The sequence below is a fragment of the Lycorma delicatula genome, chromosome 5 (genome assembly GCF_047948215.1).
Source record: "Lycorma delicatula isolate Av1 chromosome 5, ASM4794821v1, whole genome shotgun sequence".
Classification (NCBI taxonomy): domain Eukaryota; kingdom Metazoa; phylum Arthropoda; class Insecta; order Hemiptera; family Fulgoridae; genus Lycorma; species Lycorma delicatula.
This window is the reverse complement of record NC_134459.1, coordinates 62,264,899-62,327,674: the sequence shown is the minus strand read 5'-3', so window position 1 is coordinate 62,327,674 and position 62,776 is coordinate 62,264,899. Positions and strand designations below refer to the sequence as shown.

At 29.2% G+C, this 62,776-nt stretch overlaps 2 protein-coding genes across 2 annotated transcripts; one reads left to right on the top strand and one right to left on the bottom strand.

Annotated features, from left to right (window-relative positions):
- Positions 1–2,687: 2,687 nt before the first annotated feature.
- Vti1b (Vesicle transport through interaction with t-SNAREs 1b) lies at positions 2,688–10,579 on the bottom strand. Its single transcript, XM_075365274.1, has 2 exons — positions 10,444–10,579; positions 2,688–3,243 (listed from the first exon to the last, which is right to left on the bottom strand). Exon 2 carries the CDS (start codon positions 3,191–3,193, stop codon positions 2,855–2,857), a length of 339 nt encoding a protein of 112 aa, XP_075221389.1. The 5' UTR covers positions 3,194–3,243; positions 10,444–10,579; the 3' UTR covers positions 2,688–2,854.
- Positions 10,580–10,889: 310 nt separating this feature from the next.
- On the top strand, positions 10,890–55,171 carry Rab8 (RAS oncogene family member Rab8). Its single transcript, XM_075366245.1, has 5 exons — positions 10,890–11,104; positions 34,219–34,279; positions 45,773–45,977; positions 47,982–48,122; positions 54,187–55,171. Exons 1-5 carry the CDS (start codon positions 10,981–10,983, stop codon positions 54,280–54,282), a joined length of 627 nt encoding a protein of 208 aa, XP_075222360.1. The 5' UTR covers positions 10,890–10,980; the 3' UTR covers positions 54,283–55,171.
- The last annotated feature ends 7,605 nt before the right edge of the window (positions 55,172–62,776 follow it).

The following is a 62,776-nucleotide window of genomic DNA, read 5'->3' as shown; positions in this document are numbered from 1 at the left end:
GGTCTAAAATGACTGGTCCAATTTTGATGTGGATTTTGGTAATACATTGGTAACCTCAGAGCAGGTTCTTAGATTAGTTTTACTGTTATAGACACCAGGGAACACCACAGTAGGTGTATTTCTCTAAACCGATTGGCTTTATTTTGATGCGGGTTTTTGTATTGCATAGGTATCATCTCAAGAGCAAGCTCATAGATTAATTTTACGATTATAAGCCGCAGGGGTGCTGCAGTAGATATGTTTCTACAAAACGACTATTTTTTAAAAAAAGTTAAAATTTTTTAAAACGGCTAATGGTTTTTATTTTTATTTAATTTAACCATATTTAAAATTTTAATTAACCATATCTAAAAATTTTTAATTTTATCACTTGTTATTTGAATTATTTCATAATAAAGATACAAATAGAGATTAAAATTATTAAATTGAAAAAATGAATTGCATAACTTAACCAGCATAGCCAGGAAAGTTATGCAATCTGTCAATTTCTTTTTGTCAAGGACATTCAAGATTCTTAAATATTTTTTAAAACCTAAAATGAAAAAAGTAACAATGTTAAAGTAATACAGAAAAGCAAGTTCAGAACAACTATATATAAAATATTATATGTGGCAGCCCTGTTTCCAGTCTCTCCAACTCCGATAAGGGAAGCAGTTGTGGTGGAAGAAGTTGTCCCATTTTGGATGGAGGAGTTACTTACAGCTGGGCAACGGATGAGGCTCCGCAAGAATCCAGGGCCAGATGATCGAGGTGGTAAAGATCATGCTGGATGTTGTTCCGGTGACAGTGTTGGATGTTATGAATTTAATTTTGCTAAATGGTCTTATTCCTCCTTCTTGGAAGGAGAAAAGTTAGTGCTCTTGTGCAAGCCAAACAATACGGATGTGCCCAGATCCTATTGGCCTATCTGCATCATGAACAACTTCCCTGCCAACCGCTGTTGAAGATGTTAGCATGCTGCATCCTTGAGGATGTTGCGGCTACAAGGGATTCCATGAACACCAATTTAGATTCTGAGAGGGAAGATCCATGGTGAATGCGGCAGCAGAGATCATTGGACATGCTAATGGAGTGTGGCTGGCACCTGGAAGATGAGGTTGATTCCAATGTTGGCTACTTTTAATGCCAAAAATGCGTTTAATTCTCTTCGCTGGGAATCTATGTTTGGAGTTGTTTGGGATCAAGGGATCTGGGGTTCCCAGCGTTGGCTTCTTCATGATTATCTGGCTGGCAGGTCTTTAACAAATGTACTCGTGGAAGTGCCTTGCACTAGATGTGATGTGTGGCGTTCCTCAGGGGTCTGTACAGGGTCTCCTTCTGTGAAACCTGGCTTACGATGGAGTACTCGGCATAGACTTCCCTCTGGAGGTTTCCCCATTGGCTTTCACCAATGACCTTGCCACATTGATTGCGGCCAAGATGGAAGAAGAGGTGTCTATCATCAAGAAGATTGAAGAAGAGGTGATTGCTGGGGAGGCCATCAGACAGGTGCAGGACTAGTTGGAGAGCAGGGGCCTGTGTCTGTGTCCAGGGGAGAGACAGGAACAGTGGCGTACACAGGGCGGCAGAGACTTTTTCCGATTGACCTTTGGGTGGTGGAACACCGAGTTGATATCCAAGCTGCAATTAAGTATCAAGGAATATCCTGTTGGCTCACATGATGACGAGTTGAGCATGCTTGAAGGCACATCCCGGTGCTGTTATGCTTAATTCTGGATCCGGCCCCAGGAGGGGAGTTGGTGAGGTGGAGATTTAGTTGGTTGGGCGTAGGTACACATATGCCTCAGCCTTTCATCTGGAGGTCCTGGGCTCGAATCCCAATTAGGCATGGCATTTTCACATGCTACAAAAATTTCATTCATTTCATCCTCTGAAGCAATATCTAATGGTAGTACACATACGCAGAAAGTACTTATGTAATAGACTTATGACACCAATCAAGGTAACAAAGAAACATAAAACTAAAAAAAATAAAAGCAAAATGCATTGCATACAAAATGAAATTTGTAAGGTGAATGTTGAAAATTACAAGGTCAGACAGGTTAAGGAACTTCAAAGATCAGGGATTTGAGAAAAGAAAAAACCTTGTCTAGTAAATAAAAAGGAAAGGTTGAGAATGGAGAATGGAGAGATGGTATGGTACATGTAGCTATCTAACTGAACTCTATAAACTCTGAAGCTGGATCTCTACTAACAGATTTTCTACAGCGTTGCTTTCTTAGTTGTGCATTTCTCTGATCTATATAATACTGCAAATATTTAAGCAATTTGTATATTTAGGACCTATAAAGGCAGCTGTGTCTTTTGTTCATGTAGTGATTATATCTATAGCTTACTTCTCATATATCTGAACCAGCATGCAGGAAATATTTTTGAATATAATCCATCAACAGAATGGTGAATTGGAGATGGTATGGATTGGATTTATGAGCCACTAAAATTAAAATATAACTATTACAACCTAGCTTTGAACAGTTTTAACACCAAAATGGAAAGGTAGAAACTGATGTTTTGTGCCATTGAATGATGTTCGGGTAATTTGATGCAAAGTATTTACTTTTCTTATTTTGATATACTAACATGGTGTCCTTTTAATCTCTTTTCCAAGATATTGGAAAAACACATAAAAAATATAATAAGCTTTTTAGTTAAATCACGGACTGAAATACTGATTTGAATACAAAAAATCAAATAAAAAAATTAATTTTATTAAACATAAGATTATATAATAAACATATTACTTTTTATTTTGGCTTAGGTATTACATAATATTAATGATTAATAACTAGAATATAATATATTTATATCACAAAGATTAAATAATTTTTTAATGATAAATATACACACATTTTTATTATTTTCGAAGGTATTTAAGATATACAAGTGATGACAGGATACCACACTCACAAATAATAATAAGAATAAGTAATAATTTATTTGTTAAAACATGTCGTGTCATACCATTTAAAATACTTTGAGTTCTGGATAAACCGTGATCAATATCATCTAATCTGCGGCCGGCTCTTAATAAAGTTTCTCTTTGTCGATCAAGATCAGCAACAACAGTAGTTCCAATTGCTTCAGTTTCAAGAGCTACTTGTTCTGATCTTCGAATACTATCAGAAGTACGTTCAAGTGCTGCATGACCTTCAAGTAACACTTGTCGCTGCCTTTCTTCCCATGATGTCATCATGATGGTTTTTTCATTTATTTTTTTTTTATAGAATTTTTCTTTCAATAAACCTATAAATTAAAAAATTATTAGAAAGACTCACAGTATACTACTTGAAATATACTTGAAGTATTGAAAGATTCGCACAACAGAAGCTTATATTATTTGCAAATATCATTATGTATAAACTAGTGTGTTAGCAAAATAAGAAATACTGTGACTCATTTTCTGCAAAACTGGTTAGATATCTTATTCAAATGAACAGATAATATGATTTATAAAAAAACATGTAAAGCTGAAGATGATAAGGACTTTCAACAGTAAGAAAACAGGCTAAAGTTCTTCTCATCAAAGATTAAGAGAGCACATAATAATAAATGTGAACCTAGTGTCCACATATCAAGTTTCTTTAAACATATTAAGACATATTTAAACAGACCCAATAGTTAAACCAGAAAGAAAGTGTACGCAAAATGTTACATCTGTGTGGCCAGCATTTCAGTTAATACTTCAGATTAGTTTACTAGCCTGTGCATGAGCAGTGTGATGAAGTTAGTAATAATAATGTGGGTAGAGTTACATTACAAATACCTATTTTTGTTGCTCTTGTAATTAGTATAATTAAGCATCAAAGTCATAAAGCTGGAGTGGTTTGGACAGTAATACATCTATTAAAGCAATGTAAAAGAACTGGTTAATATATTGCATCAATTCTCTGTTGACTCTAATCTGAGTTTAGTGAATGCTATTTTCTCAAATTCCTGGAAGACTGCATCAATTTTATTACTTAGAAAAAAGGAGCACCCTTACAAGATTAATAACCATCAACCAATTTACATTTTGGTATTACTCCCAAATAATACGAAAAAATAAATTTATGACTTTTCGTATTGACAGTTAAGAAAACACTGTTTTGGGACAATATTGTATTTTAAGATGTGACCAGTTTAGTTGATACATTGTCACTGAATGCAGAGGCCAGGTTGATGCTGTAATTATGATACATAAAAGGTATCTGACACATTGTTTTATGTAAGATTCTCATAGCCAAGATAAGGAAATTGATTTATTTGAATCACTGGTTGCATGGATCTGATTACTCTTTATATAAAGGGGAGTTCAAAGCCAAAATTCTGGTTATTACCTAAAGGTTTTGATGATATTATATCAGGAATTTGATGTTATACCAGGGGGTGCCTTAAAAATAAAATCTGGGGTTTCTACTCTGGTATGTTTAATCACATAGCCTACAATATAAAATTTCATTTCTACTTTTCTAAGGCTATCAGTGTAATTAATACAATGATTACCTCAAGCTATGTGTGATGATATATTATAAATAAGCTACACTAGAATACTTATACTTTCCATGAAGCTAACTATTTTGTTGGAGGGAATAAAATGTGTAGAGTTCATTCTATTATAACTAATGTTGGAGTAGGAATGGATGATAAGGTGAAGTTTTCAAGATATATTTACGGTATGGTATCAAAAGCCAGATGAAATCTTGGTTTAATTAAATGATTGTATCATCACTTTTAGCAAGCCACTATCATTATAAGGTTACACCAAAGTAATGTACGATCAAAAATTGTATAAATTTCATCCAATAAATTAAATTAGTTCAAAGAAAATCCTTAAAATACATATTTAATACAGAAAATTTGTAAAAGAACTAGTTAGTTAGTTTTTTCTTCTATTTGATGATGAAGAAAATGGTAAGAAATGGAGGCTCAATAAGACTGAAATTTAGTGAAAAATGTTTGACCAACTGGTACGTTCACAAAATTAATACAGTACTTTCTGTTGGTGATGTAGAAACAGCTGGTTGTTGAAATCTTTAAATAATTAATGTTCACAATACATCCCCTTCTATTCTGTGAATGATAAAATGCTCCCTTCACTGAAATGTCAAATCCTTGTGTATTGGATCTGCCAATCAAACCACACAAGAAACTGACTTGACTGGACCAAAAAAGCTTGGACTTTCTCTTAACTGCAGTAATAAGTCCTCATTGAGAGCTTTTCAATGATATATCATAAGTGGTAGTTATTTTCATTGGTTCCAGAGTTATAGCCAAATAAAATCTTAATTAATGAAATATTTGGATCTCACAAGGGGAAGGCACATTCCCCTGACTTCATATATATATATTTTTTTTTTTTTTAATTTAAATATATTGATTTATTAATAACTATTAAACTCTGATTGTAAAAAAAAAGGTTTACAATAAATAATAATTCAATAATAACAATAAAAAAAAGAAATATTAAAAAAATCAGAAATTATTAGTAAAATAAAATTTTATGTATTTTTCATTTTAATTCAACAATTTTTACAGAGGTTAATAATTATTAATAAATCAATATATTTAAATTAAAAAAAAAGTTAAAAAATATATATGAAGTCGGATTTGAACTGATGTGTGCATGGTTATGGATCAGACACGTTCTCACTTAACCAAATAACTACTAGAGTGCCAGCTAAAACGTTTATGTATATAATTCACTTTCCTGTGGACACGATAACTGTTGTAATTTTATGCCAATCACTTTCTAATTGTTCCCTAAAAAAAAATCTACCCAAAATCTTGGTTGAGTTCGTTAATGGCCAAAATCGGACCATGGGGTGGAAATGGGGGTTGCTTATTCATTAGTAGTAAGTAAAATATCAAATTTGTTTAAAGTTCCTGCGATTCTTTTGATAAGAGCCTAAAACTTATGTATGCAAAGTTTTCTGATATCACTAACCATTGGCTCAGGGAATGGAAAAAATGGGGTTTTCAAGACAAAATAAACCATACCTACATTAATAGGTACAGTATTGAATCGGTTTAAAGTAGTCGTTAGTTCTCTAAACATTACCTAAAAAAACTTTTGTCTGAAATAATTTTTGATATAACCAACCTTATGGCAAGGGATGACCAAAATGTTGCTGGAATTATAAGATGGGGCTTGTCATATGGTAACCATGTGAAACTTTTTTTCACATGTAACCATTGTCATATTGAGTAAAGTTGAAGTTTTTCTTAACTTTAAGGTGGAAATATTTTTTATCCCCTCCTGAGCACCGGTGAAATATTTTCTTTGTTTTAATAAATATATATAAATAACTTTTTTTTTTAAATTTAATTATAATGATTTATTAATAATTATTAACCTCCGATTGTAAAAAAACAAGCTTACAATTAATAATAATTCAATAATAACAATAAAAAAAAAAATATGAAAAAATCAGAAGTTATTAATGAAATAAAATTTTATGTATTTTTAATTAAAAAAAAGAGGAAACGAAGTCGGATTCGAACCAATGTATCTTCCCGTTGCTAAGTGCCAAATATTTCATTGATGAAAATTTTATTTGGCTATAACTATGGAACCAATGAATATAAGTACCACTTACATCGTACCACTTTTATCATTGAGTAGCTCTCAATGAGGGCTTATTACTCCAGTTACGAAAAACTCCAAAATCCAAAACATTTAGATTTTGGGCATTTTTGGTCAAGTCGATTACAATCAAAAGGGAAGGTGCACAATTAGATGTCAGTGATAAATCCAAAATTTCAACATTCTATGCCTAATCGTTTTTGAGGGAGATACATATGCACATACATATGTACAGAAGTCACTTCGAAAATATTCAAAATGGATTCGGGGATGGTCAAATGGAAACTTCTGTTGAAATCCTACTGAAATTTTTTGTGATCACAATACTTCCTTTACTTTGTACAAGGATGTAAAAATCAATATTTATAAATAACAAAATTATTTTAATTGGTCCCAAATTATTTTTATTGGTAACTGCTCCCTGGTTATTGAATTCCTTGCTGTAACAATTTGATTTCTCAGATCTTGAAGAGTAGCAGGCTTAATTGGTATACCCATTGGGATGGTCTAGTGGTTAACTGGTCATTCCAAATCAGCTGATTTCGAAGTTGAGTTCTAAGGTTCAAATCCTAGCAAAGGCAAGAATAACTTTTTCATGGATTTGAATTCTAGATAGTGGATACCAGTGTTCTTTGATGGCTGGGATTAAATTAAACACACATTTCAGGAATGGTTACCTGAGACTGTCTAAGACAATTACATTCTACTACATTCATACATACCATCCTCATTCATCCTCTGAACTAATACATTACGGTAGTTCCAGAGGCTAAACAGAAAAAAAGGATAATAACCCTGAAGTAAAAGGATATATATATATATATATTTGTTGTTGTTTATATTCTAATGACAGATTACAAAATATTATTATAAAAGAGTGTTCTGATCTAAAATTATAAAAAAAATATTATATTTGCTATTTAAAACTTAAAGAGAAAAACATTTAATTTAATAGAACATAATAATATTAAAAATGCCTATCTTATAAAAACAAAATTTATAAAGAAATACGAATACTACACGTGTAATGACACACTTATAATAAATTATAATATGAAAAACAAGTTTAAATTTAATATTATATTTTATTATAATACCATACAAATAAGATAGGGCAGCTTACACTTTTAATAACTCATCACTTTATATTTAAATGACTTGAAAATAATGTTGTAATATTAATTAAAGGTTCGATTTTTAGTCTAATATAAATGAGGCCATGGTTTTAAATGGACTTTTATTCAAAATCAGTAAAATATCTTTGATAATTAAAAATAAATTATTGTTTTTAATTTTATGTTAAATATCTATTTTTCAAACAGAATGAATTATCCAATTTTACAAGTTTGTAAATAGGTAAAATCTCCCCCAAATTATAAAATAGTTTATTTCATTATATTTTTGGACAATCTAATGTTTTAGGTACATTTCATAAGAAAGCTACCTATTGTAATGGGCGATTCGATTTCTGAAAAATTTCAACTACCGTCAGCACAAAAGTTTAAATATACATATAATTCACTTTCTTGTGGAGATGATAACTGCTGTAATTTTGCGCCTATCACTTTCAAATTGTTCCTTAAAAATAACTCTTCTGAAAATCTTGGTTGAGTTTGTTAATGGCCAAAATCGGACCATGGGAATGTAATTGGGGGGGTTTAAAAAACAACAAAATATCGCTATAACTTTCTTACTAAGTAAAATATCAAATTTGTTTAAAGTTCCTACTATTCTTTGGATACGGACCTACAAATTATGTGGGTAGAGGTTTTTTAAATCACCAACCATTGGCCCAGGGGATGGAAAAATTGGGGTTTTGAAGACAAAAATATCATACCTCCCTTAATAGGCACAGTATCGAATTGGTTTCAAATGGTCGTTAAGCCAAGTAAAGTGGTCCTATAAACATTACGTAAAACCTTTGACTGAAACAATTTTTGATATGACCAATCCTTATAGCAAGGGATCACCAAAATTTTGCTGGAATTGTAAGATGGGCTTGTCATATGCTAAACATGTGAAACTTTTTTTCACATGCACCCATTGTCATATTGAGTTAATTTGAAGTTTTCCTTCATTTTATTGAGGAAATTTTTTTTCCATACTCAGCACGGGTGGAAATCTAGCTCCACCTTCTTGCATGCCAAAAGGGATTTTGGTACTTACGTATTACTGCCACCACAGCTACAGCTTTATTTAAAAACAAAGTAGTCAATCGGATTTCGGTGGAAAATGGGCCGATACAGAGTTTAACATAGATTCAAAACAGTCTCTTTATTAATTTTAATAATGGTTATTTATTTATTTTATCCTATTATTATTTTATTTTATCCTATTTATTTTAACCTATGCTCGCTAACCTTGACTTATTAACAGGAGTGTTTTGATTATTTAAATAATTGCAATAATTACTGAATTTATTAAATAAATACTCAAAAAATTATGGTGTTAATTAGTCAAGGCTAGCGAGCGAAGCGAGCGTAGGTTAAGTTTGGTTAAATTATATTTATAAAATAAATAAATATAAATAACCATTTATTAAAATTAATAAAGAGACTGTTCATTTTTCACCGAAATCCGATTGACTACTTTGTTTTTAAATAAAAGCTGTAGCTGCGGTGGCGTTAATACATAAGTACAGGGATTTTGAATTTAGTTTATAAATTTCATAATATCCATGCATTACTAGCTTTTATGTGTTATGTAAACTATTAACTTTGTTAGGAAAATAACAAATATCTGGTAGATTCCATCTCATCTATATACAAGTTAATATAAACCAGAAAAGCACCTGACTGTAATGTCTATATTGTCTATCATTAATAAATTTAAATCATCTCTTCTATCTGTCACAATAAAAGGTGACTATGTTTGGTATATGATAAATTTTAAAGTGTGTTTGAGAGAATTTATTTACTCAGTTGTTCATATTTCTATGCTGCAACACCTCTTTCTGCATGTAGGAAATATTTTCTAATAAATATTCATTGCAGAAAGTCTCAAAAACATTTTGCCGAAAATTTACAATAGCTGTTCTAACACAGACTCTTTATGCATGGTTACCATTTCTAAACTGTATATGCATATAATACAACCCAAGCAATTACTAAGTAATTGTTACCAACCACTCACTAAACTGATATTACCATCCTTGATTGTGCTACTGCCTCCTAATGTGACACCTTTTGAAATAACTTATTTGGCTGTTAGTGACCTGTCGATTGTCTTTCTTATAATTCCATTAGCGAATATTTTACCAGAGTTAAAGAATTATATATAGTATAGTTTACCAGAAGTTATATAATTAATATAACTTATTTAATTAAATTTAACGTTTACAAAAAAAGAAGAGCTTATAGTTACAGAGAAGGCATTGGGGCTATTAAGGTTGGTTGGAATTAAGGATGAAAGAAACTGTATTTCGTATATTTGGAAAAGGCAGAAAATGATGGAGCAGAAGGAAAAAATAGAATGGAAAGATAGAAGGTTAATTGAATAATTACACGAATGAAACAGCAACAATGAATACAAGAATATGATTGACTCGATGGGTCTAGGTCGAGGTGTACGGTAAGAATGCTTCTTAGTGTCATTTTAAAAAAAAATAACACGCTCAAAAACATTTTGAAAAACTAACAATCTAACGATTATGGAATATGATTAAGGCTAATTACGGTATAATTAAATGTAAGGTTAATATTCAATTATGAATTGAGAAATAAATAAAATAAATGCATATATGTTCTTTTAGCAGTTACTTATGATTAAAAGAAAACAAAATGCGAAAATAGTAATGTTTAACTGATAAATATTACATTCATAAAAGCATCGTAATAATGGTTATTCTATTTTACGGAACAAAAAATAGTTATTAAACTTACAACACTGTTCCTTCCTAAGTCTACCAGAGACATTCTATGAACAAAACCAACAACAACCCAACCTATTAGCAAGTTAACGTACAACGAAAACAGTAACCAGCTGATTTAATACTTGCTCAAATAACTAAATTTGTATATATATAAAAAAAAACAAATGAATTTTAAAGTAACTTCTATGTAAACTTTATCAACCATTTTTATAACCATATTGTAATAGTTAATCTTTAATAATCTGAATCTGAAAGATATATTTAAAATTGGTGATTGTAAGTTACTTATTCATAGAATAAAAAAAGTAATTACTAAAAATGTTATCAGTAAATTAAATCTGAATTGAACATTTTTTTGTAGTTTTTCTTATAAAAAAATTTGCATTAAAAAAAAATCACTCGAAATGTGATTATTTACTTTTTCCAAAACACTGTGTGATTAGTCATCAGAGTATCTTCAATAAATGATCTTGTTGGCGGAGGTCCTATGGAAGGAGAGTAAGGAAGTGACAAGTGACGGAAATTTCCACACATTTACCTTATAAAAATGGCTAAAACCTATGATTACTTATTTAAATTATTGTTAATTGGAGACTCAGGTGTGGGAAAAACATGTGTTCTATTTAGGTTTTCTGAAGATGCGTTTAACACGACGTTCATCTCTACTATAGGTAAGAGCAGGTTGTATTTGATTGTTCCCAGTCTGGACCACTAGCTAACCTTTCTACTATTTCATATAATTTGTTTTTGGTTTTTTTTTGACACAGCACAGTTTAGTATTCTAGAACCCTTGTTTTGATAGAGTGTAGAATTGCTTATAAGTTTATTATTACATAATGTTTTTGCGAATTTACATTTCTTCTGGGAGGAAGCGTTTTTTTTGTTTTTAATTAAAATTCTTAATTATAATATTTAATTTGTTTCAGTTGACTTGTATTTAAAATATTAATAGAGTAGCCAGCAAGTTTTGTTATTAAAGTTGTTTTATAACTGTTCTCGTTAAAATAATATTCTTATCGCCTATTGACAACGTCAATAGTAGTGTTTTGTCGTTGACAACTGCTGTTATACTTAACATATTACTTTTCTTCATGGATAATACTTTTTGTTTATGTTTATATTAATAGTTGTGTATTGTTGTACACATAGTAAGAATAATTTGTGGAATGTGTTTGAAGATTATTATGTTGTTTGTTAGGCATTTTAAATTTTGTTTTGATAATCCTTGTTATTGTGATATTGCAGTGGTTTAATAAAGACTGGGGGTTTTCTGCTAATTTAATATCTTTACATTCATCCGTGTTTTTCTAACAAATGATTTCATCCTATTTCAAATGTAATATTGATTTGATTGCTTGTTGCATTCACTAAGTTAGCAAAACCATTGATGTTATGGTTCATTGACTTTAACCTCTAAAGTGAACTATATACCAACAGTCTTGAAAGTTATTTTATTTTATAAATATTTGGTATATAATGCCTGTTATTTATTGTAAATTGGTTTTAGGAAAATGTTAATTTAAAATATTGATATGTCTACTATTAAATTACTTACAAACCATTTTATTTTTTCTGAAATTCATTTTGTAGTTTAGGAATTCATCAACAAACTTGCATGAAATGTATGTCAACAAAGGTGATCCATCATTTAATTTTGGTTTAATTTAATAAAGAGTAATTTTATATTCAGAGTTGGAAATTTTAATTGAAACAATAATCTTTTGTACTGAAATAAATTGCCATTATTTTATTTATGATATTTTTGTTTTTTTATTTCAAGTTTCACAATCTGGTTTATAGCAGTTAATATTAAAATACTTAAAGAATTTTACTACATTCTGTACTGAATTTTTTTCAGTTATTGGGGTCTGGATAGCCTCAGACAAGGGGTCATAAATTATAATTAAAAAATTATGAGTATAAATTGTATCAAGAATATTTTTTTTTCTACTTTTAACATGTAGTATGTTTAACATTAAGAAGCAGTTTTCAATTAGTTATTATACTAGTTTTTAAAGTAACTTTAAATTAGTTACATATGTATTGTATGTATCTGTTAATAGTCCGTGCATTAATAGTGACATTTATTTATCACTTGTGTTATGTACATAAAGTGACTAATCATATGTTTACTATCCAAGGTTGTTATCAGGATGAGTTTTTTTTTTTGGACCATTCTTAAACACCCCCAAGGCGACTGGTCCTCGTAGTTAAGCAAAACTCTGTCACATTGGAATGTCTTGGCAGCAATCTGCCCTTCCTGTATAACCTCATGTTAGGTAAGGTCTTCTCATCAGGGTTCTCCTAGCTTCATTAAAGATTGCCAACTTCCTCTTCTGGACAGCCGGCACTATTTTCCACTAGGAAGCTACCCATCTCGGCCATAACCTATCTGCTACAGGCATGCATTTTGCATGGCGTTCACTACACACAGCCCTCACACATCTCGAGGGTCCCCAATGCCATCATCGGGGAGTCCCGATTTCCCATATACCAAAGTATCCTAGGCATAGAGGCTACTTCCCTGTCCCTATACGCCACCACATTTCGACTCCAGTCCCCTTTTTTTCTTTGCCAAATTATGGCCATGATGCCTGGAATACAACTTGCAGTGGCTTGCCTTCTCATGAACCCTATCCCATTTTCTTCTTGCTTGCAGTCTTATGGCCCAGATGACCTTGATGTCTGCTTTTGAGTACTGCATTTTCATTTAGCTGAACAGCACTATTTGGGCACATAGCATTTACACAGATTTCAAGATTTTCTAGACATATATACAACATATTACAAGACTTAAATTCACCTTAACATAACATATACTTCATCATTTGGCAATGGACTTCACCTCCCTCAAGGTGTTGTGTGCTCCCACTATGTTTCAATGCCCAACACCATGACTCTGTCATGGATATAAATTTATTTATAATTGACATAAATAATCATTTATTTACACCAACCAGAACAAGCCTCAGGTGTGGCCCATTCAGTGAACTAATTACAATTTACACTTGCATATTATAACCATAATATACTAATTCTACTAAGCTTATTACTAACGCAGAGTATGAATATTTATCTTAACCAGAGTAAGCCTTAAGGTGCGGGCTTCTCGACATACTATTTGTCAGGAACACTCCTAGTGTATTTTATGTTACCTGTCCTGTCCAGCAAAATCAGATTAATGTATTCTGATTTCTCTATAGACAAATTTAAATTATTAAAAAAATTTTTTCTTAAGATGACCCCAGAAATAACATGATGTTTTTATTATTTTCTTCTTATTTTAATTCTGTCTTGTGCATAAACATCACAGTATTTGTATTACAATTTTTAAAATTGTGTATATTAAAAAAGTATATTTTTACCTTTTACTTTACTAAATTCAAAAAATTAACTCAAAAAACATTTGTAACATTTTTTATTTAATGACCATCTCTTTGATTAATTGTTATAATGGTCTTATTTTCGATAATGAAAGAGCATCTTTTGCCCAACTGTTGAACCCAAAGTTTAAATACAGCATTGAACATAATACTTTAAAAGAAAAGACATTACCCTTACCACCTTTACATATCTTATTATTGCAGTAGCTTGTTTATTAACAACTTTACATGAAAGATATAATTTACAGTTGAATGTATATATAAAATTAAACAAAAAGATCTTTTTTATGTCTACTTTCCTTCCCTTACTGAATAGGAATGTATATTTTGAGCAGTCATTACCTTCTTACTAGAAAAAAAAGTTTAAGTTATCTATTCTTTCTCAACAGAAGATTTAAATATGTATCTAACTTGTTCTTATTGCTGTTGCACATATAAAGTACCTGTGGTGGTGAAAGAGGCACTGGTTGACTGATCTCTTAAAAAAGTATAAAAGCATTAAGTTTTCTTACAAGAGCAGAGTTGCTTTCTCTGTTAGTAATGTTCATTACGCAGTAAGTCTTTATGATAATCAGAGTGAACATTTTATTTGTAAGATTGAATATTATCTTTATTTTGGTGGGCTTGGCATGTTGGTATATGATGTATGTTCAGCTCTAGACAGATGGAAAAATAGATTCATTTCATTTCCCATTTTCCCTTGTAAGTGTGGCATGGGATCCTGTTATTCTTTGGAATGACTGTGCTCATTTTAGGAGTGATGTTTGTTTCATGTTAAATCACAACCATTTTGGGTACTTACGTATTAACGCCACCGCAGCTACAGCTTTATTTAAAAACAAAGTAGTCAATCGGATTTCGGTGGAAAATGGGCTCTTTATTAATTTTAATAAATGGTTTATTTATTTATTTTATAAATATAATTTAACCAAACTTAACCTTCGCTCTCTAACCTTGACTAATTAACACTGTAATTTTTTGTGTTTATTTAATAAATCAGTAATTATTGCAATTATTTATTATTTAAATAATCAAATACTTCTGTTAATTAGTCGATGTTGGCAAGGGTAGGTTGATACTAGAGACTGTTTTGAATCTATGTTATATGTTAAATTAGCTGCGGTGGCGTTAATACGTAAGAACCCCATTTTGATTACTATACCAATGACACATATACCTAAGGACAATAAACATAAATTAAATTAAACTGCTTGCATGATTCTATTAATTTTATAATGGCTGATGAAAAATGTGAAGGGTGTTACTTGAGTACATGTGTATGATATGGTAAAAATTTCATTTAGAATTTTTACATAATATAACAAGATTTATTGTGAAAAACATATGGGCTGTACACAGTGTTGTGAGTGAAGAGTAGTTTAATTGTATCGACCTAGAATAATAATGTAGGATATTGAAAAATCTGTTCTTTTTTGATGTAATCATGTCATGAACGTGTGTGGGTTTGCCATATCTGGGAAGTGATGAGTTGTTTGTTTATGTAGTGACTGGTTCAGAAGTTGCAATTTGTAAAATTTATTTGATTTTGGCCAGAAAAGTAAGTGTTGTGGTAAAATCATGCTATTGGTCTGAAAAAAAAGCCACATTATCAGTTTGGTGGGGTTTTGGATGTCAAATGACAATGGTCATAGCAGTTGTTGAGATGTGGGTGTTGTAAAAACCAAATTCAACCATTGTCTCGGGTAGGAAAATTATCATTACTGTGATCAAAAAGTAGATTACAAAGTCACTTTGATGCATTTTTTTTTTTGTTGGAGGATTTTCTTTTTTGTCTTAACATTAATCAGGAGCTTGGTCAGTAAATTTTTTTGGAGGAGGAAAAATGTAGCATCATGTGTTCCTCAATTCCCCTTTTCTCCTGACTTGATGTTGTGAACTTCTTTTATTAAAAAAAATGTAATTCTGCTTTTTAAAGTATATATTTAAAAATGTAAATAATGCTTTTATATTAAAAAATTAACAGTTGACCTTTTTTTTTGGTTCTTACTTTTAAAATCCTTTAATAAGGTTTTTTTTTTGTTTTAAAAATTTTAATTTTTTAAGTAAAGAGCAAAAAATAAAGATTGACATCAAAATTTGATAAAAGTGGGGTGATATCATGAATTACCGCACCAGGTGCCATCATGCCTAGTGGCACCTCTGCACTGAGTATTTGAATGAACAAGGCATAAAGAAAAGCACATATATGTTATAAAACATTGTTTATTAATAAACATAGTTACAGATGTGTGTGTGTGCACATGCGTGTGTGTTAATAAAGTTGATAAAAGTATATCTAATGTGAAATCTGTTGTTGCTTATTTTCAGATAGTTACTTAATGCTAGGTTTATATTCTGTATTCATTAGTTTAATGCATTTTGCAGTCATTTCATTTCCAAGTTTATTTCTGTGGTAAATTTAACAAAATTCATTGAGGGAAAACAATTTTTCACACAAATGTGTGGACCCAACATTGTTAAAAGAGCATTAGCAGATTTCTTCATTGATATAAAATTGTTTGTTAAAGAATCCCATTTTTTATATAATATTTTCAATTTTTAGTGTGGGATCGTTACATCCTGCACTACTTTTAGGAAATTTTCTTTCTAGTTCAGAAATCAAGTTTTTAAATTTATTTTTGTACTCTATGCTGCTGGGGTATCATTTTAATTAGCAAATGATCAGTGCTTCACTATTTTTGATTTGATGATATTTGGTGTATGATAACTACACACCTTGTAATGGCCAAAAAAATATTTAAAAAAAATTTTTTTCTTGAGTAATAGATTATCTTTTAACTCGCCAACAGGTAAAAACAACCATTTTCGTCACTTCTTCCATGAGCTGTAGCATTCTTATTTTACATTGTACAGAGGGTCAAAAAGGACTTCTGAAAAGGGTAAAGATGGAACTTCATAGTGTACTCAAAATTCATTTTGTTACATAACCAAATCTTGTAATGTTTAATGAAATTATGTTTACAAATTGTTTTTTTTTTTTTTTTCAAATTTTGGACCCAAAATAAATAATGAAGGGCTTAGGGTAACGGGCCTGTTTTTTACCTTTTAACTCTTATGTACTAGTAGTACTTATAAAAAAATGGACTGTTACTGAGTGTCCTTCATTAAAAAAAATGGTTGCCATATTGTAAGATTTTGAAAATGTCTCATTTTTCAGGCTCAGAAACCACATGTGGGACAGATGGCAAAAATCTAAAATTTTTATAGCAGTAAGTACTTTTATGTACTTGAAAACCATATAAAATTTATTTTTTTACTTAAAGGGGTTGATAAATAATAAAGCCAACAAAACCACTAAAAACACCATTCCTTCTAACCAAAAACAACGTATCTGAAAATAGTGATGTTATGTATTTTTTTCAGATTATAAAAAATAACTAAACTCATTAGAATGAATAAATTGATAATTAATAAATAGTCAATTACAGAATGATAAATAATAATTACAAAGTGATAAACAATTCAAATACCTTAACAAGTTGTTTAACTTACTTTTACCTTATTTTACTCCTGCTAATGTAAGTTATGAGTAAATCTTGCACTTTTTGATAACTAACTTAACTAACATAACTTAGTGGCCTTGTCATTTTTTGTTGAGTAGAACTGATAAGTCCTCATTCATTTTTGGTGTAATATCCTCTTCTAGTAGTTAATAGAAAAAGCTCTGAAGGTGTGAGAATCTTTAAAGTATTTTCCAGTTGAACCCACATTTGATTATCCCTCGATGATTTCTTGAGTGAAGTACCAGGATCCTGCAGATGGAAAAGTGTATTTGATATTCCTCATTTTCATATATTTTGACTTCAATGATTTTGAATCTTATATGCAGCAGTTGTAATTTTTACATCACTAATGTCCTTGTGTACCAATATTGACATAAATGTTTTTGATCAAGAGTTCGTCCGGACTTTCAGAATACATTTCTGACTTGGAACATAACTGTGAAAGGTTCTTGTTTCGGGGACTGTTAATACAACGAGAACTGAGATATTCTTCAGTCTCTTGAAGAACCCAAAATCATTTTCTGCTTCTAATATCTCTATTAGAGCAGAAAATAAATGTTATATTTTTAATATCATCTTTGCAATAATTGTACATTTCAGAAGATGTACAATTTGATTGCTGATCATTAAAAAAATAAACCTTTTTACAGTTCCACTAATATCATCACATGGTCCTTTTCCATGGTATGAGGCAAAAAAATGCTATTCAGCTGCGATTCCAAAATCTTGATAATTGCACAAATGTATGACTTTTTTTTGTTTTTGTACTGGGCTGAGTTGCAATCAGAAAAATAAAAAAATTGTTTAACTTGTGGTAATAGTGTTTTTACTCCATAACTTACTTTTGGAAGCAGAAGAACGATGTAGTATAGTGCTTCAAGTACTCACTAATCACATAGTACCTTTGGCTTTGTAATTTTTCTTCTTTTTTAAAATATATGAGAAATGGATGTACTGCAGTATAAGTTTTTGACCAGTGATATGACTGGATTTCATCCTGTATCACAAAAGGAAAATTTTGAGAGATGTTCCCATTACAATACATACCCCTCCAGGAATTACAGTACCTTCCAGCAAGTTTTCCTTTTTAATGTTGAAGAAATTATCTTGTTTCTTTGCAACAAAATGATTTTTGTTGCAAAACAACAGATTTGTAATCTTTTTAGATTACTTAAATTTTCAGTAAGTTTATCTTGATGTATCTGGAATTTGAGCAGTTAGTTCACAATGGTTATCAGAAACCCACTGTTTGAAGATAATTTCAGAATCAAAATCATCCCAGCTCTCTTGCAATAATCTGAGCAGTTCATTAGTAGTGCCTGGACAATTTTCACACTGTAACAGCGTGCACGTTTCATTTTCTATTTCACATATCATGGTTGAAAGGAGAATTTGAGTTATTGTAGAAGGAATATTATTGATGTATAAATGATTTTAAAATTTATTTATGCTGAATTAAATGTTATCCTTAGTTGCAAACAGAGCTGTTAACTAGACATAGGTTATTAGGGATGTATCTAAAATGTCTGAACATCAGGATTTATTAATCCTTCATATCATCTCTTTGATATGATATGTGTGTTTGTGTTAAAAAAAAGAGTTTTCTTTGCTTACACTATGGAATTAGTTATTAATATTAGCTGTAATTTTTTAACAGGAATAGGGAATATACCAGGGGAGAAAAATTCCATCATTCATGTGAGAGGAGGTGCAACATTGCCCTCAATTTGACTGATGATCCATTGCTTTCAAATGAGTTGAAGGAATGCATAAAATTAAGCAATCAAAACACTTGTATTTTGGAGTAGCAGTACAACCCTCACAAATGTGACTATATTATATAATAAATTTATAAACGTCTTGTTTTTGGAAACATAATTTTTGTTTTAATTTTGGAAAATATTTATTGACCCATTCTACATTGTAAACAACATGACATTAATTGTTAGAGTTTGAAATGAAGAATTTTTAAATCATGATTGAATAAACAACCCTTTGGGAAATTTTTGTTTAAACAACCATTTGGAAAGTTGTATGATATGCCACCCAGAATAAATTAATTTTACTGGAAGGGATTTTAGGTTGTACAGATGAATAGTAGGGAGGACTAAAGGTTACAATTCATAAAGCATATGAAGATATTGATTGTAACAAATAAATTGAAATGAAAATATTACTGTTAAATAGTAACTGATAGAAAGTAATATTTATCTCAATTTGTGTAGGTCATAAGTAGTTACTCCTACCTTTTCCATTCACATTTTCATTTCAGGAAGTTTAAGTACAGATAAATTGGCCTGGAATCATACCATAAATTTTATATACAAGAAATCTTTGTTAACATCAGTTTTTCTCTAAAGTTAGTCTTAGGATGAATGTTAGTGGTTTTTTTGTTTAAAATAAATTATTATATAAATTAATTTGTTCAGATCAGTTAGATAAGCAAGAATTAAGATTGAAAACCCAGTTTGAGTATTATTATATTAGAATGAACCAGGCCTTTAGATTAACCAACAAACCTTGTCTTAGACTAAACATCAAGGCTCATTTTTATATACTCATGGTCAGATGTTGAGATAATTTAATACAGTGTATGTACTGTACTTTGTCTCGTTTTAAAATAAGATTGCTGTATTTATTAATTATATTTTTTTTTGGAAAAAAAATTTGTTAAGATTTATGACCTTTTTACATAGGTTATCAATAACGTATGACCTAATTATAACACTGTCCATAATTTTTCATTGAAGTAATTTAGTAGAATGTTTTAAATTAATAATTTACCAGTCTTAATTCATGTAATAGGTATTATATATATATAAAATAAAATTATTTCATAATCTGTTTTAGTTATTAATTAATGCACTTTATATTTTATTTATTGGCAGTTAAATTGCTATTTATTTTCATCTTTTTGATGTCAGATTTTATAACTATTTATTTTATTTGTCTTTTAATTGTAATAGTGATCTTATTGAGTTTGAAATAAAATAATATGTTGATAACATCAGTTTGGATTTATAGAGTTATGTTGTTGGTATTTAATGAACTTACTTTTTTGTCATGAAATCACAGATTTGTGTGATTCATATCTCATTTGCGTTTTGTTCATTTTATATTTTTTAATTGCAACTCTTTTCTTAATTTTAAGTGGCAATAACTGCTGTAATCATTAGCTGTGACTGTAGTTTAATTGTACTTACAATTTCTATGATGTTATTCCTTGGGCTGAGAGTTTTACAGAACTACCAGATTATAAAAGTTTTATTGTTAATAGCAAAGACTTGCCATCATATTTGCTATGTTCATCATGAATTATTTTCTTTATGAACTTTAATCTTTGTTTCCTCATATTCTGTTTAGTGTACAAATTTGTTCCATTTCTAAATTAAATAATCCTTGGCTTTGCATTACATGTGACCCACCAACTTAAAGTAGTTTTCCAGTGAGAATTTGCCTCTAGCTTTTTATATTTTACTAGTGCAGGAGGAGGAGCCTGGATTTATTTGATATTACTAGATTTTTTTACTTGTCCCTGAGGATAGAATATGGTTTGGAAACAGTCTTTTTGAGAAGCCAGGTAACCTATGATCCGTGCGTTTTTTTTAAGTTCAGGGATTCTAATGGGTATAAAGGGGCACTGGGGGTCAATTAGACCTTATTCAGTTTTATACCATTGTGGGTTTTTGTTTGTACCAAAATTTGAATATATTTTGACAAAGAATTGTCTGATCTAACATTAATTAAATTTTTCGTATTTTGAGGAAGCTATATTTTTTATCTATTGCTATATTATTTATTCCTGTATATTTTTTTTACCTTTAAGGAAGTAAGTTTTTTAAAGAATGAATAGAATTTTTCTGATCTGTTTACTAATTTGGGAGATTACATTAGATAAACTAACAAAACTATCTGTATAATAGTAAAACACACACACGTGCACCCCACTGTAATGCATGTGAGTAAAACTGAATGAATATATTGCATTGTTTAAAAATTAAAAAAAAAAATTGAATATTTTAGTTGAGTTATAATTACTAAAGTTCAACAGTTGGTAAATGTTTTTTTAAAAATTTCATTGCATTTTATTTTGCGATTATTTTAAAATAACATTTACATTTTTCAAAGAAGAAAAAAATTATTAATAAAATGAAGATAAATTGAATAGTACTCTATGAATTATTCTGCTCCTCCCAGATTTTGATGAATTGTAAATACATTTTGAGAGTTTCTGAGTATAAAAATGCTGTTGTTACCAATATTGATCTGAAGTCTATTTTTTCTAGTTTGTGGTTGTCTTTAAAATTGAGCTGGATTGTTCATTAAGATTTTCATATTAATAGCAAAATGTCATGAACATAATCAATCATGTTCAAAATTCTAAAAACTCTTTTTATATCTGCAGTATACCATCAGGTACTATTATATTAAGCCTATATAAAGCTTCTTAACTAACACTAATGAGTAAAGAGTTTCAGGACAGTGGTCTGTTAATATTTTGAAGTGTACAGTATTTAATGACTTGCGTAATCCAGAAAAAAATTTATATATATTACAAATTAATTTAGCTATTTTTCCGATTTATAACAGTAGATCATTAGTTTGTCAGGTTCAGTTTCATAAGAACATCCGTGAGTAATATAAATTTCAGAATCCTAGCTCAGAATTTTTGAATAACCAAATATAATTTACCATTAAAATATAAAATTTACCATTTGGATCAGTATTTAAACTGCTTTGATGGGTATATTGCATCTGTTCCCTAATTCTGTTAGGTGCTTTTTCAAATTCATTTTTAAGATAACAATTTTATCTGGTTTAGACATTTGAGTTACTATTGTACTTTGGATTGGTTAGCCTGTAACTGATTAATACTAACTGCTAAACTATAATTATGGTGGTTTCCAGTGTGTGAGGTAGTGTAATCTCAGATATTGCAAAACAAATTAGTTATTTGCTTTCTGCCACAAAAATTAGTGTCAAGATAGCCCAGAGGATTAGTTAGTGGTTGTCTTTCTTTCTGATGGAAATCAGTAGTTCTTTTTTAAGTCGGGCAAGTTATATTTTGATGGTAGTTTCTCCTCTAAACTGTTTACCGTCATCTTTATGTAGTCAGCCTTTGATTACCAACATACCTTGATCTAGTGAATTTATGTGGGTGTAATAAGTACAGGTACCTTCATTACATGAACAAGGAATGAAACTGTCTGCAGATCTTGATTCAGTAAAGCTATAATAAGATATCAGAAGACTTTTGGATTTCATAAAAATCTATTAAAACCAGAAGATTTGTGATATTAACAATTTCGATCTTATAAATTTTCATTTCCATTTCTCAAATTATTTGTTATTACAAATTTTGAAATACTGTAATTAAATTTTTTTCAAGCAATTTTTTTTAAAATCTTATCTTATTGTTTTGATGTAACGTTGATATTAATATTTTTCAGAAAGTTTGAATTTAATGAAGGAATTTTATAATTGTCTGATCAATTATTATAGTGATTAGGGTATATAACTAAGAGATTACCTGACTTGGATTTGATTCTCAGCAAGGGACTAGCATTTTTTCATTAATGTCTCATCTTCCGTGTTAAAATATTTGTACAGCATGTAGCATTTCTAAAGGCCCCATAATAAAATAAAATTTACAAAAATGTACTGCCGCAAGGACTTTAATTTATTTAAATCAAGTTGTTGGCAAACTTCATTAATGTTTGACTACTCATAAACTGTTTCATTTTCTCATATTTTTCAATTTATTGCATCACTGTTTGTGTTCTTTATTTTAATATTTTATTACATAGAAACTGTTTTTCTTTTTACTAAAACAATCTCTTTGCACTAAATTTGAACTGCATTCTGTTTCCTCACTTGTGTAATACATTTATTTCAACTGTTTTTTGCCATTTTAATATATTAGTGTTGCAGTTGTGTTTTTATTAATTGTCTTTTAAATATTATTAATGTTAAAAAATTATTTGTAAAGTTGGTTGATTTTAATAAATCAAGAATAAGTAAACTGTTACATTAATCTGCTTTGAGTAACAATAATTACTGAATTTATTTAGTTTGTAAGAATCTGTTGACAATAAAAGTTTAATAGCTTTTGTTCTGATTAATAATTGTATTTTTTTAACAACTTTGATTTGAGCATGAGAGAAAGTTATAGAAACAAGCAGATGTTTTTGTTAGGAATGGCATAATATTTTTCTATGAATGTTTCTTAGTGATGATTTTTATTTATTGCCTTATGTGATATAATGTTAAATGTTTGTTGCAATATCATTACATGGATTCTGACTTGACTGTAAACTATACTTTTTCCCTTATTTGTGATATCTTTGTATTATCATTACAAACAGAAATGTCATATGCCTCTATCACAAATGTCACCATCATTATCTGTTGATAGCTCATTATTTTTAGCATTAAACATTAAAATTATGATTTATTTATTTTTTATATTTAAAAGCAGTTAGGAATTTTTCTCTTTTGTATAAAAAAAAAGAAAAGAATTGTTAAATGTTTACATTTAAGTTAATTATTTATAACAATATTGGTTCTTATTGGTAGGAGGAGTATATTAAGAACTGATCCCAAGATTTTGAATTGGATTTAATAAATTTACTTATAATTTTTTATTAAGTTATTGACTTATACTTTTTTACCAGTTTTAATTATTTAATTTTTTTTGCATGTAAGAAAAAGCTTTAAATACTACATATGAGTTTATTTTCATTTCTTTATATGTATTACTTCCATATTTCACTTAAAAAAATTGAAGATTGTAAGCAGATTGTTTTGAGAACTTGAAAGATTTTATTTTATAATCTTGTCACAGAAGAGATGGTTTTAGAATTTTATTTTATTTGTTTCTCATTGCATACTGATGTAGTCTGAATGAAACTTTCACCACTGGATTTTTTGATCTGGGTTGATAGCATTTAAAAGAATATTTTGAAAATATTAGTAAAGAACTTAAAAGAATTTAGTTAGTAAAGAAACCAGTTTCTTTACTAACACCCTGCATATTTTTTTTCAACCAGAATTTAGAATCTGTTTATTAAATGTGGCTTCAGCTCTTAGCCAGTTTATTTTTACTTCATGCCACTTTCCAGGACACTACCTGTGAGATGTTGCCACATACTATGAAACCAATACCTGCTTGTAATGAGTAAATACGTAAATATTTTTCTATTAACATCTTCAAATTAATTTTGTATATCAAGAATATTAAGTTCAGGGATTTTTTCATTAATGTTTTACCTTGATGCAATAATGTATTTTAATATTAATAAAATTTTTAATTCTTTTCAGTAAATTGTTTGTTTTATTTTCTTAGTAAATTATGTAAAAATGTGTAATTTTTTTACCTAAAACTTGTAATCTTATTTTTTCAATCAGTTTGTCTTTGAATTTTGACAATAACTATTAGTGTTAATTTAAGAACTAAGCATCAGTGCATAGATAATGAATATAGTAGTAGAAAATAGGTATACTGAAAATTTGGTAAAACAAGATCGCATTGCTTCTACTATTATTGTTCAAGCTTTAGATTATTTATTAGGTGGTCTGCACTTTTAATGTAGCTCTAATATTTATCTTGTAAACACATTACTTCAATCTTATGCTTATTGGTAGTTGTAGAAAATCATGATTATTTAAAACGGGTCTGTATAAAAATAGAAATAGGCAAGTGAAACATCTAAGAATTATTTACAAATAATGAAATGTATAATGTAGAGGAGCATTTTGATTGTTAAAAACTAATCATCAGTCAATGTAAAAGAATTAATTAAAAATTTGGGTAGATAAAAAAGGCTAATGTAATGAATAAATAGGTTTAAATATCGTAACATTCTTGGTTTATCTCTTTTATAAATCTAATTTGTTTTTTTTTTTTAACAGAATGAGGCATTAAAATACAATTGAAAAAATGTACCATTTATAAATATGTATTACTTATTCATGTTTTTACAATTAATATGTTATGTTCCAAGCTTTCTTCAAGTTGTACCTCATCTATTATTTGTGATACTAATTATGATGTTTGATTAGCTAAGCTTTCTCCTGAATGTATATTTCTTTCTTTCCTTGAACACCGCATTTTTGTTCATTTACATTAAGTCTTGTTATAATGGTGTGTGTGTGTGTATGTGTGTGTGCGTGCGCGTGCACACTATATACCTGTCATTAAATCATATAATATAAATTTAGAAAGATTGTACTATACCCATAAATAATGATTTTGAATTATAAACTAGGTTTCTTTAATAATTTTTGTTTTTATTTTTCAAATTATACTGTTAATTTTAAACAATATTTAGTACTGGAAGTGGGTATATATTATATGTTAGCCATTGACATACATTTTTGTTATTGGTGCAAATTTTCTTATATATAAATTAATCATACTGATTAATGAGTGAAATAAGTATTTATTTGAATCAGAACTTTCTAGGTTGAAGATAAGTCACTATATCACTTCATTACAGAAGTCCACAAAATAAATTATTAAATTATATACATATTATTTTTCTAAAATCAATCCTTTCAAGACCCATATCAATTCTGCAATAATAATATAAATTTAAATATATATAATTCAACTTAATTGACCCAAGTACAGATATAAGACAACTCTTAGCTTATTTGTATATTTATATAATTTTTCATGAAGGTACGTCTGCGAAACCCTGCTTCATCAGTCATGTATAATATTTATAAAATTACAATTACATATGCAAGGGTATATGAAATCATTAAATTAAAAAAAAAAAAAAAAAATGTTTAATAATATGAATATGGCTAGCCAAATACTACAGTACTTTAGTATTGGGTATTGTATATTATTAAATCTTTTTTTTTATTGTATTTTATTTAATGACTTCATATACTCTTGTGTATGTAATTGTAATTTTAATTGTTTAATTTTATGCTTAATATGTAATTTTATAAATATTAAACGACTGATGATGCAGGATTTCACAAAAGTACTTTTGTGAAAAATTATATTAATATACAAATAAGGTAAGAGTTGTTGTCTTATATCTATCTGTACTTGGGCACATTAACTTGAATTATATATATATACGCACATACTCACATACATGTACATACAGAGTGTATCCTGAAGTTCTCATTCTCTCATTATCAGCTACCCGGATTTCAGTGGCTCCAGTTAAATGAAATTATACTAAAATTTTTGGATATTAATTAAGGGGCAGAATTAGTGATTTCTTATAGTTTTTGACCTGAAAAATAGAGTAAAAGATCCCAGTACTGTATTTGCAGTAGTTTTTGAGAAATCTAAGATAAAAACCAATAAATTGGATAAAAAGTGTTTTTAATGTTTGACATACAATAACTTTTTAAGTTGCTAATAAACATAAAATTAAAAAAAAACTTTTAGAGAATTTAATTTTGAACAAAATAGTGAATAAAAGTGAATAAAAGATAAGTTGAATAAAAGAAAGAAAGTTTTGAATTAAATTAAGAAACTGTACTATAGACCAAAATGCATTATATGTGCCAGTTTATGATAAATGTTCAAAAATGAGCCTGCTGTTTTCAGCACATTTCTTGTCATGCTTCTGTACTGCTTTTGTTGAACCTCTTTTTAGTTCTTCAGGACTGTCCTAAAGTTGTTCAGACACATTCATAATATTGACAGTTAATTCCTCATGAGAATGTATTTTTGTTTTGTATTCAATATTTTTCATCTATCCTCAGACCCAAAAATCTAAAGTTGTTAGATCAGGCGAACTTGGTGGCCAGGAATGTGGACTTGCCACTACTGATCCATTTCTCAGGGAAGTGATGATTTAAGTGAGTGTAAATGGCACAAGAGAGGTGGGGAGGTGTGCCATTGTGTCGGTAGTATAGTTTGCGTCTCGGCACCAGAGGAATCTCTTCAAGCAGCTGTAGCAATTCTTCTTGAAGAAAGTGCAAGTAGACCTCAAAATTTAAGCATCCAGGTAATATGCACAGCCCAAATAGATGATTGTGAAGGAAGGCTGGACCATTCGTTGGTGCCAAATTGGTGTTGAAAATTGCCTTCCAACATTTCATGAGGATTTACTTCTGCCCATGTATGCTTAGTGTGTATGTTGTTGATGCTATCTCGAATGAAATTTGCCTCGTTGGAAAATAAAACATACTTGTAGAGTTGTCAATTTGTATTTCACCAGTTGCAGAAATCTAAGCAAAGTGGACCATCTCCTGGGTGAAGATGTTGAACTTGGCTTTTTATGATAAGGATAAAACTTGTTTTGTTTAAATGCCCTCCAAACTATTGAATTGGAAACTATGATCCGCTTAGAAAAATGTTGTATACTGACGTCTGGACTATTGTGAATTGCATCGATAATAATTTAATCAATAACAGCAGCGTGTTGGACAGATCATTTGTAGCTGATACAAACAGTAAATAATAAACCTGTTTCCCGATATTGCGAAAGTCATGCTAATTGTTTTGGGATCTGGAATCCTGCGATTCAGTAAATGTATTTCATATTCTACTGCAGTAGCTGTATTACCATTATACACACCCAAAATAAATACCATATCAACATATTTTTCTGTTGTAAATAAGTATGGTGTTCCTTCAACGGCAAACCAATCATGTTCAAACTAATATTCACAGAAAACCTTCCCTAATGACAGCATAGTTCACAATATCTGATATACTTATTGTACTGTATAAAATTATTTAAATAAAAACAGTATTGCACATTGTTGATCATCTGTTACTTTATTACCAACTTTGAAATAATAATTTATTGTATTTCATTAATAAAAAAATTATCTAAGTCATTTTTATTTCATAATTATTGTATAATTTCTAATTTTTTTTTCAATTTTTAACAGTAAATTTTGTTTTTACAAATTTTTCACATTACCAAAAAAAATTTGGTTTTTGTTTACATTAAATAAGTACTTTTCTGACAAATGTAATAATGTACTGTTTCCAAATAAAACTCAAATTTTTCTAACTCTTCTTTGATTTATTGAACTTACTTTACACCATTTTGTTCCAGTTTAAATTCTCTACAAGTTTTGTTTGAAAGTCTTGTGTGTGTTTATTACTAATTTAACAGTTATTGTACATAAAACGTAAAAAAAAAACAGGGGTTTTTCCCCAATTCATTGGTTTTCACCCCAGATTTCTTAAAAATGATATCATAATTCTTATATATATTTCTTATAAATGAAATCACTAATTCTGTTCCTTAATTAATGTCCTAAAAATTTCAGTACGACCTCATTTCACCAGTGTAGCTGAAATCCAACTGAAATCTTTCACTTGCTGTAACTGGCGAGCAAAGCATTGTAGGAGATGTGTTTATAAGAACTTTTTCCATTTTTTTCGCAAGTAGAATAGGTTATGAAAATCCCTGGAGAATTTCATGATATACTCATACATATACAAGGGCTATTCAGAAAGTAAGGAACGTTTCCACCTGACGCCGCCAGGCACACGCCAATCGCGTATATATTGGTGTGCTCGTGCTCGGCATCTCAGTTAGCGACCAGCCGTGATAACGGGAACATCTCTGCACTGCCCGTTTTTTTATATACAAATTTGAAATGTGTGCTGCAATCGAAAAAACCGCCAGTTGTGAGGTGCGGTCTGTGATTCGTTTTTTGTTGGCAAAAAACTTAAAACCAATAGAAATTCATCGGGAACTGTGTGAAGTGTATGGGAACAACATAATGAGTGAAAGTTCTGTCAGGAAGTGGTGCATTCAGTTTAAAAATGGCCGATTAAACGATCACGATAAAGAGAAGAGTGGACGTTTGAGCATTGTGACTGACGATCTGGTCTCCAAAGTTGACGAAAAGATTCATGAAAACCGCCGTTTCACAATAACTAAGCTTTCTCTATGTTTCACAGATTTTATTGTTTGAAATTGTTTCACAGAAGCTAGGCTACCACAAATTTTGTGCAAGATGGGTGCGTCACTGAGTAGTTGAGATTACAGGCGGCAGAATTCTATGACAGGAATTTCAAAGCTTGTCCACCGCTATGATAAGTGCCTGAATTTGTATGGTGATTATGTTGAAAAGTAGTATTTAATAAACAACATGTATATAATAAAAATGTTTCTTGTACTTGGTTTTTTTTAAATTCCAAAACGTTCCTTACTTTCTGAATAGCCCTTGTGTGTATATATATATATATGTGTGTGTGTGTGTATATCACAGTTTAATTTACTATTAATACAATGTAAATAATGTACTTCAATGGAGCTGTTTCTGTATAAAAAAAAAATATGATTTACATTTGCCAACATTTGCCAACATGAGTGTAGGAAAATAATTGAAACTGAAACCGATAATTTTGTTAATTACTGAACTGGAATTTACTTCTCTGGTTATTGAAATTTGAGGATACTGCTATGATATTATTTTGTTTCTATTATTTTAATATGAGAAACAATCTTGTGTGACTATAATAAGCGTGGTTAATGTCTATGCAATGTCAGTAGACTACATAAAAAAAAATTTTGTGTGGAAAAATTTTTTGTGGTTGTCTGCAGAGAGTGCTACTTGCTGCTTACTACTCAACGTTCTTGTCATAGTTGTCGCCTTATTCTGGTGTTGATTGATTAGACAGCAGTTAAATCGATGATCAGATGTATTGTTTTAGGACCCATGTTTCATTGAGTTGTTTAAGAGTATAGTGATTTGAATATTTTAAACTGTTACTAATGAGGTACTGGGTAATGAGGTTCAGAAAAGTGTGACAATGCTTATTATCTTTATTTGAATGCCAAAAATCAAATTTGTGTATTTGATTTTTGAGTTTGAATTAACATCACTGTATCAGGAATAGCAAGTCAAACTGAAGAGTATCGACCATCTTACTAAAATTGCACTTAAATTATGTTATGAATCAGTAAAACATAAAAAAGCATCCTACAAAGTTAGGTGTTAATAGTGATTTTCTACAGTCATTTTTATTTTGATTAGTAAAACTTGTAAAAAGAAGATATAAATGTGAAAAGATCAAAAAGTGATTTAAATTCTGAAAACTTAGTAATTAGCACATGTTGTCATTCAAAGATCTTTGTCTTTTTAACTAAGATTATGTAAGCCCATAATTGTTGCATGAATACAACTGATTATAAAAATGAACATGTTTAATGTGTGCTTGCATTATTAAGTATGGTTTTTGAATTGATTTTGTTAAATCATCATTAATCAGTCACTAGTAATTTTTCTCTGCACTATTATTCAGTTAAAATATTTACATATGTTTTGGGTTTGCTTTGGGTTTAAATAATTTTTCATTCTTTATAGACCCTGTAACCCAGGGTGTGAGGAGCTTAGGCTTCCTCAGCCATGAGCCTGTACTTTAGCTCTCACCTTCTCCTCACTATCGCTCTCATCACCCTCAAATTTACTAATATATCATTACTTCTGTGTCCAAGTCCTGGTTCTCCTCCTCTTCTCCTTATTGTATATCTTTTGGGTGTATGTCTTGCAATGTTGTGCCATATGCCTTCTGAATTTAAACATTTTATTTAATATACTTTATTTTTTTATTGTACTGACTGCACATTCCAAATTGCCATAATTATGTTGTTCCATTTTTTTAAAATTCATTTTCCTAAGTTTTATCTAAAAAGCAATTTATGTTTTTGAATTAAAATTCATGTAATTGTCTTTCGCAGGCAAAAACACATCTGATTTGTAAAAAATAGTAGTATGAGTGAAATAGTGTATGAAATTGAAATTTAAAAGATAAACACGGAATGGGTAATAAAAATAATTATATATATATATATATATATATATATAGTGAATATTATAAATATAAAAATAAATATGTATTATATATATTATTATAAAGATAAATTTGTATTATGATAAACATAAAAAGTAATTGTGATTACATCGGTTGTACAGTTGTAGTATAAAATACAAATCCTGAACAGTTGCCTATTTTAAAGCAAAAATTTAATAAAAAATATATCAGAAAGTGACTGACATGTAGAAAGTCTGGCACAGAGAGATGCCCCAGGTTAGGTTGCAAAAGTGAAATACAAGTGATTCATTATATGTGGACAAGACTTGTACAAAATTATCTTGCTCACTGAGACTGCGTAATATGGTATAGCTTGAAATTTATACCTATGACTAAATTAAAGACTAATTTTCCAGTATTGGGAACTCAAAGCATTCCTTCTTTCCTTTAATACTGACATGTTTTTATATATGTCATAGAGGAAATCTCCAGTTGCAATCTCTGATTGTTCAGTTGATAAAATTACCCACAACAAATGTCATCATTAAAAGTGCAGTCATAATACGTTTATTTCTTGGTAATCTGTGCTCAAACCTTTACAGATTGCTGATATAAACAAATTATTTACAAAATGTTTCATCAGGCATAAAAAAATACAGTAATGTGTATCTATAGGTTTCCCAACTACTTTGTTTTATTAAGGAATTTTATAATTATTTATTGTTTAAAAAAAAAAAATTAGTGAAAAAGTGAAAATATATTTTAAAAAGAAAGAACAGAAGATAAATAAAATTTTATATATATATATGCACTTCTATAAGCCTTAAAATGCATGCACGTGCATATTTTAAGGCTTTATAAAACATAATTTTAGTTAATTATGACCAAATTATAATGATTTTTTTTTATAATTATTAAATGGTCATTGCTGCTATTGTGATAAGACTGAATAGAAAGACATTAGTAGTTTTTTTATTATCGTACTATAAGTGTGATATTTAAGTATTACTAACAAAAATTCTCAATAATTTTTATTCAAGTTTGCTTGGCTGAAATGTTTAGCACAGAGTTATGTGCAAATCAAATAGTGCACTTGTCTATCAAGAAATGTACATTAAGAATTAGGCAGCTTGAGAATTTTAAACTGATGGCTTTGTTTTTAAAGTTATTTAATACTTGGTACTGTTGAACACATGAACATGGGGTTTTATTGAATTAAATTTATTTCTGGTTTCTATGTATTTACTAGCAGCCCCATAGCTAGCTACTTTGTAAAGATGGCCATGTGACAAGTTACAACTTATCGGATTGGATGTAAAAGTTACATATCTATCCACATAAGACCTGCAAGCTGCTTTAAGATTATGAGACAGAAAAAAAGTTCATTCTGTATATATTTTGTTATAGAATAAAGAACTACTAATAGAGACAATAGTATTAATCCTTAATGTTGTGCCAAATCTAACATAAGCTTTACCATTTTTACTCTACCAAGTGTCATCTATTTTCACATCACAATCATCTTCAGTACCTTTCCTTGTATGCTTCTTCTAGTGGCAGAGTCAGGTATAATTAAAATTCATCTTTATTTATATGTTGCATCTATTTTTTGTATAATCTTTCAATTGCTGCAGTTGTATAGGATACTGGCTTGAAAAATATTTTTTTATGAACACCATTTTTATTTTTTATTTTTTGTTTGTGAGGTTTCTTATTTTTAAATCAATGTTTTTCACAATTTGTGTTGATGGAAGAGACATTTTAAGAGAATTTAAGCTCCAGGATAGGGAATAATTTGAACTTGATGAGGATAGAGATTTTTCATGTGAAAAATTTGAGAACTTTGAATGTGAGAACTTTGTGATGTTGAATGACAATAATGTGGATGATATTTTCCATGCTGATTATGATCTTTGGTAGAAAAGGATGCTAATTATCTTAATTAATTTATAAATCAATCCATGCTAGTTTTAAGATTATTTATTTCCAGATTTGTGACTGTACATTTCAATTATAAAATTTAGTGATATTTTATTGTATTTAATCAAATATAATACATTGTTCGTGCAGTAATTATCTTTCAGACATTGTAATGATTTGAATAAGACTCACACTCCAAAATTTTAAATAGGAAATCATGAAAAATGTTGTGGGGCTTATGTGAATAAATCTGGTATAAGTAGACTTTGGAATGTAGTAATATTTTGTTCTTTGTGTAACATTATTCCTGCTGAATCTGTAGTAGTTGTACATGATCCGACATGAAGCACCAGTCAAAATGGTGTAGCTATACTCCAGAAAAAGTGTTGCATGTTACTAATTGTAGTAATTCCCAATAGAACAAGTAAGAAGAGTGGTGGTTTTCTATCACTTTCTTCACTCTGATAATTATATTATTGCTAATCAGCATGTGAAGTTCACCAAAATGCAGGTGGTATTCACCTTGGCAAGTGATGGATTAATTCTGATCACAAGATTATGAATGCAAGTACCAGTTTGAATATCAGAGTATATAACCATCTCTGGTACTTACTTTGAATACTTAAATTACTTAACATGAATCAAACTCACTTGAAAAACTGGATTAGACACTGTATAACACATTTATTAACAAATTAAAAAAGCTTTCTTTAGATTATTACTGACTTTACTTAGGAGGGAAAAGCAGGTAGCAAATGTATTTGTGTAGAGCCAGAAATGTTTTAATGAAAGGAAATATTGCTATTTTTATAATAATTGTTTGTGTAGTATACTTTTAAAAATGTACATCGCCCATATTATTGAACATAATGGCTGCACATCGAAGGTTTAATGTTATTTGCTCTAATGTAATTTATATTTCTGTTGCTGTGTCTTGTAAGACAACTGAAATTAATTATGTCGGAATGAGATACATAATTTATATAAATTTTGTGATACATGACATTCATAAAAAATACATATCTAACAGTTTAATATATTAATGCTGTTTATTGCATAAATATTCAGGAATTTGACCTTATGATTATCTTTTATTTATTTTTTATTACTATTTAACACTATAAAAATATATTTTTTGTTTGCTTTAAATATTTTATTTAATAAATAATTAAAATTATTTTTTTATTTGTTTGATTTTCTAGGAATTGATTTTAAAATCAGAACAATTGACATTGATGGGAAGAAGATAAAGTTACAGATATGGTATGTACTGTTTACGTGTATGCACACATACATTTCCACTTGTTTTTGATAATTATTATTCTATGTAAATTATTATTTCTTTGTTAACTTTTTTATGTTTTAATTTTAATTTTATTGCGGCTGCTACATTGTATTATATTCATCAGTTTTTTTAAACAGTGAAATTAAATTTATATATATATATATATTTATAAAATGTTAATTGTTTCTTTTCCTTTGTTCCTTTATATAATCATTTTAATTTTGGGAATGATTTAATAGTAAACAGTGCAGTTTGTTTAATAGTAAACATTGCTTAATTTATATAATTTGATAAATTATATTTTATTGAATTTGTTACCGTTTACGACACTTCAGTGGACACATTCATCTTCACTTCCATTTCCTAGAATTCCATTTTAAATTCATTAGCACCAAAACTGAAACTAATGAAATACTAAAGTTTATAATTCGACTTACTACAGATTTTAAAATCAGATTTGAACTACAATTTAGTACAACTTATGCAGGAAAGAATTAGTCAGTGACATTCCACCTACAGGTCAAAGCTGAGCAAGCCTGTCCAGAGATGCTCAAATCAATCACTCTTGCATCTGAATGTGTGAATAAATTTTTATTTTTAGAGCCAGACCTAGTTAGGAATTTCTGTATTTCAGAAAAGACACCCTTCCACAGTGCATCAGCTCAGCTTCAACCAGCTTACCATTTCAGGTATAGCAGTTCTGCCAAGAGCAACCTGACCTGGCCTTGGATCACCTGCTTCCTGCAGTGAAGATACCAAGGTCTATCCTATTAATGATAGTATAGTGACTCCTTCTTCAAGCCATTATGATTGAAATAAGATGAAGATCTTTTTTAAATTTAAATCTAAATTTAAAAATTTTTTAAATTAGTAGCTAGTGCACATGCCGCCTCATACGATTTTGTACAAAATACAGAAATCACACCCAACAATGCTTTACGATGTATACTTTGCATCCTTTGAAGATTCTTGCACCTTTCCAAAGCCTTTCCACAGACCGAGACCGCATAATAATGCAGACTACTGTCATAATAAGTTTTCTTTTGGATGTATTAGGTGCAATCTGTGATGACATGATCCGCCTCAAGGTCACCAGATTGCTCTCAGCCTTGTTACAACTGGCCAGAATGTGTTCATTGAATCTACCAGGTTTATCAGTAACAACTCCTAGATACTTGACAGTGCTTTTGGAGTCAAGGTGTTGGTCTCCAGTCATCAGATTAATGCGGCCTATCCTCATCTTCTCAGTTAATGTTATGTATTCAGACTTCTTTGGGACGATTTTTACTCTGTGTTTCTTCATCCGGTTACCAATTGTTTATAAGGCCTCGTTTCCTTGATCTTGTAGTTCTATTTCCGTTTTACCATGAACCAAAATAGCAATATCATCTGCATAAGCAAAGAGTACTATGTGTTCAGGTTGATGTATGCTCAGAACTGTCAAAGACAATGTTCCAGAGAAGGGTCCCCAACACAGTCTGTGGAACCTCCACCAGATATCTGGAAACATTGAATCCCATCCTGTGTCTCTGCTCTAATCAATCTGTCTTGCAGTTATTCACTGACTTACCTCAGAAGCTATCTGGAAACATTGACTCCCTTCCTGTGTCTCTGCTCTAATCAATCTGTCTTGCAGTTCACTGACTTACCTCAGAAGCTATTTACTGATGCCTTTCATCTCTAATGTCTCCATAATCACATGCCATGGTACAATGCCAAAAGCATTACAGTCATCGATTAAAATCAACATTGGCATCTGCCTTGCCCTCCAAGCCTCCATTCTCTCTGTAGCCACCCAACCCAATACTCTTCTTGAAACTACCTGGGTGGTAGAACAGCCCTTCCAAAAACCGTATTGATTATCATTTAATCCAATGCTGCTATTTAGTTCTTTAATGATATGATATGTCAGCATAGGTTCCACAGCTTTACCCATCCATTCAGTAGACACAGAGGACATAGCTATCAGCCTGATCTTCACTTCTGGGTTTAGGTAGAAGACCAAGCGGGCCGTTATCGAGCAAGACGGGAAGATCCTGTTTTCTAGACATTGGTTAACCATCTCAACCAAATCCCCAGGGATTTGTTTCATCAATTCTTTTAGGACCTGGGCCTTGCTTCTTATCTAATTTATTGACAGCTTTAGTAACCTCAGCTAATGTAAAACATCTTCTCAAAATCACAAGGGCTTGAAAGCACCCTCTCACCCAAAATGTCGAACCACTTTATTCCTGGTTCTCTCATATGTCAGGACAGGCAGGTGCCTCCCAAACTGTTTGGTAACTATCTGAAATGCCTGCCCCCAGGGGTCATTGTCCAAGTCTGCACATAATTCTTGCCCTCTATAGTTTTTGGCCCCCTTTAGTATCTTTCTATGCTCTGTATGCTGTAGTGCAGCAAACTCATATCCCTCCCTAGAGTTATGATAAAGACATTGTTTTAATCCTTTATAACGCTGGAGCTCCCTTCTGAGTTGAGCTATCCGTGGCATCCACCAGTATGCAGCTTTATACTCTGTTCACCCAGGTGGAAGAGTGGTGATCTCCTGTATAATAGTGTCTTGGAGTACTTTGGGTGTGAGCTGAAGGCCTTCTCTAATTTTAGTGCCTACCTTTGTTGTCACCAAATCTGACTGGCAGTTAGAAAGTCTACGGGGTTGCTGATGATCCCTCAAAAAAATAAGTAGAATCACAGATCTCAAGTATTGTCACCAAATGATCACTGCCTGTTGCATCGTTTAACACTCTCCATGTACACAGATCTTGACTCCAACCACAATCCAGTTTAGTGAGTCCAACACAGAACTATGGCCTCTCGCCTCATAAGTTGAGGTGTCATCATTGATACAGTATAAGCTTAATGAGTGTATCATTTTGATTAGAAGTTCTCCTCCCCGGTTAGTGTCTCCCTGTCTTGATGGATTTACAGTTGAAATCACCCGTTAGTATTATTTCCTTGGTTGCTCTGATATTAACATCCTGTAGCCTACTCACAAAACTCTCATAGTCTAGCAGTTCGCAATAAGGTGAAATATAAGCACCCACCAGTACAACACTTGCCAATTCAATTGCCGTTACTCCACTCTCCCTGTCTAAAAGCTGCCAACTGTCTGTGACTGATCCTTTGTATCACTATGCCACCCTTTCTATCCATAGTCAAACCATTTCTAGCTACGAAAATCCGATTAGGCTTGGTCATAACAAGAATATCAACACCATACTTCTTCGCAATCTCTCCCACCAGGTCATGGGAGACCTGTTTGCATTGATTAACATCAGCTTAATCATTACGAGTTTTTTTTTGCATGCTGCACCTCTTGTGCGGTGTTCTCCACCACCACAGTCTAAACATTTAGTAGGCTCCCACTAGCCTTATGGTCTTTACCACAGCAATTGTAGCAGAGGTTACTTCTGTTTGGTCCATTACACTTACAAGGTCCTTACAAGGCCTGTACAAGATCCATCCGATCCTTATATGCTCCTCAATGATTTGCCTTGCAGCTTGATAAGTTGTAATGACCGTGACATTGCGCGTCTCACCAAAGGCTGGTCTGAAGGAACTAATGCGAAACTTCTCAGCATTACCTAAAGTGTGGGAAATGGCATCTCTCACCTCCTGTTCATTGGTGTCAGTGTCTACGTCTCTAATATGTCTCGAGGCGGAAGAAGGGCCTTCTTCCACCTTGACACTTAATGTCTTATCTGTAGATTTGCAGCCTTACTTCTTAAAACTGTAGTGAACTTTTCAGCATTCTGTGAAACCTTGATGCAAATATGCAGTTCATCATTATTGCTTTTCCTTAGGGAAAGGACTTTGCCAGCTTCTTCTCGAGAAACCACTGCCTTCATCATTCATAACAGGTTGGCATAAGATTTTCCCGCACCATTCACAACTGTTCTGCTATCAATGACAGGTGGAGTAGATTTCCTTTTGTTGGACGATTCAAAGGTTGTCTTCGGTTGTACCACTTTTGGCTGAGATGTCACTGTTTTAACCATCTCATCATGATCATGCAGCGAGTAGATTAACATTTTCCTTTTCGAGGTAACATTAATACCTCCTGCTGGTAGAACAAACACCAAAATTTTGAGCTTTTCAAAACTTTCCTGACTGCCCGTAATGTTACAGTTAGTGAATTAATATCACCATGATTAGAGTCATAATAAACTTATAACAGCTATTCTGAACAACTGAACAACAATTAGGTCCTTACCTATGATGTCAGAAACATCTTGAACAATGTTACCAGGCTTAATCATTGTCTCTAGTAGTGCACCTTCTTGCGGGGCCTGCAACCAAGACAGGTCTTAAAAGTAACATCTAACATCTGCTTCTTTAAATAAATCTTTAATCAGATTAACCCTCTGCATGACTTGTACTGGCCACCTGTGAGGGATCAGACCAAGTAATTCTTCATCAGACACATCTGTCGAAAGGATTTTGTCCATTTTGTACTCCCTAGGACCCTCTGTGAAACCTGTGAAATTCTGCCTATTGATGGTGAAAGCTCCATAAGTGCCATAAGACCAGTATTAATTGCTACCAGGTGTTTTTCATGCTGGACAATTTATCTGCAATCCCTGTCCTAGATGTTGCCTCAAGGTGTATATTGCCAAAGTCATTTTGTTTGTTAATTCCTCCAACCTAAAGAAGCAGGATCTTCCACTTCTGATGGCATTGGTGGCTTGACATGCTTCTTGCCTTTCATCTCCGGTTTTTTAGGAGGTGCATTCGATGTACCAGACACTTCTGAAGTACCTGGCTTACCAGATGTACTTTCTTCTGTTGGTCCTGAGAGCGGTAGTGATCTGCACCTCTGCATTTTGGGTCTATTTTGATGTGGGCTAGATTTTGTATCCATTGATACCCCAAATGACTTTTTTAAGGGGGGGCAAGGGTTCAAAAATTTGGGAGGGAGGGAGTCAGACAGGAAAGGTCCTGGTTCCGATAGAACTGGGAGGGTTTGGTTAGTAGGGTGAAGGGTTGAGGAGAAATAAAGGAAAAAAGGATTCCCCTTATAACAGACTTGAGGATTTGTAAAGTATCGTTCACCTCTGTAAAATATTGCAAAATTTTCCAAGTCCTTGTATACATTATATTGTATCCTGCCCAAACTTGTAACAGCCACAGTTGTTAAATTCTCAACCTTATTGCAGTAGGCAATAAGGTTGATCTCAAAAAAAAACCTTAATAAAAATTTGTCCGATATTCAAAACTTACACAATTTCACATACATGTCTGTAAAAAATTAACCAATTGATGTTTGTCTTCCAAATCAGTAAAAATCACCAAAAAAACCAACAGAAACTTGAAAAAATCACAGAGCACCAAATAACATGTCTTCACTCTATGAGTTCCAGCATTCAGCTAATATTTTAACCCGGTAAAGACAAAGCAAATCCCTCAACCTAGTGCCCTATCTCTTTGACAAATGTTTTCTGTAAAGTGATAGAAAGAATGGTGAACCGCAGGCCCACACGGTACTTAGAGAAACATGGTCCTTCTATGTCTAGATCAATGCGGTTTCCTCCAAGGATGTTTTTCCATTGACTATTTAGAATCACTGGAAGCAAATTCTGAACATCCTTAAAGAATGGGGAGTCAAGGGCTGTATGCTTGCCAGAGGTTTCCTAAACGACCAAACTTTCTGTGTTCGTGTTGGAGATTCCTTATCAGGTAGCGTCACTTTGTAGGATGGAGTCCCTCAAGGAAGTTAAGTGATACCTTGTTCGCTATAGCCATCAATAGTATTACTGATTGTGTGTATCCACCTGTTTCATGTTCGTTGTTTGTTGAGTTTTTGCCATATATATTACATCCTGTCAACAGCCACAGTAGAGAGACTACTACAGAACACAATATCTTACCTTCAGGATTGGTTCAAGGTGACCAGCTTCACATTTTCACCTGAAGAAACAAAATGTGTAGTTTTTTCTCGCTTGTGGGCTCCTTTTATACCACAAATCTTTCTGATCAAATTGCTGTCTCTCATGATATTAAGTTTTTAGGTTTGTTTTTTTGACAACCGTCTTATGTGGGTCAATCACATTAAACAAAAACAAAATGTTCCAAACTGCTAGATATGCTGCGAGTTCTTAGCAATACCAGTTAGGGAGCTGACAGGTCATGTATGTTGTGATTTTATTATTCCTTAGTTTGTTCCCGCTTAGATTATCGTTGTATTGCCTACTCTTCAGCGTGTAATACCACGCTAAAGATATTAGATTCTGTACATTATGCTTTTCTCTGTCTTGCTGCATGTGCATTTAGATCAAGCCCTGTTACTAGCATATTTATTGACTGCGGTGAACCATCATTTGTGTAGACATGACCAACTTCCAACATGTTACTTTATCCATCTTAAAGGGCAACTGAATCACCTGGCTTTTACCGCACTTCTTGCAAATCCTAATTTACAAAGATATGAAGACCATCCATGTGATACTGCACCTGTGGGTGTACATACCCGGCAGGTACTACAGCTTTTAAATGTCAACATACCTTCTATTTTTCCAATGTATCATTCTTCATATTCTCCATGGAGAATCAATCTTATAAATTTTTTGATCTTTCCATATTCAACAAACAATCAATACCACTTATCATCTTTCAGCAAAGTTTTTGCCATATTTTCTCCAAAATAAACCCAGACGCAATTGTATACAGAGACGGATCGAAACAGAATGATACCATTGGATGCACATTTACTCTTAATAGCAAAATCTACTTGTTTGGTCTGCCTAATATTACAGATATATTTACTGCTGAACTGTATGCTATTAATAAGGCATTGATTATCGTTAACCCAAAATACCATCATATCCTATTTGTAACGACTCATGTTGTGCACTCCAAGCTTTAGAAGATTTTTGCTCTAGACATCCTTTGGTCACTGAAATTTACAACACAGTCATCGATTTGAACCGTTGTAACACTCAAGTGAGTTTCTGTTGGATCCCTAGCCATGTAGGAATTGTGGGCAATGAACACGCTGATTCCGCTGCTAAAGATGCATGTAGTCAACCTTCTTTCACCAATTGTGTTACTGCATGCGATTTTATCAATTATGTAAAACATGCTCTTTGAGCAAAGCGGCAAGGTGACTGGACGACCACAATGGATAATAAACTCCGATACATTAAAAAAAACACTGTGTTCCCATGGGACTTGTCTTTCAGAAAACTCCGTCAAGAGGAACCAGAGTCACACATGGATATCTAATGTCAAAAGTAAATGCACCAGTATGCGTACGATGCAACTGCTGTTTGACTGTGTGCCACATCCTTATGGATTGCATTTGTTATGCGGCCTTGCATCATAAATTTAAATTGTCCAGGAACATTTTTCAACAAATGGGCGATGATAAAGAAATTTTGGTCTGGGTGTTTTTATTTCTTAGAACTATTAGTATTTTATACACTTTTTAATAGTGGTTTTTTTTTTTTTACTGTTATGTGTTTCATTTAAAAATTTTTATTTTCTTCTGTTATCCGAGAAGAAACCAAGCCCTTTACTTTACTCTCTGAGTTCGTTAAATTTATTTTAATTTTATTATATATATAAATAAAACTTAAAAATAACTATATATATATATATATATATAGTTATTTTTAAGTTTTTATATATCAGTATTATTTTTTATTTTTATATATCAGTAAAAAGATTAAATATAACTACTTACTACTACTAACTATATATATATATATATATAGTTGTTTTTAGTTTAATTTTTTTATCTGTAATAGTAGTTATATTTAATCATTTTACTGATATTAGTTTTTAGTTTTTTAGTGATGTTTTATTTGTCCTATTAGTTTTTAAGTTTTACCTTTTTATCTTCTAGTTTTTTACCTAGATTTAGTTTATGCTAATTTTTTTAGTCAGAGATAACTCTGTTATCAGAGCCCTTTACACCCCTATTGGACTTTATTAATTTATTTTTATTTTTCTTAAATTTTACATTTTTAGTTGAACACTTATTTTTAATTTTACTTTTACGGCTGTGGATACTATAGTTCAACCAAATTACATCTAGAGAAAAAAAAATTGTTATCTGGACTTTTATAAGTGGAAATGGTAAACAGGCTTATAATGAATGTAAAAAAAATAAATGTGTGAGTGGAGGTGGTGAGGGATGATTTGGGAGGTTGGAAAAAAATTTTGCAATACAAAAGTTTTAGATCATACAAAAATTTACAACTTTTGTAGAGGTCAGTTTCTATCATAACCTCAAAATTTCCGAGAAAATTGTGAAGAATCTTTTATTTTTTTTGTTTTTTATTTTTCATTTCCACAAAAATAATATAATTTTGAAGAAACTTGGTGAAAGTATACCTTTCTGTGTCTTAAATAACCACAAGTTTTTTGATGTCAACTTTCGTTGGAAATTGCAATAATACCATTTTTCACCCCTTTTCAACCCCTCAAATTAAAATTTGTTTGGTGTAATTTTTTATTTGATAATTAAGAATGTTTTTATTATTTCAGATAAACTATACTTTTTTTTTACTTCAAATAACCATATTTTATCTGCTTACTCATAATGCTTGAAATGGTAATAAAAGTTATTAGAACATTGTAGTGAAAGAGAAATAATCAGACCAAACAGATTTAGACATGATAGTCTTGTTGACCTGATTTGTAAATCTAGACTTGAAATCAGTTTATAAATAGGCTTGATTGACTAAACAACACTTGGAACAAAACCTGTCTAAAATATTTATTAGGTGTTAATTTTAAAATATAAGTTGTTCACTTATCTACAAACAATTGATAGGACTCAGATGCAAACATTGTTACAAAATTATTAGTAATTTATTAGATGTATTTAATGAGTGAAAACCCACTATACCAAATGCACTTAACTAATTCACCTGTGTCTAAACCTCTCTCTTGTACATCAAATCTTTGCATCTTGCTGACAAAAAGTTAGCAGCTAGCTTATATTTAGGTATAAGTGAAAAATAAATAAACAGAATAACTTAATGTAGTGATATAAGTCATTAATTTCCGATAAAAATATGTTCAAAAATGTTTCAATTTCTGTCAGCCTCTGTTTAAGAACAGTTTGAAATAATCTACTGAAATTTTATCTATGTTTAATCCCATCACATTCTATGAATTAAATAAATGTTATATTTTTAAGTTTTCAAACCATTGGCCATTACATGTTTTGGAATTTCTAATAATTTGGTGATTATTAGTACACCCCAACTTATTCTGATTTTTTTAATTTTTAGATTAAATATAACATCGAAATGATGTTTGATGGATTTAAATATGATCTCAAAATACTAAATTAATGTGATAATGATAAAGCATGTTGATTTTCCACAATCAAAACACAAAACCACTCTTATTCTTGAGCCAGTTTTTTTGTTTCTTTTGCATAAAAAACTTGCTTATCAATAAGCTATCAGTAATCACTAGTTGCTATTGTAAAAATTATTTTTTTTATAAGCTTATATTAACTAAAAATAAGTATAAGTATTACATTTTTTATTTATGTATTACAGATTATTTATTTGTTTATTCTCTGCCTGGTAATTACAGGCCTTTGTCCAGTTATAGCTATCCTACTCCTTTTTTTTTTAATAATTAATAAATTTGTAGTAAGTGAAAGATATGAAATCTGGCTAGGAGTCGGAACACCATTTGGATAAAAAGTAGAGTCTACAATTTTACTAAAATAGGTCATGATTTGTATAATTAACAAAATAAATAAACACAAAAGATAAATATTAAAAATTAAAAAAACATGACTGCCGTAAAAAAAAATTGCTAACAAACATTGCTCCTTTTTGTTCTGGTTTGGTTCCATCATGATTTTGTATTATACTAGCAAATACCCTGTTTGAATTTTGAAAATCAGAAGATTGGTTGCGAAGATAAACAACATTTCTGAATAACTGTGATCTGTTAGATCAAGAGTGTACCTGTCTTTTTTCTCTTTAGGCTCCGGAACCACTGTAAGGTATTACTGAATGAGGATGATATGTATGAATGTAAATAAAGTGTAGTCTTGTACAGTCTCAGATTGATCATTCCTGAGATGTATACTTAATTGAAACCCAACCGTCAAAGAACACTGGTATGATTTAGTATTCAAAATCAAGAGTGTACCTGATACATGCAAAAAGTTAGCCTTCAACTAACAAATACCTAATTGGAATTTTGAAAATCGGACAATTGTTTGCAGAGATATAAGAGCACCTCATAGAACTTCCCACAACAACGCTCCAAGGGTACCCTGTTTGTTTACCAATTGGTGATGTTTGGTTTAGCCTTGCACGAGGTGCTTGCATTACCTCACCACTAGCCTCATACATAGTCTTCCATGGGAAGCCCAGTATTAAACAGAAATTTTTTTAATCTATTTAATATTACTTAATGTAAATTTAATTCTATTATTTTTGTAATATTATTCATTCAACTGATTAAATCATTCAGTTCAAACCCAGCCCACACACAATGATAGAGGCTTGTAATCCTCTACCATTAAAGTTTGTGCTTAAACCAGCAAAATAAATATATGTATATGTGTTTTTATATATACATTCATTTATTTATATAGCCTATGACACTTGTGGTAACATAAGGATTCCAACGCGGAATCATACATCTAAATTGGTTCAGTTGTTGAGCTGCTATGGTGGAACAAAGATACACACATACATCCTAAAAACATGTCATTTTTGGGTAGGCATGTAATCAAATATAGATAAATTTTTTTTGGTGTTTTCTATCGTTTCTATATTTTTTTTACAAAATATTTTACTTTTAAAACTATTTTTAAATAGTGACTTTAACTTCAATGCATATTCAACATCAACATAAGATTATTGTATTTGCTCAAAAACTGCTGCTGTTGTTTGAATATTATTATATACTTGCTATATTCTGCAGTATACTTAATCCTTTGCCTGATATTTTTGTTTTGTAAACAGATTCCTACAAGTTCTTCTTCCTTATAACTTTCCCTCTTTGATTTTGCTCTACTTCTATTATTTGAAATAATATCTGAGTATTTGAGTATTAAGAATAAGTGCTTAAATTTTATTTGATAAGATGTAATTTGACTGGACTAATTGTTACAAAGATATTAATGATAAAAAATTGAACGGTTTTCATTTTAGAATTATTGAAGTATTAAAACATTAGACAATTGAAATTTAGTAGAATATTTCAATCTATAAGGATCTCTGCATATAAAATATTAAACTGCAAGTAGTTTGGAAACAAAGCATTTTCAGACATGTTATGAGAACTTCTTTCTTTAATTATTCGATCAAGTTTAAGCTGTAATATTGTTTATTTATTCCAAGAAAAAAATTAAGTGTTCAATGCACTATCCTATAATTAATTTTTGGACCTTTTATATGCAATTATATACATATTTAATGTATTTTATCATGTATCTAATAATTTGAAATATTAAATTTTATTAATTTATAAAAATAATTGTTTTACAGGGATACAGCTGGCCAAGAAAGATTCCGCACGATAACAACGGCATATTATAGAGGAGCAATGGGCATAATGCTTGTTTATGATATTACGAATGAAAAGAGTTTTGAAAACATTAAAAACTGGATTCGAAATATTGAAGAAAATGCTTCGGCTGATGTTGAAAAAATGCTACTTGGAAACAAATGCGAAATGAATGAAAAAAGACAGGTAATTATGATCAATTTAATATGCTGAGATAATTAATTAATTATAATTGTTACAATCAGTCTTAAAAATGGAAAATTGTGAATTTTCTCAATTGAAATTGTACTTTACCATAATGGGTAATTCTTATATGTTAAATGCAACAATTTTCTTTGTTATTTGAGGCATTTTTCAATATTTATGAAATTTTCAAAACAAAGAGTTTGATATGTCCCTGAAGAGTATACCGAATAGCTCCACTCCACATTAATGAAACCTTTAATTAAAATTTCAAGACCAAAATTTTAACCATCTTCCTACACCCTGGGTTTGGCATCAAGTGAAAGCTACTTCATCAAGGTACGGCTGACTATCCTGAAGCGAGTTCTTTGTCAAAGGTTTGGAAAAACCAGAGTTATAGTACAAAGAGTCCCTACTCTTTGTACTGTGGTGACAGTCATACAGGTATATGGTATCTTACATATTTATAATTTAATCTTTTTTTGCCGACCAATTGGAATAGACCTCACATAAATAGTTTGTCAGTGATGAATTCAAAAAAAAAATTTTTCTTACCAAAAACATTTAGTTTAAAATGAAATATCATTGGCAGTTGTTTAAGAATAATTGTGAAACATGTGGTTTCTAGTAAAAAATGTTTGAAATGAATTTAGTAGGAGTGGAGGAGCATAGATTTGCCGTCACACTGTCGATTAATGAAATTAAAAATTATCATATAATTAAAGCTTTGTCTTGGTCTTCTGGATGATCTTTATTCAACAGGAACTGCTTTAAATGTTCATATTTTCCTCTGAACTTCATATTCAGAGGAAAATTGAGCGTTATTGGAGCTCTTAAGAGAAATGAGGCATCAAGGATGTATAATCATTTTGTTCTTAAATTTGAATCATAAATTTGAAACAGGCATATAATTAAGTTAATTGCATGTGAAATGCAATGCTGGTTATGTTCCCAAATCAGTTGATAAAATTGACTAAATTTTATGTGGATATTTCATAATTGTTGGCATCTCATAAGCATTTGTTTTATGTAATATTGTCAGTTATGTGTTTTACTGTGGTTATATTAGTTTTGTTCCTTTGAAGTGGTTAATATAAATATTACAGAGTGTTGCAACACAGGTAGAGAGAGAATTTAAGTCTTAACATTAAATGATATTGAAGAGAGAAGTTGAGTTATGCTTGACCTTTGATTGAAAATTGCTACTGAGACTTGTAGTATAGAAGTGCATAAAAAGGAGAATAAATATATTGAATTATGCTGGCATATTATTAATTTAGATTGGAAACAATTTGTTATAAATGGTGCAGTGTTTTAAATACTTAAGAAATATTATGTATATTATTATTTATTATATAAGTATTATGAAATATATAATAGAGTTATATATAAATATATAACAGAATAAATGAAAAAAATATAATTTTTTTTTATTGCTTTAAATAAGTTATATATATTATAATATTCTAGATCTTTTCATCTGTGATTATGAAACTTTACATGATTCAAAAAGGCAGTTGGCTAGAAATGAAAAAAAATGAAAGGCTAGATAAAATTAGAATTTCTTATTAAGATATGATCTCTTGTTAAGCATGTATGGATTATGAGTATTGTTTGAAATTATTGGCCAGGATGTTATAGCACATTAAAAGATCTGAAAAGCGATGTGATGTCACGTGTAATGCATTTCTTTTTTTGAAGACCATGTGGATGGTTAAAGCAAAGGTTGTTTAATAATGTAATTTAAATTATTATCTGGTAGCCATTTTCTATCAATTTTTATTTTGTTTACAGAAAACAATGTGCAGTAGATAAGTGGCAGACATTTCTCTTCCTTTAAAAATTTTGTGTGAAATATTTTTACTTTTATTTCATCTTTTCTTTGTTCTATATATGTTTTTGTATTTTGCTAAACTACTATACTATATCTGTATCTTATATATTGTTGTTTTTGTGAAATTTTATCATAAATTTTGAATAAAGTGTATTTTGTTTTGAAAATTACAGGTAACTAGGGAGAGAGGGGAACAATTAGCAATAGAGTATAGTATAAAATTCATGGAGACTAGTGCGAAAGCATCTATAAATGTTGAGGAAGCGTTTTATACATTGGCAAGAGACATAAAAACGAAAACTGAAAAGAAACTGGTAATTTAAAAATTTGTTTAATATTATTTTAAGTTTTGTTATTGGTATTTTATAATCAAATTCATTGGTTCAGAGCTGTATACTGTATAGACTATAGAGTAATTCTGCTCTTAGACCAGTTCACAACAGTTATACTGTCAATGTACATTGGGATTATATAGTTTTATTTAGAAAATTTAACAATAGTAATATATTCATAAATGCTTTAGCGATCATTAGCTTTTAATTATGTACAAAGTTAAGATTCTTGGACTTCTTGAATTTTTTTACTAGTACTTTGCATGTCTGATAGGTGTTGACATCACTTTTGAGTACAGTTGGTTTTAAGAGTGTTGTCCATTTTATAAGTATGAATTACTCATTTTTAATGCTGGAAAGGAATTTGTAATCATAATTGAATAGGTAAGAGAAAACTGAAGTAAGCATTCTGAAGAGTCGCTTTTGATCAATGAGCCAAATGAGGTATGACAAAAAAAATTGGACCATGGAAACTGATTTATTTTTGTGATTCATGACAGTAGAAATAGAAGCAGAGCGTCTATCAGCAGTAACAATTGAGGTATGTGCCTAACTAATACATTCACCAAATATTACTCTGTGGAGGAAAATAAATTTGTGAGTCCCTTTGTGCAATATTAGCAACTTAGCTGACAACTGTTGCTGTACCAGTAGAACTTCATAAAAATGATTGATTATATGGACTTCAAGTATCAACCCTCATGAACAAACAAAACTCACAACATAATATTCGTTTGTGATTTGTTGTATTGAATGTGATTTGATGATTGCTTCTATTGATATTACATTTACTATCAGAATGAGTACATATACTAATAGTCTACTGTTAATGATATTCCATTCAACACAACCAATTCTAAAATTAAAACAAAATTAGAAGAACATGTATTTGAAGAAACAGATTGTTTTTTTCCTACCGCATACTGAAGAGGTAGACTGTAAATGTATGAATCTTGATGTTCAACATTTTTTATTGCATCAGGATACTTTCCTGATAATGCAGTGAAACATGTACTAGAAAATCTTCCTATGGCAAACATAGGTAACGATAATAAAAGTTATATGTATATTTTATGTTAAAAAAATGAAATGTATATACACCATATGATAAAAAATGCTGATCAAAAAGTTAATCCTAATATTTATTGAAAATGGTTAGTAAATTTTCAATCCTCCAGTGGATTGAATGTATCACCTTTCATCATGTACCCCTTTTAAACGAGTTATAAGTTTTGAATCTTTAGGTGCTACTAAAGCCATGGTCCTACAAGTTCGTAGAGGAGAACCTTAGAAAATCAGTAGTAAAAAAAGTTTCCAATTTTATATTCAGATATATAATGTAAGCATTCACATATATATTATTTTAATAATCAAACATGTGCCCTTGTTTGTTACCTCACTTCTACCTTTCTCTTTTTTTAACAGCTTCTTCAGATTTCATGAGAAAAAGAATAAAAATGTTTATTTAATGTGGAAAAAGTACATTTTTTAATGAAAAATAGAGATTACAAACACCAATAAACAATAAACACCTCATACGTTATGTTATTAAAAGTTGTATATAATATACATCATTCGTTCTCAAGAGTGGGCGATAATGTACACTTGTGGGCACTGGAGGCCTTCAGAGGGGCGGTAGAAGGCCCACAGAAAATTGGGGAGGTCTAGGAAGGTGATAGCTGATTAAAAAAAAAAGAGCAAAAATCGTTTTCCTTATATTTGTAACTAAATGTAAAGTAAAATGTAAGTTTCAACTCAGAAATAGGAAATGCCACATTTAAAATCAATAATTGCAATTGATGTTTTTAAGAGCGCATCTTAAAAACAGCAGTTGCAATTATTTTTAACAGGTGGTAAGTTTAAAAATTTTGGGGGCACTAGAAAATTTCTGGGGCGAAAAGTTTCAGAATCAGTGATTTACATTAACATTAATTAGATGAGATTTGCGAGTGTAGGTAATGTTATGTTGATATACATATAATTTGTCAGTAAACAAAGTCAACATGATCTAAACAAACAATCTATGCTCGCTTCGCTTCCTAACAAACATATTTTTGTTTAATACAATGTAGTATGTTAGTGCACTGTCTTTTGACAAAGAAATTGCATAAAAAAAAGCTGTGGTGCGATGACAAACAAGTACTCAAATATTTTTTGTATTCCAAAGAAAAGTCACTGAGTCTTGTTTTTTAAGTGCATGATATTTAATTCCATATCTAATCGAATGTGTCCACTGCACCTTTTTTGAAGAACTGTTGAAAAGTACATTTATTATTTCTGCAAAATCAAGTCATGTACAAGTGGAAAAAGTAACATTACTTGTAACATTATGGTTTTTGAAAAAAGATCATGTGTTCACTAATTTTGGAAATTGAAATAATTAAATTCAGGTAAAAGTCTTAAGACTAAATATTGTAAATATATTACTGTAACATTCATAAGGAAAAATACTAATTGTTTTCTACAAAGCCAAATGGGCAAGTGTATATTTAAAAAATAATTAGATGTAAAGTAGTTGGAGTGTAAAACAAAAAAACTTTTGTAGAAGCTAATGTTTCCTCATAAACTTAAAAATCAGAGATCAGATATGTAAATGACAATGGCATTCTAAATATGAACTGAAGATACTAAAAGTAATCTGCAAAGTAGTAAAGGAGAATCTGTATAAATTGAAGCAAACTTATAAATGTGTTATTAGATTTACAAAATTTTATTAGCTTTTCAGAATATTTGTTTGCCTAAGATTTTAATTATTTTTTTAGCATATTTCTTTATGTCTGTTAAATTGTATTCAGTTGTTTATTGCATATTATATATTATAGTTGGCAAACAAAATATTTGTATTTATTTTGCTTTGAAAGTATGTGTGCACATACTTGTGTGTGTATGTATGTGTGTGTGAGTGTATTATATGTGCTTGTAAATGTTTTAATATCCATTTTTAAATAATAAGGTTAATATTTTATAGGATTAACCTGACTGTATTATTTTTGTATTGTAGAAAACGTTTTTGTATTCTGTTGTTAATAGACTATAATAATGAACAATAAAATGTTATCTTACTATTAAAGTTCTCTAATAAAAATATATATGTTCTATATTTCTTTTTTGAAATATTTTCTTTCTAATGCTGTTTGTTTTTCTATTTCTTCCATAAATGTTGGGACTGCTGTTATAGAAGGTAATTTATTCATTTGTTGTATGGTTCACAAATGCATCAGTGTTTTGTTGATTGAATGTATTTGTTTTTATTTTTTCTTACTCTTGCTTTCTAACCCACATTAATTGTGATCAGTAATTAAGTATTTAATTTTTTACTGCTCTATTTAAACTTATTTGTTTTGCGTTCATTTTTATACATTTATTTTTATCATACAATCCATGTTATTATAGCAGATTGTTATATATTGTATTATTATATTAACCATACTTTTGGGGTTAACCAAAGATGTGAGTTTAAGATGTGAGTTTGAATATAAGCCACATTTTGTATTAAATTTAACAGAAATTAAAAAGTTGCTTATATTTAAATAAAAATAATTGTTTATTATTATTTTCTTTTTTTTTAAATTTTAAATGATGTATGAAAAGTGCAGAACCAGTGTTTCATATAATGGATCTTGAATGGATAAAAAATTATGTTATTATTAATAAGTTTGAAACAATAAACAATAATAATAATAAATAAATGATAATGAATGAAATTTCTATGTTACTGATTGAAATTTTTAATAAAATTTGTCAGAAATTTTTAATAAATATTTTTTCAGTAGCATTTATCATGGTATTGCATATTCCTTTTTTGGTAGATGTTTGAATCTCATTGGATATAGCATTGTTTACAAACTTCTCTTATAGTAAACATTAATAGCATATGTTTCCATGACTTCCTAAACAGTCAATACCAGAACCTAATTTTTTACTTCTCAGTGACTTTTCAAAAAGTTGAAAAAAATTATATAATTTTACTGACATTGAACCCAAACTATCTTGAAGTTTCATTAGCATACATGTAAAAATACATCAATTTTATATTGAATATATATGAAATACTTTATATGCTGCATTAAAGATATTTATGTTATTAATATTTGCTATTAAAATATCAAAATTAATCGGAGGAAATTTATAAAACCAGCTTTAAAAATTTCTTTGAATATTTTTTAATGTAAAGTGGAATCATTGTAGCACTTTTTGTTGTTTTTAAAGTAGGATATTCAACGTAGGACAGGGATGGAATTACTTCATTAGATAGTGACATTTTTCAAAGTTATCACCAATTTTTGTCAGATTGTATTAAATTTTATGTTAAAATAAATTAGAAAACAAGGAAATACTCGAAGGATCAATTAAATAAATATTTTAACAATAGTGTGCTTTTTTGTTTTTAGATTTATTTTAATAACTGTTGCATAGATCTTTCTTTAGTATTTAATGTTGTTAATTTCATTACTTGTTATCCTATTAGGAAAGTTAATGAAATGGACCCCAAAACTCTAATTTCCCCATGACAAATAATTTAATTTATTTTCCCATTACTTTTCCATTCTTTTATTCAGCCCAATATGTTGCCTTCTATTCAATCAGATTCTTTTTTAACCCCTTTAAGTTTTCCTGCCTTCAAAGGATTTACTCCTGTGTTTTTTCAAGTGACCAGAACCAGGTAAGAAGTTCAAAAAATAGATAATTGTTTTTTAAACCAAAATTTAAAACTCAACCCGATCATTAATGTTTAGCAGCTCAGATGTAGAGTTTTGGTTTAGTCCAGTCAAACTAATTCAAACCTGGCTAAGACCAGTTAAAATTTTTAATCAAATTTTGGTTGTAAGCAACTCCGATATAGATTCAAGTTCTATCTCAGATTGATGAAAGTGGTTGTTGTAGTTTTCATTAGTCATTTTGTTTTAGGTAAATAAAAAAAAAAACAATACATGCTTTATATTTTTATGTTTATATCTGCTAGTATAAAAGCTTTTGTCTTTTATATTAAAATAGATATGACTTTTTTTTTTACTTAATTATATCTGTTGCTAAACCTTTTGACACAATTTCAATTGCATGAAGCCATATTCTCTTCAATTTTTCTCTTTATCTATGTTTTTCATCCACACCTGATATTTAAGTTCACTTTTTATAATAGTATTGTTTATATGTTGATAATCCATATATTGTTTTATTTTTTTATTGATTTATTACTACCTTACTTTACTGCATTTCATATAATAAACACAGTATTATCCATCACATATTTTGTTGGCATGATTTATCACCTTCAGCTTGAAAATATAAATGTGTGTGTGTGTGTTCAAAGTAATTATTAATGCTTGTATGCCTGTCATCATTGTGATCACATTTTGTTTAACTAATCACAATTTATTTCATGAGCATGAGTTTTTAATGTTAATACTTACTTATTTACATAAACATTCTTATGCTCACCAGTTTTCAAATGATAATAATAACAAAATATCATGAATATTATGTTGAATTACCTATATACCTAACTTTGTTGATACTCCAATATTTGATCCTTTGAATTTCTGCAGCAGAATAATTTGTCATCATCAAAAACCAAATTACAATTTAAAGTTCATAAGATTATTTATTCACTAAGCATTAATATGCAGTATACAATAAGGCTGATAATAATAATAATAATAATAATAAAATAATAAGACTAATAATCATAAGGGTGTACTATTATACTGAATTGCTTACTACTCATGTTGGAAAATAAGGATCCCAAAAATAAGTTAGGTAAAGTGTTTTAACAATTGACTATTTTACAACTTATTTTAAGATTGAAAATTATAATCTTACCTGTGAATAGTTTTTGCTCCAAGTTTTAAGCTCTTTTGGAAATTTTTTAGTTGCAGTTAACATAATTTCTGTAATCAATTTTTATCAAGGTGTGTATGTAAGATTCAGATTAATTAGTTAAAAAATTAAAATGATCCTTGCTTAAATTTGCTAATCTACATGTGTATATATTTATACATTTTTTACTAATTATTACGTCTTTTATTTTTTAATTTATTGTTCACAGGAAGCTAGCAATCCTCCAAAAGGTGGTCACCAATTAAAACCAATAGAACCGCACAGAAAGCCTCCGAATTGGTTGTCTCGTTGTACTTTACTCTGACCCTTCCCGCTAAACTTTTCCTTAATTTCTACTTCTACTTGTTCAACTTCAACAGTAATAACGGCGACGATCAGTGCTGTGCGAAAAAAGTGTCTTGACTCTGTTCCGAGATACACACTGTTTGTGTTTTGGTGTTCTGTATATTTAGACATCTTTTGCTTTGTGTCTTTATATGATAATATATAAATAATTAAATTAAATTAAATGATATGATATTAGTGAATAATTTAAATGTTCGTTCTATGAAATAGTGAGAGAGTGTGAATGAGAGAGAAAAATATGTATAAATATATACAGAGAAAGAGAAGAAATCATTAGGTGAATAATGAATAATTATTGTTACCTAATGAGTGGACTTGGTAAAAATGTATATGAATATTATTATAATAAAATAATTATACGGATGTTTTGCTATTCCGCTATTTTATCTCTACTTATACAGTATTTTATTTATAATTCTAGTAATTTTTATAAAAGCAGATCTTATTCAGTGATGATTAATCAATAATTGATTCTTGTCAGTTATCCTTTGAACTGAAAAATGATTGAACAAAATACTGTGATGAGGAAAAGTTTTTTTGTACATTTGTGTGATATTGTGTATTGACACACAATAAATGATTATATTCTTGATTAACTTTTGCTTATTCGTAATTTACCTTGTAGGTCTGTTATCTTTCTGTTAAAAAAATTAAATATTTGATGCAAACAGTAAATATTTGTTTTTTTTTCTTTTTAATATTTATCAATTATGTGTCAATATTTTTTAATTATAAAATGTAATTATATACCTCGTTATTATAAAAGAGAAGTAAGATCTTTACTGTATATCTTATTCAGAATTTGCTACTATTATATTATTATTAAAAATATATATTTTTTATTTTCATTTTGTTGCGTGTTTTTTTTTATCTGTTTCTTTTATTAATAAAATTTATTTACCTTTTTTCATGTGTTATACAGTTCGATTTTTTAATTTTTTTATTATCTTTCTTTATTTACCAGGAACTTTTACAAACTGCTGAACTGAATTTTAATGTTAATTATTACATTTTTCTTGTTGATAAAGAGAAGTAAGGCACAGTTATACTTTAAAAAATAAATATTAGCTTAAAATATAAGACATTTTAGACAGTTCTAAATTCATATAGTTAAATTATCCCTTAATCTATAATTCACATTACAGAACAGATCTGTTAATCTGAACATTTGGTTAATCAGGTAGGTTAGGAAATTCCTAACACCACTTTTTAAGCAAAAATAACTCCCTTGTGAGTGCTGAACACCCAGACCACTTATATTGTGCACTGGGAGAATACATTATCAAAAGTATATAATGTATTTTTGGAGAGTTTATTTTTCCACAAACATTTCATTAGGTGAACTTCCAACCTTATTAATAAGAGAGCCCATAGAATGAAAATAAAAAAAAAAATCTTATTAGAATAAAACATATTGTTTTTTGAATTTTATTATAGAAAATTTAATATAAGATACTATATTAAAAGTTATAAATAACATAACTATACTAAGAGATATTAAGGCTTCTTAGTTAACTTTTTGTTAATCCAGACCTTAGCTGATCTGAACCATGTGCAGTCCTTATAAAATTTCATGCTGCTAAGTTAGTGCTGTGTTTCTTTGGAGAAATATAATTTCTATGATCTACATATTGAATTTTCTGTACTTACTTTTTTTTATACATTAGTCTGTTACGTTTCCTTCCATTTTTATATATCATATTTTTTCTGAAGTTAATAACAAACATTATTGACATCTGCACTAGCAATCATGAGTTTTATCTGTCAGGCAAAGAAGTTTTTATTAAAATTAATCTTAAATATATTAATCCTTTTAGATATTATAACTGTACGTTATATAACATTTTAAAGTTTCCATATTTTCATTCTAAATATTTTTGCTGTTAGTAGGCAAGTAAGTCAAATTAAAACTTTACACTTGACTTATTGATTTTGCCTATCATTTAAAACCTTTGAATTTTACTTAAAAGTATTCTAGAACTTTTCTGTTAATGCTGTGTAAAATACAGAAAGAAACTTTATCAATTTTATACCTGGTGATTGTGTAATTTGATAATTAAATTTAAAGATTTATTGTTTCTCAAAAGTATAAAAAAATATTCCCAGCTATTACACACCTTGAAATTTGGCAACTGAAAGATTAATTTTGATATTTTGCCTTTTATATTTATTTCTTTTAATAGTAGAGTGATTTTTAATTTCTGTTCTTTCGAAACTATTTATTATATAATCATATCTATAGCATCTTCTCCTTTAAATAAGATGCAGCTGTTAATTACATTATGGTACAGAGATTATTTGACTGACACTAGAAAATTTTTGTGGTCATTAAATCTTAATTTAAAAATGTTTACTATGTTTGTTTTGAATAATCAGATTGCCAGCCAGTACCTTAAAAATAACAATGAATAATGTAATAACAACTCTAAAACTTTTTTTAAATATTGGATAAAACTGTGTACACTTTGAAATAGTTTGCATTTTCATTTCACTCTGTGATCTGTTTTTCATTCAGTAATCAGATTTTTTCAGCATCTTAACTCATTCAGTTTAGAACCTCTTGCTTCAGTTGAGAACCAGTTGAGTCCTCATTGAATCCATATGACTATAAAATTAATGTGATGTCCTTTGAATACTCTAATATGATATTAGAATAATTAGTTATTGCACTGAGTATTAAGGTCATCTTATCACAAAGAAAAGATTGAATAACTTTACCAATTAGTATACAATTTTCTACTTTGTAGATTTTTTAATAATATCCTATGGTTACTTTCTAAAAATTTAGTTTTATTTTATTTACTGATGTAATTCCATTAAAAATGAAAAGTTCCAGGTAAAGGTTTTTTGTTTTATTTTCCATTAGCATCGAACTTGTTAAAATATGAAGAAAAAGAATAGTTCAAATTAATTCAGATTTTTTATCTATTCATAACTAACTACAAATGTATAAGATGCAAATTTTTTTTACAAAATCAGTTAATGATTTCTTTATACATTAGAACCTTAAATCAAATCTTACTTTGATTGTATAAGATTTGTTTTTCTTTGCTAAATATGGCTACAGTAAGTAAAATTATGTGTAAGGGATAGAGGTTAGAGGTTATACATCACATGATTGTGTAATTGTATTATTGTTATGGTTGAAAATACATTAAGTGGAAGAAATTCTGACAAAGAAAAATGGTGCATAATATTTATTATCTGTTATGTAGTGTTTACCCATATCAAATAATAGTTCAATAACTTCATTATTATTTAGGTTCTTTGTGATAACAATAATAATAAAATCACTCTTAACAGTGAAGTGAGTACAATATATTTAAAATATTAGCCCAGTTTATCTATTTTGTAAATGTATGATTGAAGGATTTTAAAATTAATAAATTTTAAGTGTGATTTTAACAAACATCAGAATTCAATGTGTAATTGTAATGAAGATGTGTTAAAGATTCCAGTTTTGAAACTCTGAAGCTAATGGTCAGTCGAAGTAAATAAACTAACAAGGCAACTAAATGTTCAATTAGCGAAGTATAATTTTTCTTTTTTTTATTATACCTCTAATTTGATCGACTTTGAATAAAGGAAAAACTCGTCGTTTCTAGATTGCAGAATATCATAAAGGATATTAACTGATTTTCATAAATATTATTCTGTACAGAGTAGTAAAAAAAAACTTTAAATTTATATTATTAATTTTATATGTCAGCATTTATTGATTTATATAAGAAGACTAAGAGATTTTATGTTACTATTATATGTTATAATTTTATGTTATGTTTAATATTATTTGAACACACGTCCCAGATATTAAATTGGTTATGTTTTTATCTGCTTAACTTAAGGTATGTGTCAATTTTTAAATTAAAATGAGGCTTTTCACCAGTGCCCAACTGGCGGCTTAATTATTAAAAACTAATTAATACTAAAGGAATATACTTTCATCACTGAATTCTGAAATAATATTCAAAATAGTTTTATAATAGAAATAACTGTAATGATTTTTTGGGGAAGGAGGGGAACACTACCTTACCAGCATTAGCTGGTCTAGTGATTTTTATTTTTAACTGATCAGGCATATTATCTGTACTGTGTTCAACATAATAGTTATGCTAGTTTAAAAAAATTGCTGTCTTTGTTGCATTTAGGTTGCCAAAAATGTTATCAATGCAGGAAAAATAAAGTATCATTTTGAAATAAATATGATATTATGTTATATTTAGAAACATTGTAAATACCAATGTATTAACTCAGTAAATCAAGTTATACCTTCTCTGCTACCAGTTTCACACACTGTCACAGTTATACACCCAGTATTATTTATTACTGCTGTTAACGTACCATCTTTGATAGCTTTCGTACTGAACAAAGTATAATTATGTTTTTTGTTATTTTATATCCATATCACTCTAATATTAAGTATTTACTATCAAAATATATTTTTATAGTAGCTATTAAATGAATTTATATACTGTTTTAACATAGTCATAAAATATAAAACTTAAAATAATAAGCTCCTTTGACTAAAGTAAATTAAAATGGTTTTAAAATTATGTATTAAAAAATACTAATTTAAAAGAAATTTTTTACTGTAAACAGCTTCTGAAGGCTTTGGTTTAGGTAGAAACTGATGCATCTTGTGCGATGCAGCATACCTAAATTACTATTCATCAGCTGACAGATATCTTGTTAGAATAATGGATCCCTTTTCAGCTGCTTCTTCTTCAATTGAAATAGGGAGTAGATGACAATGAAATCTTTCTTCCTAGTATATTTAGCCATAAATACAGTAATATCTTTAAAAATAATAAGATTATGGAGGGCATTCTTGAATAATCTGATCAAGAATAAAATTGCAATTATTAATTAGTTAATTTTTTTTTGTGGAGCTCTTGTATTTCAGATTTATTTATTACTTAAGAAATAGCATCTTAGAACGAAAGTATGTGAAGTAATGTTTAAATACTTATTGCTGAAGGCTTGGTTAATTTATCAGTTTCAATATAGTTTGTAAAAGTAAGCAAGACTGGTTGGTGGCAGTTTCCATTTATTTGATAAATTTTCCAGTTAATTATTAACATGTTAACTAATTAATGGTCATAGTAGATCTCAAAAAAATTTATTAGTCCAAATCAAATTAAACACTAACATCCCATTCATCTTGTCTTAAAACAATTTTGAAAATATCTGCTATTAAGTTCCTGGTATTTTTAGTCACTCAAATCAGTGTATGAATCTGCAAAGAATTACTGATCACCATTGTTTAGAAATCACATTCAAATAGAACAAGTTTTAGTTATTAAATGACATGAAAAAAATTAATTTTAAAAAGAAATGATGAATGTTTGTACAATTGTCAGTAATCATTTCTAAAGCAAAATAGAAAGTAACCCAGTTAAGTTGATTTCTATATTTACCTTTAATTTTATTTATATTTTAAATCTATCGTAAATCAACAAAATAGATGCAGTATATTTATTCGAATAGTGTTAATCTAGAAAGTTGAACACTTTAAAACAAAATTTAAAAAAACATATTTCTGGTAAAATCAAATAATTTTTGTTTAAAGTAATTTGCATATTAACTTCTGATTTGATTATAAAAAAAGAAAGACTTCTCTGTGGCAGACAATTCTGTGAATGAAGTTTTTTTACTGCTGTTAGGTTTTGCTACAGAGAACCTATAAAAGCTCAATATACAATTAGGCTTTTCCTTATGACTCTTCACTAATTATCTTATTTAATAAAATGGCTAGCAAGATTTAAATTTTTGCTTATATCTAAATAAATATTTTTTAACAAGGAAATCATTCTAAGAAAATCATCTACCTAGCCACAGTTAGTAATTATGAATTAAAATTATTCAGTTTTTGAATAAACAAAAATAAAATTATTACAAATGAATATCAAGAAAAAATCTGTGGGATTTGATATATTTTTCAGTTTGTAACGATTTTTTCAAAACATTTAAAACCTAAATATACAGCCTGATGTCAAACTTTCGTATGTCATACTGTTTAACCCAAATAAATTTTGATGTGGATTATTTCAGATTGAAATGGGAATCATGCAAAACTAAATTTAAAAAATATAACAGGATATATGTATATTTACACACACACACACACACACGTGATGGAATAAAATTTGTAAGACTGTTTAATAAGAAATAGACTAAAAATTGTTACAATTATAGAACATTAGCAGTTTTCTTCTGTCTTTCATTTTTATTTGCATTATACATAAAAATAGATTTTACTACTTGTACAAGTAGTGTTTTAATTAATTATAATAAAATTATATGGAATAGCAACATCCTGTTAAATGTGATCTGTTTTAAGATAAATAAATGAAACTAAATTAGCAAATAGTTTTTTTTTTCAAGATATATATAACATTTTTATTGGTAAATAAAATGTACTATATTATTTATCTTTTCTTTTTTTCTTTTCTTTTTAAAAAATCATATATAAAATAATAGATAAAATGTTTATTATATCAGTATTAATTTTTATATTTACATGATTATAATTAAATGACAATTATAATTACGTATTATAAGACTTAACATAACATACATGTTGTTATAATATATTATGCATGTATGTGCATGTTTTCTAATTTCTGACCAAATATTATACTACAATAATATATTTTTTAAACGTCAATTAAGTATTGTAAAATCTTTTTTAAATTTTCTAATGATTTATTATTTTTTTATATATTTAAAAAAAAACAACTGATATAAAGTTTTAAAATTTTCAAAATGTTTTTTAAGAAATATTATGGTATTATTAAGCTTTTTCACAAGTTTTATAAATTATTATTATTATTATCGTTAGTTGTATATTTGTAATACAGTCAAGCCTGTTTAATATGAAATGGTTCGAAAGCAAATATTGTTTTCTGTTTTTATTATTCTTTGTGCGAAACAAGTTAAAATCATTTTAAGGAAAGGTGTTTATTAAGAGTAAAAGCCCCTAAAAAAAATTCTAAGGTGACATTTACTGTAGTTCTAAATATATTTAATATTTTTAAATATATTTATTTCTAAATATATTAATATCTCTGCAATAATTAATACTATGCACTTAATGGTTAAGTTATTCTGTTTTATCTGTATTAATTTTAAAAACTCTTACTAAGGAAATAATTGATCGTAATGTTACAGGAATTACTTTAATGTCTTGAAATACAATTGTTCCTTGCCAGTTGCGGTTAATATATTTTTTAGAACATTATGTTGCACAAAACTATGAATAACAAAGCATTAAAAATATCCAAAATTTGTAAGATGAGAAAAACATTAGATAAAATAACAAAGGTGTTAAATTTTATAACATTAAGGAATTTTTCTTAAATTCCTTTAAAAATGAATAAATAAGATCTATATAATTAAAATTCATTTTTGTTATAATTACATATGTCAAAACATGGAAAGTGAAATCTATAAAAATAAGAGTTGTTTGTATATTTAATAGGTGAATTTTTTTTACTTAAACAATTATTAAAACAATATACAATTAAAATGACATTAGCATTATTTAAAAATCAATTTGTATTGAAAATGTGTTACTTATTCATTAAAATCTTAACTTTTAAATGGTTTTAAATAGATAATTCATGTCATAAAATCAGAGCCAAGCAGAATTACAAACTATTGCAAGTAAGAAGTTAATGTAATTAACTTATTTTAAAAATTGCTGATGAGTGTTATTATTAATGCATTACTCGATTTCAGTTGCACTATTTCTGGATTGACTTGCTTACATTAAAAACAGAAGGTATTTTATTTTTGCATACTGTAAATTTAAATTATAGAGTGCAGTACTATTTAAAGAATACAGTATACAGTGATTTTCTTGAATATAATTATAAGATTTACATTTGTTAACTGAGAACAGCATAAATAAATAAAAATTGGTCTGCAGTAAAACTTCACTTAAAAAAAAAAAAAAAAATGTAACCTTATGCTTCCATATAAAATGAAATCTATCAGAAAACTGTGAATAGTGGTGCAACTGTGATCCTAAATTTTTCCTTAACTTGCAGAAATTTTTATCTAATATTGAATCCAAGTTAAAATTAATTTTACCCTGATTAAAAATCATTTTGTGATTAATTTAGTGAAACTAGATAGATTTATTAATTTTTTATGCATGGTTTTTTACTGTATTGTTTATTTCAAAACCATAAAAATACAAACAAAAGGGGCACTACATTGTTTAATATTTACTCAGTTTTTGTGTTAACATTAAAAGTTGCTCATATATTGTAATTTATACATTTTTCAATATTAGAAATATTATTTTTTTTAATTTTTACTAAAACTTAGATAAAGTTCATTGGGTTTATTAAAAATTTAATTATCAAAAAATTTGGATTCTGCAATTTATAATTTAGTAAATGTTGCTGTTTTGAAATGCAGTGGTCAGGGATGTAGGAAATTTCTTT

Bases quoted from the DNA above. Each gene is read 5' to 3' on its own strand.
- Vti1b (XM_075365274.1), bottom strand. From the start codon at position 3,193: ATGATGACATCATGGGAAGAAAGGCAGCGACAAGTGTTACTTGAAGGT.
- Rab8 (XM_075366245.1), top strand. From the start codon at position 10,981: ATGGCTAAAACCTATGATTACTTATTTAAATTATTGTTAATTGGAGAC. The intron at 11,105-34,218 runs GTAAGAGCAGGT...TTGATTTTCTAG, and splicing joins GACGTTCATCTCTACTATAG to GAATTGATTTTAAAATCAGA. The intron at 34,280-45,772 runs GTATGTACTGTT...ATTGTTTTACAG, and splicing joins AAGATAAAGTTACAGATATG to GGATACAGCTGGCCAAGAAA.